The sequence below is a fragment of the Herpailurus yagouaroundi genome, unplaced genomic scaffold (assembly GCF_014898765.1).
Source record: "Herpailurus yagouaroundi ecotype Mexico unplaced genomic scaffold, PumYag 140, whole genome shotgun sequence".
In the NCBI taxonomy this organism is placed as follows: Eukaryota; Metazoa; Chordata; class Mammalia; order Carnivora; family Felidae; genus Herpailurus; species Herpailurus yagouaroundi.
In genome coordinates, this window is record NW_024412395.1 from 17,694,515 (window position 1) to 17,766,603 (window position 72,089).

The following is a 72,089-nucleotide window of genomic DNA, read 5'->3' on the forward strand; positions in this document are numbered from 1 at the left end:
TACATTATTTTATGTAAGGTCTACTAAGTAAGCTATGTGTGATAATCAATATTGTTTTAGAAACGAAAAAAAACAAGGTATACATAGATTCATTAATTTCCCCCAGATTAGGTCCCACAACCTAATTGTCAATGACAATGTAAGGATCCTAGGTCTTTCTGTGTAACTTTTCTTAAGGAAAATTATAAAAGCTAATATATATTGAGTATTCAGCATGTGCCAAACACTGCTCTAAGTGCATTGGAACAGTGCTTCTTAACCAGAGACACTTTTGCCCCTCGGGAGAGGGACATTTGGCAATGTCTAGAAGCCTTGTCAGTTGTCACATTGTGGGGAAAAGGTGTTTACTTGCATGTAGCAGGTAGGGGCCAGGGATGTAAACATCCTGTAATGTACAGAACAGCCCTTCATGACAAGGAATCAAGCCCAAAATGCCTATCAGACTGAGGCTAAGAAATCCTACCTTAGATATATTATCTCATTTAATCTTCAGCATAACCCTAAGAGATAAGTGCCATTGTTATTCCCCATTCAACAGATGAGGAAACTGAGGTATGGAGAAGTTAAGCAACATGCCCAATGTCACCCAGCCAGCAAACTGAATTTACACCCAGGAAAACTGGCTTCCCCATGCTATACTTCAGAATCACAACTGAAGTTGGTAACTATGCATTAGTTGGTGAGATTATTTTATTCTTCCCCTAGACTCAAAGGGGCTTGGACCATATTCTTACCATTCTCTTCTTACCATTGTATCCCCACTACTTAGCCCAGGGCCTGCTCCAGGGTAGATAGTTGGTGAATGAATGAATGAATGAATGAATGAATCAACGTATACTTTAAACACAGGTGACTTCAGAACCTCTTCTTTTACCATCAGTGGAACTTTCCATTTCCCTCTTTTTGTCAACAGATAGGTAGGTAAAATGATAGATAGATAGATGATAGATAGATAGATAGATAGATAGATAGATAGATAGATAGATACCCACGTAAGTAGATTCTTCACTGAACTAAAAATCACCTCTTTCCCTTCCAAAACCCTTTTCCTCCAGTTTTGGCGAGAGCTATTTTTAAATCTTACTGCACACATTTCTTCGCCTTAAACATTGAGCTGAATAATTAAACTCAAACATTTACTTAGTGCTTTTAAATTCACAGAGGACTTTCTATCTATATTATCTTGTCTTCACAAGAACACTGTAGCAGGTGTTCTACTATTATTATACACATCACCCCCATTTGGCAAATGTGAAACTGGGGCTCTGAGAGGGACAGTGACTTGCTGAAGGTCACACAGCCAGTAGATGGTGGACCTGGGACTGACCACCATGTCTTCTGAGTCATTTCCTCATTTTCTCTTCACTTAGGCCTGCTTCTGCCTCCCATCAGATAACTCTGCCTTGAGAATTCAGGGTCTCCTTCTGCCCGTGGGTTGCCATATGCAGGATCCACTGGGCTACATGACAAGTGGTTATGCCCCAAACAGTTCCAGGTACTGTGTTTTCTGTGCATGTGCATTTATTATGTATATAATAATACAAGTTCTTCTTCCCTCAGTCTTTCAGTCAGCATGCCCATCTACAGCAGCCCCCCCCACACACACACACATACACCCTATATTGGCCAGGGTTCTCCAGAGAAACAGAACAAACAGGATACGTACGTAGGAAGAGATTTATTGTGAGCAACTGGCTCATGTGATTATGGAGGCTGAGAAGCCCCGTGACCTGTCTTCTACAAGCTGGAGGCCCAGGAGAGCCAAGGGTGTAATTCTACTCTGTGCCCTGAGACATGAGAACCAGAGGGGCCAATGGCATGAATCCTAGCCCAAGGGCAGGAGAAGACGGATATCCCAGGATTAAGGGATATCTGTCAAGCAAGCAGGAAACAAGAGGCAGATCCCTCCTTCCTTGGCTTTTTGTTTTATTCAGGCCCTCAAGGGATCACATGATGCCCACCCACACTGGGAAGGTCCATCTAACATTACTGATCCACAGATGTGAATGTTAATCTCCTCTGGAAACACCCATACAGACATACCTAGAGATAATGTTTAATCTGGGCGTCCCTTGGCCCAGTCCAGTTGACATGTAAAATTAACCATCACATATCCCAATCCCTTCTAACATGATGCTTCTAACCTGCTTCAAGGTAGAAAGCCAGCTATGTGGACTGATCAAAGCTATGTGGACTGGGTCAAAGTCACCCAGGTTTGAGTGAAGGCCTGGGAGGTGGTCTTTTGAGTAAGAAGTAGGAGCTTTGAAAGCGCCTGGGTGGCTCAGTCAGTTGAGCACCCAACTCTTGATCTCAGCTCAGTTCATGATCTCACAGTTCATGAGATCAAGCCCCACATGGGGCTCTGCACTGACAGTGTAGAGCCTACTTGGATTCTCTTTCTCCCTCCCTCTCTGCCCCTCCCCTGCACATGCACTCTTTCTCTCAAAATAAATAAATAAAGGGGGGGAAAAAAGAAGGAGTAAGAGCTTTCATGCCTGGTCTTCAATTAGTTGTCATGTAGCTGAGTATGCAGGATAAGGACAACAAACTCGATAATCTGCATGCTGGGTCAGGAGCATGGGGTTTGGTAGAGCTTCATAAGGTGGCCATCAGGAAACAGGCCACTAAACAGTTTTAGCCTGGGCTTTCTAGAGGATAAAATTGGTCTCAGAGGTGGGAAATGTTCAGGCCAGCTCTCAAGTCTGAGTCAGAGATTCATCTAGGAAATGCTCTCTATAGTCTTGGGTAGCTGTGGGAGCAGCAGATTTCCATCTCCTTTGTCCTAAAGAACCTAGGACTCCTGCCATCTGCCATTGTCTGTCCTCCCAGCCTCTCTAGATTTAAAGAGACATCTCTACCTGAAAAACTCCCTCCTTCACCACCAACATGATTCTGATGGAGGCAGAGGTCTCCCCAAGAAGAACTGACATGGAATCCATACAGCCCAGGGCTTAGGGTTGAATGATTGTGTTAGGGGTTGTAACTATTGTACAGGTGAGATGAAAGTATGCACATCAACGGCTTCAAACCATACTTAAACATTCAGTCAACTCCAGTTACTATTGCTGCTTCTATTATTTTACTACTTACTATTCCGTAGAGATCAGTCTATTAAATCCATGCCAATAACTCCACAGCTTTCGGGGAGCTTCTCAGTAGAAAGTATCTTCCATTTTGTGTCTTGCAGTGATGTTGTGAATGGGTAGAAACTCTGGACAAACGGCCTTATAAGTGATGTGTGTAAGAAAGTATAATGTAAGCAATGTGCCAGCACCACATACTTCCTATGTGACTAGGCGCTTTTCAAAGTGAGTTCTACATAGGTGAATTCATTTAATCCTCATATCATGAAGAGGGAGATGGTATTATTATCCTCATTTTACAGATAAGGAAATGAAGGCACAAGTTTATTCATTTACTAAGTTTTGCTGTCAGGATCACACTTCATACTTCATCGGCCTGGAGCATTCTCCTTTTTCCTCATGCTTTCTCCCCCTTTATCCCCAACTCACTCAGTGAGTTGAAATCTCACTGAGATTTGGAGGTAGATTTCTGACAGCAACCTCCTCCCAAGTGACCTTTCATGATCTTGCTAACTCAGTGGGTTCCTTCCCTTTTGTGAATCCTCCGGAACTTTCTTTTCTTTCTCCACCTCACGCCCCAAACCTGACACTGCCTTATAACATAGCTATTTGTGATTTTGTCTATATTCTATAGTAGAGTTTGTCAAAGCACAGGTGTGAAACCAACTAATGTGTACTGAAATGAGTTGTGAGGTCGTGATCAGCATTTTCAAAATTAATTAGAATAGAGTAAGAGTAAGAATAAGAATAAGAATAGAGAATAGAATAGAATAAAAGAAAATATCAGAGTGTGTCCCATGCAGTGAGAGCAAGTATCATTTCATGAGATTTTTATATCAGTGAGCTGTATGTATGTGTGTGTGCACATGCTGTGTTGCAACATAAAATAGACTTCTGCTGGAGTTGTTGTTTAATGGGTATAGAGTTTCACCTTTGCAAGATGGAGAGTTCTGGAGATCTGTTACACAACAATGGGAAGTACTTAACACTACTGAAGTGTATACTTAAAAACAGTGAAGATGGCAAATTTTGTATTATGTGTTTTTTGCCACAATTACATATAAAATTTTTAAAAGGTATTTCTTGCTATATATATCAAGGTCCTAAAATTTTGAGAAATGTTGTTCTACTAGACTGAAATCATTTTAGGGCTTAGAACATGTGTGATTTCTCTTTTATTCTAAGCAACATACACCTAGCACAGCTCAGAGTAAGCTCATTACATGTCCCTTGAATTGAGTACGTCACTTATCATGAATGTGCTTCAGTGGCCCATTGTGAGTAATCCATGCTCTCTCCCTCCCATAGTTACAGCTGCCACAACTGTCTCTGACAGCAAATGCTGGGGTAGGAAAATGGGGAAACCCAGGGTGAGGTATATGAATGGAAAACAGTTCTCTGGTCCTCTATGTCCCCTGCATTGCATTATGGTAGGTAATCTGTTTCCTCTTTGAATGGGGATCCTTCCATACAGCCCTCAGTATCCCGGCTGTGTACTGGACAGTGTTAGCTGCTTGTGCTTCTCAAGAGTTCATGCTGTCCCTGCCAGGGGAAGGCATGGCTTCCCTGGGTGTGGAGAGCCCCCTGAAAAGCTGATGCCTTAATTCCTCCCAGGACAGGTCCCCAGTGACTGCCTTCCTGCCTGCAGAGCTGAGAATGGGCATAAAGGCTGTGCCTATGTTTCCTCATGGAAACTACAACCACGTGAAATCAGAGAATGAGTGTCCCTCCCTGGAGAGCAGTATTCTTTGTATTGCCGCTAATGGATTAGTGGTCTCTCAGTGACACTATTCCTTCGCAAAGGCCCAGACAAGCCTAGAAGGATTGAGGTGGGGTGGGCAGGAAGAGTGTTCTCACATGACCATAAATAGTACTAGAAAATAATATAACCTACTGTGGGATGGGGCCAGTGCATGAATAAATGTTCTATGTAGGGAGATATTTTACTTTATTAATATGGACTAGAGAAATTGTGATATCTGAGAGAATTAGTGTATGACTTTGGGAGTTGAGTCCGTAATTACCCGCAGGAAAGCAGAAAGAACAATCTGTGTGAGTAAACCTCACATTGACAGCAAGAGCTCAAAAGTGACCCACCTCGAGTGCCAAGGCCCACAGAAGACAGTCCTGCTCTGCTTAGTGCTGGAGATGGCTGTCTCCAGAGGGGTTGGATGGAGGAGAGGGAAGCGGAACTTAGGTAAGCCCAGCCCTCTGGGCCAAGGCAGTGGGCCTTTCCTGAAGCCCTGGAGGTCTGAAGGGACTCCTCTTCAGGCTGCTGCACTGCGCAACTCCAGGGGCACTGTTTCCACTACACCCGAAGTAAATGGCACCTCTTGAAAGTGAGTAGCGAATATACCAGTAGCCTCTGGTCCTCTTTCAAAGGAGGCTGACCTGAGGGGAGGGAACAAGGCTAGGACCTGGGGCATGTTCACTCTAGGAAGAGCTAGTGGGCTTTTCTCACAGTTACCACAGATGATAATATAAAGTGTAATAACCGTTTTCCTCCCATGTCGCCATTTCCTTCCTTACCCCTCCCCACCCCTCAGTGAAATCACACTTCCCCAGATGGCCTTAGGAGAGGTTGCTGGGAAAAATAAAGGGATAGGGTGACAGGTCAGAGGCTCTGCCCAGGGTCCTGTCCTCCGGGTGGAGGCAGTGACACTATGGGGCCAGGAGCAGGAGTCCAGGGCTACTGAAGCTGGCTGGTGTGTGGTATAGGAGGAGGCACATGGCTGTGCTGGGGGAGGGGAGAGGAGCCTGACTCACAGAGGAATACCTCAGGGATGCACATTTGATAAAAGCTTCTTCCCCCTGCAAATATTTCAGAGGAAGCACCCCTCAAAGGGAAAGGCAGACACTTGGGTTGCACATGCCTTTGGGGTCCAAGGGGAATGAATTCACTGTTCTCAATTTTTCAGAACTGTGGAATGTTGTCTGACTTTTGACCTGGAGAATCTTTTACCTTTTTTATTTTTTCTCTTTTTAAGAGAATGGCATTAAAAAATTTAAAAAAATAAAAAGCTATGATCTTACAAATCAGAGGAAAAATATTTTTTCCAGCTATTTTCTCTTGGAAACAAATTTCCTGTTCACATTTCATTCCTTCAATCTTCCATTGATATATCCATTGAGGAAAACTCTTTTTTATTTTATTTTTTTTGAGAGAGAGAGAGTGTGGGCTGCAGGCAAATGGGGGAGGGGCAAAGAGAGAGAGAGGAGAGAGAGAGAATCCCAAGCAGGCTCCGCCCTGTCACTGCAGAGCCCAACAACCCATGAATAGCTAGATCATGACCTGAGCTGAAACCGAGAGCTGGACGCTTAACTGTCAGGGCCACCAAGGCACCCCAAGACCTTTTTTAAGTTGATTTATTTATTTATTTTGAGAGAGAGAGCATGCACACGCAAGTGGGGGGTGGGGGGTGGAGCAGAGAAAGAGAGGGAGAGAGAGAATCCTAAGTAGGCTCCTCACTGTCAGTGCAGGGTTTGATCCCACAAACAGTGAGATCACTACCTGAGCCGAAATGAAGAGTCAGCCACTTAACCGACTGAGCCACCCAGACACCCAGAGGAAGACTCTTAATAAGTTGCCCCCTTGCTAGGCCTGCTAAGTGCAAGAAACCAATAATGGCAGACCAGGTCCTAACATAGGAATTGCTGATGTCCGTCCCTTTGAAGCCAAATAAAAGCAATCAGTGGCCAATGTCAGCCTCTCATAAAAAAGAGCATGTGTCCCTCACAGGAATTCTCTCCATGGAGGGAAGGAGCAGTGAATCAGAATCTCAGCTCTGAAGGGAATCTGGTATGCCCACCTGCAGGAGCCTTGTTCCCAGGCTGGGAACCCCTTGTTCCCAGTACTGAAGGAGCTCTGTCCCCAGTCCTTCAGAGGAAGTGACATTTTAGCAGTCTTGAAGCGAAGGAAATGTTTCTCAGGTAAAGAAGGCAAGGAAGGCTGTGACTCAGGCAAAGGGACCAGAATATGTATACAGAGTCACAGACCCTTGGAAAAAATGTGAGCATTTGGGAAACTTCTAGAGGTCAGTCTGACTGAAGGGTGCCCAGATGGGTGGCAGGTGGGAGCGATGAGAAGCGAGCCTGAGCAGGGAGAACCTGACCAGATCCAGGCTTGAAAAGCTGGGGAATCCATGCAGCTCTCAAGTATTTCCTATGTGTTTGCAGCAAACTTGTTTTCCCCTATTTGGATAATAGTAAGTATTCAGCTGCCAGAGGGGTGGGGGGGCGGGGAGGACTTTCAACAAGGCTCAAAGAAACCCATACCTTGACGATTCACTCTATCTGATGAGCACTAAATTAATTTCCATCTTAATGCATTGTGTGGAGATAAGACACAGAAACACGAATTTCAAAAGATACGTAGGACTCCTACTAAATTTCTGAGGAATGTAGCGTGTGCATTAGTCTGAAGCCCAGGAAACCTAATGCAAGAGAGATTTGCAGGGAGCAGCTGAACAGAGATGGATTACCCTGAGAAATAGGTTTGGCTCTGGAGCCGATGTTTTCTTTTCCTCTGTGAATGGAACAAGATAAGACACATTTCTTACAAAATGTAACCATTTCTGGCATGCTTTCTCCCAGATTCCCACCTCCCTGGTAAGTGCTGCGAAGCACAGTGGCCTGCTCTCAGCAAGACCCAGAGAGTTCATTATCCAGCCCGGTGGGCCTCCCCAACCAGGGCCCCGGCGACCCCTGCTGATGAATTGTGCAAATCCAGGGAAAATGCCAGCTCCTGAGTGTTTCAGGCTTGGCTCTGCGCTCTGTCAATCCAGCTTTGGATGATGAATAGATGAATTTCCCATGTGGCCAGAGGCATCAAGGCAGCAAAGCACCATCGTCACTGGACATCATCCTAATGCCCTTTTAACCAGGCACCAAGGAGAAAAGATTGACTTGAAAAAAATTCCCCAGACAGGCTCAACGGAAGCCAGCAGGATAAGCACCACTTTCTTGGAAAGGCTCATGGACTGGGGGTAGAAGAGTTTTTAGAAAGTACCAATAAGGAATTCAGGCCTCCCTGGCCAGGGCGGAGACTGGCTGGTGGCACCCTCAGGACTGCTGGTGGCCTGCCTGGTACTTTCTACACTTCTGCAGAGAGTCCCTCACATGCAGAGCATGTGAGCTACCCTGTCCTGGAAAGAATGGATGGAGACCAGGACAAGAATTTTGTCTGCCCTGACCTGGCCGTGTGACCTGAGGCGAGCCATTGAACCTTTCATTTTCCTCTCCCATTCAATGAAGAAGTTGCCCTGAATGATCTTTAATATCCTTGTAAATGTTAATATCCTATTATTCTTATTATCCTGTTAATTAACAGCACTTTGTGCTTTCACATTGTGGAGACACTGTGATGAGCCTCCTAGATGACCCTTCAATGAAACCTTTAATTTCCTAGCAGTCAAGAACATGAGTGAGAAGATTTGACCCTGCAGAGAGAGCTGCCTTGCCAGAGTCCCAGCTAGTCCTGAGACATCTCACGTGGATGGATGCGGGGTATAAAGGCCTCTCCCCGCCTAATGACGCTACACCAAGAGGAATTCTAGCTCCAGAGCTCTCCACGCAATTGGCCAAGGCCTTCATTGGGTCTCAACTTCTCCTTCTGTCAGTCATGCTCCAGCCCCTTGCTTCCACAATGGTACTCCTACAACTCCTTCTTAACAAGCAGCCTGCATGCTAACCCCCTTCTCAGAGTCACTTCTAGGGAGCCCAGCCTGCCACGCCATTTCCATAGAGGCGTGTAATCTGAGCCTCTGACTTCACCCCTACCCAGTCCTTCTCCTTCATTGTACAAATGAGGAAATGAAGACTCAGAGAGTGACTCACCACATTCATTCCATTGGCAGAACTAGGGCTACATCTTTAGTCTTGGTCCTGTCACCTTTCCATCATAACCCGCTGCCCTCCCCAACCCATCTCATTTTCCCTGAGCAGTGGAGAGAGACGTGTAGGCAGAGAGATGAATCAATCCATCCATCCATCTCCACGGCAAGGAAGAATAATAAGCAAATGCATGAATTCATGAGTTATTCACTGCCTTTACTTTAAATAAATAAACCATCAGTTTTCATTTGGGAATTTTTTTTAACCTTCTTGAGAAGCCAGATCACGTAGTCACAATGAGCTCTGGATTAGGAACCAGGAAATGAAGTTTGGTCTCAGCTCCTCACGCTTGCATTGCAAACATGCTGCTGTTTGATATTAGGCTTTTTCAGATTCCAAGACAGACTTCTGGGGGAGAGGGGGCTGGGGAGGTGGTTAATCATGCTGTCAAATAATAACCAGTGATGATGATTATGTAAGATGTCATTGGGGGAAGCCGGGTGAAGGGTACATAGGAACTTTTTGTGTTATTTTTGCAATTTCTTATAGTCACAATTATTTCAAAAGAAAATAGCTTTAAAATAATAGTAACCAATGATTTCATTTATTCCAACAAGAAATGGATAACTTGAGGTGGGTGAAGGGGAAAGGTGGGCGGGTAACAGAACATATTCAGATTCCTTTGTTGCAGGCCTAGTATATTCTAAATGCCACTCAGAGAGATGGGGAGTAAAGAAGATTGTACCATCAGGCATGTATTTTTAAAAGTATGTCCTTCGCTGGACACCTGGCTGGCTCAATCAGTGGAGTATATGATTCTTGATCTCAGGGTTGTCAGTTCAAACCCCACATCGGGTATAAAGATTGCTTAAAAATAAAACCTTAATTAAAAATTTTTTTCAAAATATGTCCTTCGTGTCTGAAAAATCTAATGACTGACATTCTTTAAGTCAAAGGCTTGAAAGGTGTCTAATGTAGCATGTGCTATCCTATTTGAGTTGAATCTCCAAGTGAGTCTCCCCTGCAACCAGGACTCCCCTCCACTGACAGGCTTCCTCATTTTCCAGGTGAAAACCTGAGGCCCTGAGAGGTAAACAGCTTGTTCAGGTTGCCCAGAGAGTGGCTGATTTAATATAATAAAAGCAGACAATTCCAAGTTGTAAACAGACACCCAGCCAACGGTTTGGAGAGCATCTTGTCATGTTTCAAGAGCCTAGTGGGGGCAGCGGGAGCCACGCACAGCTGGGACCGCTGGCCTGTGCAATGGCATGAGGGATTGTCCCCTCCAGCCACAGTCTCCAGTGAGCACCACCAACAGCACAGTCAGGCAGGGTGTCCAGGGCAGTCTCCTGGGAAAGCAACCTGAAAGCAGGAGCTGTTCACGAATCACTCAAGAACTGAGCATTTTCAGTTTCGAAACCGAACCGCATTCCAGCGTACTGTCAACTATAAATCAAATGTCACTTTGAGAAGAAAAAGAACTTAATCAACTGAATGGAGACCGCTGCCTCCTATTACAATGCCATGCAATAAAAGGTCCATTTCTTCCCTAGCTCTAATTTCCTCCTAGGAAAAGGCATGTTTTTGCACAGTTACTAACTGCAGTTAATTTTTGCAGTACTAAACAAAACTGCTTTTGAGTCAAAATATAAGTTACCTCGGCAGTATTTAACATCCAGGAAAATAACAATGGCCTCTATTTTGTGTTTCAAAGTCAGAAGTCCTAAGAAGAAGGGTTTGAGGTTTTATCCATGCACATTTAAAAGATTATATATATATATGCTTTTAAATACATATATATACACATACACACATAACACACACACATATATATATATATATATATATATATTTAATGTTTATTTATGTTGAGGGAGAGCATATGCACATGTACAAGCAGGGGAGGGGCAAAGAGAGAGGGAGAGATAATCCCAAGCAGGCTCCGTGCTGTCAGTGCAGAGCCCGACACAGGGCTTGATCTCACAAGCCGTGAAATCATGACCCGAGCCAAAATCAAGAGTTGGCCATGTAACCACCAACTGAGCCACCCAGGTGCCCTGAAGGCATATACATTTTTCTTTCTTTAAAAAAACATTTTTTTTAATGTTTATTTATTTTTGGGAAAGAGAGAGAGAGAGAGAAAGAAGGCAGGGGAGATGCAGAAAGAGAGAGGGAGACACAGAATCCAAAGCTGGCTCCAGGCTCTGAGCTTTCAGCACAGAGCTCAACGCGGGGCTTGAACCAGGAACTGGGAGATCATGACCTGAGCTGAAGTTGACGCTTAACTGACTGAGCCACCCAGGTGCCCCAAGGCATATATATTTGTTGTTGTTGTTGTTGGAAGTTTATCAATTATAGATTTATAGTTAATTTACATATGGCATATATATTTTTAACTACTTTTTTATTGAAGTATAGCCTCTATACACCCAAGTGTACAGAACTGATTATACATATTATATACCTACCAACAGTCTCTCTGGCCAAGATAGAGAACATTTCCAGCACCCCAGAAGGTTCCTAGAGTGCACAAATGTTTACATAATATGTAAATATTATGTAAATTGAGGCCACCATCCTTCACCATCTGGTTGGCCATTTCATCTGAGACCTGGGATAGACCCCGCCCCCCCCCAAGGTAGCCAGCTGAGATGGGAGGAAAGATTTATCCTAAAGACACACTAAAGGCACACTACTCCAGCACTCCCCACCCATGACCTTGAGGACATTTTCTTGACAAAGTAAAAGAAGCTTTAAGGCAAGGAAAAAGGGGTTGAGTGAGGATGGTAATGAATGTGAAATTTAAGGAAAACCCAAACTTGGGCGACGGCAGAAAGGTAACAGTGAAAACTGAGAGGCTCAGTGTGTAAATTACGGTTTTCAATTAGGAATAATAATGCTTATGTTTGTTTAATAGCTACTGCGTGGTAGGAACATCCATCTTGGTATTTTTAAATCCCTGAATTGGCTTTTGCATTCAGCTGCCTTATCTCTCTTTTTGATTGTTGAATCAATGATTACGCATCAGTCTTCATTTTTGTTTTTTCCAGTGGGAAATTTTCTTAAACTCTGAAGTGAAGATTGAAAAGCACACAAAGCCGCTGTCAACCCAGGATTTTGGATCTGACTTTGCCAACCTTCTTCATTTTAGGACACATTTAAAAATCCTTCATAATTAGAATCTTCTCCCCGGAAGGTTTCCTCTATGGGAGGCACAACTATATACTCCTCAAATTTAAAAACTTATCTCTATCTTCCAAAATTCAAATCCTAGTTCAAAACAGAGGTTTAATAGCTTTCCCCACCTCCCAAAAGCACAGCCTCACATGTTTCCCATTCAGGCCTGGTTAGCTGATGAATTGAGCCAAGCTGTATTAAGGACTTTTTTTTTTTTTTTTTTTTAAGACTTCACGCCCAGTGTGGAGCCCAACACAGAGTTTGAACTCAAACCCTGAAATCAAGACCTGAGCTGAGATCAAGAGTCAGAGACTTAAGCAACTGAGTCACCCAGGTTCCCCATATCAAGAACAATTTTTTTTAGTTTTTAAAACTTTTTAAAATATGATTTATTGTCAAATTGGCTAACATACAGTGTGTATAGTGTGCTCTTGGTTTTGACGGTAGATTCCCATGATTCATCGCTTACATAACAACACCCAGTGCTCATCCCAACAAGTGCCCTCCTCAGTGCCCACCACCCATTTTCCCCTCTCCCCCCTCCATCCACCTTCAGTTTTGCACGGTTTCCCACATTTTACACATCTCCTTAATCTCATTTTAAGTGAGGGATTCCTCTGCCTTTTCCTCCTCCTCCTCTGCAGACGAGATCTCCTCCATAACCTCTTGCTGTTGCTCGTGATGCAGATCCATCAGTTCGTCAGTGGTCCGCTCCTGGCCATGTTCCTCCACCATCTCTTGAATGTCATCCTCATTCACTTCCAGTCCCATGGGCTTCCCCAAGGGCACAATTTCATCAACACCTGGTGGCTCCCATTCACAACAAGCCCCTCTAAGCCATGTCCAAGAATGCAATCAGGCCACAGTTTTCTCCTAGCAGAGTTGAGGGTTCTCTTTGTGACCCCATCCCAGGCTTCATCGATGATCTTGAGGCAGTTCACAACATGGAAAGGATTTTTCCAAAACTCTTGGAGGGTAAGGTCTGTTCCTTTGGTCCCTCAAAGCATCACTGAAATAGTGGTTTGGTGTAAAGCTTTTTAAAGCTCAAAATAACTTGGTGATCCATGAACTGGAGGATTGGAGTGGTGTCTGGAGGAAGGAACTTGACATTCATGAACTCAGATTCCTCCAGTAAATCGTTCTAAGAGCCTGTAGGATGAGCAGAAGCATCATCTGTAACCAGCAAGGCTTTGAGTGGCAGATTAATTTCCAAAAGGTATTTCTTCACTGCAGGACTGAAGACTTGGTTGAACCACTCAGTGAACAAGCTACGAGTGACCCAAGCCTATCTGTTGGACCTCCACAGACCATTTAACTGGCTCTTCTGCACCTTGCATTTCTTGAAGGCTTGTGGATTCTCGGGATGATATATGAGCAGGGCTTGACTTTAAAATCCCCACTTGCATTAGTACAAAACAAGAGAGTGAGATGGTCTTTCACGGGCTTGTGACCGGGCATTATGTTCCCTTCTTCGGTAATGTAGGTCCTCTTTGTCATCGTTTTCCAAAAAAGCCCCATCTCATCTCAGTTAAGAACTTGCTCCTGCAGGTAACAGTTGGAAACCATGAGTTTCTGGAACTTGTAGCGAATGCCTCAGCTGCCTTAGCGTCTGAACTTGCAGCCTCTCCATGCCTCACTACTCTACGGATGCCACTTCTCCTCTTAAAGTTATCAAACCATCCCCTGCTTGCCTTGAAGCCTTCTTTGTTTTCTGTTGATGTACCTGCCGGTTTATTTACAAGGTCGGTATACAAGGCCTCTGCCTTCTTGCAGATAAAGTTCTCAGTCACAGTATCACCTGCTAGTTGCTTCTCGTTTATCCAAACCAGAAGCAACTTTTCTACATTTTCCAGAATATGTGGTCATTGCTTTGATATTCTTGTGACTTCTTTTGCTACATCTAGACCCCTTATTTCTTCTCTCTTCTTTAATATTTTGCAAATGGCCAACATAGACTTCTTATAAAATATTGCAATTTCAGCCACTTGCATACCTCGTTCATACTTCTCAATGATTTCCTTTCTTAACTTCCATGATAATCATCTCCTTCTGCTTACTGCCTTTCTGTTCAACCTCCTTCTGCATGGGAGCCATTGTATATGCTTGCACAGATGTTGACTACAGTCAACTTTTGTCATACACTGTAACTGGTAATAAGACAGCAGAGAAAAGGATCTGTGTCTGCAGGCAGCCTGACCTAGAATGAAGCAAAGTGTCCCTAAGCTTACTCTTGTATGGGAAAGCAAAGGACTGTCCATAGGTGCTTTGAATGACAAAATATACATAGTGCCAGTTGTGGGCACCTTCCAATGTTCTGAAAAATCACTGATTTCTTCCAAACACCATGGCCTGAGACCAAACATCTGAGCATGGGAGATGATCACCCACAATCTTTCAGTGAGAGAGACAGAGAGGGAGAGAGAGAGAGAGAAGCGATTGGCTCAGTTGTGATCATGTGACATTCAGCATCACATAATACTCGTATTGCAAGACATCCCTCATTTATCAAGTTAAAATTTATTAGAAATGTTTGCTCATCTTGCAGAACACTCACAGAACAAGTTACTCACAATCCAAGGTTTTACTATACTTTTAAAGTATAAAATATAATAAAATATATCACACTATTCTAAGATAACCAACACGAATGTTTGGGTGGCCATCTTGTAAGCATCTCTTTATGTCTACATACACACAACAATGTCATTTTGCAAAAATTGGACCTAGCACAAATGATGATTTTTCCTGAGGATACCTTTCCCCACCTCTCTCTATCCTGACCCATATCAGCAGCCCACCCCCATTTTCCACAAGTAATTCATGTGTCTTAGCCAGAAAGCAGAGCCTTTGGCAAGGGTTTGCATGCAAGTTTACTTGGGGAAGTGGCCCAGGGAACAGGAATGAGGGGAAGTGACCCAGGGAACAGGAATGAGGAAGTGGAAAGAGTATAAAGCAGGGTAGGAAAAAAAGCAAATGCAAGGGTGCTTTATTGAGCTGGTCACTCCATGAGCAACCAGGGCTCCCTCTAAGGAGTTGTGTAGAATACGCCTCAGAGTTGTCCACCTGTGGGAAAGAAGGTGGAAGCACATATTCATTCACTAGCTTCTATCTCTCATTGGTTAAGGATTGCCACATGGAGTATTAATGCTCTCTTAGAGATTGTTCATGAGTGAGCAGATGCCAGACTGGTTCAGAAATCACCTATAGGGTGGCTTCAGAGAGGCCCCCATGTAGACATTGAGAAATGAGATGCAGCTGAGGGAAGATGCTGGAAGGTTATATATCTGCACAAAGCTGGTCACTGCAACAATAGACACATTTAAAGATAGGCTGGAGAGATGTAAGGCATGAGGCATGAGAGATGTCAAATGTGGTTTACTTCTTATACCACTCAGAAACACTCATGCCCTCCTTGGAGTCTGGTCAGTCACAGGGTCCTTAATGTGGTAGCCAACAGAAATTTCTACAGAAGGCATCATGCAGGACAGTTAGTGGACTAAGCTTCAGTCCTCCCAGCTACAGATGGTCCTAATACCATTGGTGTTGAGTGTCATGTCTCCCCCACACCCATTCCAGACTTCCCTTACCTTCAGCCAGACCTTCATCTTTGCAGAGTTGGGCCTTAGTTCCCTTACCCCTATTGGGTCATGGTTACTGGGATGGACCATTTATACATAGCACTTGGATTGAAGCATAAACATTTCATAGCTTCCAGACATGCTCCTTTCTTACCCCATTGGGAGTGGCAACCCTAGGTCTTCATAGTATTCAGAGTCAATTATCCCTAACAATAGAGTTCTTTATGATCCACTGACTCAAGGAATCTAAAATGACTAGGCAACAGTTGTAATTTTGAGTTCATCAGAACCCTCTGGTGTAAGCATGCCTCAAAACCACTTACCTTCAACCTGGGAAACTTCTAATCTAATAGAATATAAAGTTAAAAGTGGGAAGTATAAATTCCTCAAGTTCATCACTGGGAGTAATGGCAAGAGTGGCTAATCCTTCTTTTACCCCTTGGTTCTAGGATCCATGTATCTAGCTATCAAGACACAAACCATTGCTATCCTGACCATTGGTTCAGTGCATATAACACATCCTGAAAGCTACACTCCAACACCACTGAGTGTTGTGCCCAAGATTACATCTTAATGGAGTCTTTAGCAAGTTTTCATCCTTCTATTAAGCTGTAAACTTCAAGGTGATGTGCATTATAATAGAACCAGTGACTCCTACAGTTATGCATTCAATGGCACACCTCCTTTACTTATCTGAAGCAATGCTGTATATGCTCTATGCTTGTAAATCGGGCATTCTGTAGGCCCTTGGATGGTGATGCTGACAGCCCGGAAGGGGATCTCATATCCTGAATAGGTGTCAGTTCTTATAAGAACCAATTGCTACTCCCACCAGGGTGAAGGCATATGAAGAGATCTACCTGCCACCAGAGAGCTGGCTGATCTCCTTGAGTAATGTTTTCACATCAAGGGCTTGTCTACAATTTATTTGGCTGGAAATCTGGCATTCATCAGTGGCAGTAGCCACATCAGCCTTCATAAAAAGAAGCTCATGCTGTTGGGCCAGATGTATAGCCTTGATCTCTGTTTCTCTGGCATTCAGGGAACTATTGAAGAAGCCCTGGGGTGTCCAAGGAGAGAGGCTGGCTGTTATTCACACAAGGTGGACATTCTCCATGGGAGATGCTCTCTGGTGAGAATTAACATGAGACCCAAAAATCTTACCACTGTGCCCACTCCAATGGGCAGTTATGTCCTTCCATTTGGTTCTTTATACTAATAGAATCTTACATAAAGACAAAAGTAAACAGCTCCTTTACATATACACATATACTAAAACATATGTTGGGTTGAATTGTGCAAAAATGGGACCACATTTCATATACATTTCTACAGCTTTTATTTGCAACTCAAATCCCTCCAAATCATCCAAAAGATTTCTAATTCATTCTGATGTCTGCATATTATTTCACAGTACAGATATATCACCATTTATTCCACCAATTTCTTCTCCTGATGGAAAATCAATTTATTTCCGGTTCTTTTTTTTTATGTGAAATTTATTGTCAAGTTGGTTTACATACAACACACAGTGCTCATCCCAACAGGTGCCCTCCTCAATGCCCATCACCCACTTTCTCCTCCCACCCCATCAACCCTCAGTTTATTCTCAGTTTTTAAGAGTCTGTTATGTTTTGGCTCCCTCCCTCTCCAACTTTTTTTTTCCTTTCCCTGCTCCATGGTCTTCTGTTAAGTTTCTCAGGATCCACATAATTTCCAGTTCTTTAATATTAAAACACATCTGCAACATACATTCTTATGCACATTTCTGACATGTGCATAGTCAGAGTTAAGCTCTAGGTGCATAGTGTTAAGCTCTATGGAGAGAGGGATTCAAGGCTGAAAGTCATAAGGACATATTGAGACTAGATACAAGCACTGATGCTTCAGGACCTCAATGATAAAGCACAAGAGCCCACCATAGACCATCCAGAAGTCTCATCATTGGAGGACACAAATAGCCCAAGGGTTTAAGGAACAGTGGGTCAAGAAGAGAGTGTTCTCTCAGGGACATCGGCAGCAGGCAGGACAGGAGCAGATGTGTTTCTTTCTTTCTTTCTTTCTTTCTTTCTTTCTTTCTTTCTTTCTTTCTTTCTTTCTTTCCTTTTGATGTTTTTTATTTATTTTTGATGTTTTTTATTTATTTTTGACAGAGAGAGAGAGAGAGAGAGAGAGAGAGCAAGCATGAGCAGGGGAGGGGCAGAGAGAGAGGGAGACACAGAATCGGAAGCAGGCTCCAGGCTCTGAGCTGTCAGCACAGAGCCCCATGCAGGGCTCAAACTCACAGACCATGAGATCATGACCTGAGCCGAAGTCGGACGCTCAAGCGACTGTGCCACCCAGGTGCCCCATAGCAGACGTGTTTCTGAGCATAAGTGAAGCACTCCTGGAGACTCCCAGAAATCACCGGGGAGACTGTGTCCAAACCTTGCATTTCCACAGTTGCTCCATGACAATTTGTACCATTGGGTTGCAGCAGCTTGGGGACATCTGGGTTAAACAGGAAAGGCCCCCATGTTCCTTTTCAAAGTAGCCATGGTTCACATCTCTGTTTTGAAAAATTCAAGGGATTTTAGACACTTGAAATAATCACAGGGGTTCTTCATTTTGCAGAGCAATCTAGAGAATTGCCTAAGCAGCTTTGTTTCTCCTCAATAGTAAGAGTAAAATAAATCTGGCAGGCGAGGATGCTGGGAATATACATGGCAAGTGTCAGAATGATAAAAGATTCCATAAAGTGTGTGGTATGAATAAGAGAGAGAGAGAATTTGGACACGTTATCCATTTTCCCTCCCTCTTGTTGGCTCTTAATTCTCCATTTTATTATCATCCTTTTAAAATTAAATTCTCCATGAGGGACTTCCAGTGGAGGAACTATGTCCGGAAGACCCTGCCCGGGGACCCACTCCATTCACGTTTATCAGTCACTTGGGTTTATCCTTAAGCTCACAGTGTACTTAAGTAGCCAGTAGAAGAATGGTCAAGTGTTCACTCTGGGAACAGTCTGTGTAACTGCTAAGTCATTTACATAATAATTTCCATGGATTTCTGTGCTGTCTTCACCTGATTCTACTCTTCCTATGCATTCAGACATAATTACAACATTTTAGATATCTTTAAAACTCAGAGGGTAGAGAAAAAGACAAGGCAGAGAAAGAAAGGAAAAAATAATTAATTTCTGAAATGGCCACAGATTTCCTGCCCTACTACCTGCTCATTGCTATCTTTGCTGCCTCCCCCTTTCAACTAGAAGCTTGAATCCTATCCCCAGGGCTCTGTGATGCTTGCAGGATAACATTCAGTCTCCCCTACCAGGTTTTCAAGGCCACCCCCAGAACTCACCTTTCAATTTGATTTCCTGCTGCTCCCCTCCCTAAGCAAAAACTTGTCTTGACCACTCCTCAAGTCTCTCATTGCTTCCCACTGTAAATATTTCTTCTGTCTGGATTTCATACTCTTTGTCCCCCCTCTGATGTCTTCTCTCTATCCATCAGGCTCCCCTTCCTTTAGAATCCAACTCAAGCCCCACTCCCTTCAAGAATGTTTCCAAGAATGTTAGCTCCCCACAGGGAGGGACTTTTCAGCCTAATTCATTTACAGATCCTTCCCCATGGTGCCTGACACATAGTAGCTGTTAAATAAGTACATTTGCTAAATGAGTGAAAAGCTAAGTCTACTCCTGACTCAGTCCATCTCACCACCCACCAACTATGAGAACATCTTTCCCTCTTACCACCTGCACTTAGATCCTTCATGGTACATTGCCTCATCTGATCAGGCAACTGTTGCACATTTTGTCTTCTTGTCTTCCTTGTAGACAGAAGGATCCTGGAGGCTAAGGATATCTTTCAATTCACCTTTCCTTTGAGCTGTCAATTGCTAGCACGTCACTTGGTTAATGCTGTCAGCTCTGTACTTTACTTTTAAATTCTGCAGCATCAACAGTGTAATAAATACACACATTAATTTTCATCCTCTACCACCCCCAAGGACAGGGGTTAGTTAGTTTGAAATTTCTAATCAGGCATCCACACACCATGAACCTTTAACCACTGTTATATCCAGTCAACACTAGAGGGTTTCCTGAGAGCCTAAGGGATGCTAGAAAGTTTTTTTTCATCTCTGAAATGTGTAGTGTTCCAGGTGTGTGAATTGCCTACAAATATTGTTCAGGCATCTCTGACATTGCTTAAACAGAGCACCAGCCTCTCTCTCTTGGAAAATAGCAACAGCTTCCTAATGCAGTTCCTTGAACCCTTCTCTCTCCTGTATAGTCTTCAAGGAGACTATCCAACTCTAATCCAATCTTCACCATGCAAAATAATATTTCAAAAACATGAATATAGCTGCTGTTTACTCATTCTCTTAAAGCTTCCAGTGGCCTCTGTGTGATGCACAGCAGCTAAAGAATTTTAAGGCCACTGAGTACCCATCCCATGCACACTTCTCTATCCTCATCTGTCAACATTGATGCCCTGCTGTGCCTTCTCCCACCACACACACATACACACAACCTTTTTGTTCCACATGCACTTAGACCACTCATGCTGTTGGATGAACAGAGTTTGGGGATTCAGACACATGCCATTTCCCACCTTATCTGTGCCTGCCGAATGACAAGTGGTGAGTTGTGTCTAATAAGCCTCTGTAAGGCACTTCATCTGTAAAGCAGAAATACTTCTCTCACTGCTAATTCTTCCCTGCAGGGATTTCAACGAATCCATCGAGGATTCTATGATTTTCATTTCTCAAAGTTTGGAACATAGGGTGACTAGAAAAAAAGAAGCTTTGAGCAGAGGGAGAAGTTGAGGGTGAACTCTGTGTATCTTTGCTTCTGTGTAAATTCTTTTCAGTCTTGGGATATAGAATAATATACTAGTCAGGAGAAGCTGTATTCAGGGATTGAATCTCTGAAGCTGTATTGTTTGAGCTCATATCCTGGTGTCATCACCCACTTCCTGTGAGACCTCAAGCAAGTTATTTAATAGCTCAGTGACTCATTTTCTGGATCTGTTAAATAATGGTAGTAACAGCATCTATTTCTCTGGATTTTCATGAGAATTTAATTAATTAATTAATTAATTAATTAATTCATACCTGTAAAGTACTTAGCCTAGTGCCCGGCACATACTGGGGAATCAGAAGGGCATTAATTATACAGCACTCAACTGATAATCCAGAGATCACTTTATTGTTACCTGGATGGTATTATCACAGGCAGAGGGCAATGGAGCTTGGTTGAAAGAACACTGTGTTGGAGACCTAATTTCCAGTCTCACTCTGCCACTTACTGTGTGACATTTGCTAAGCCCTTCCCTAACTCTGCCTGGTTTTCTCATTGAGAGTATTGCAAGAAGCAATGCTATTCAAATTTTAGCAGTGGAACCCTTTTTCTAATGATACCTTTTTTTTTTTTAACGTTCATTTATTTTAAGAGAGAGAGAGAGAACATGAGTGGGGGAAAGGCAGAGAGAAAGAATCCCAGGCAGGCTCCCCACTGTCAGCATGGAGCCTGATGCAGGGCTCGAGCTCACGGTTTGTGAGATCATGACCTGAGCCAAAATCAAGAGTCAGGCACTTAACCTACTGAGCCACCCAGGCGCCCCTCTGATGATACCTTTTATGGAATTGCCGATACAGAAAACAGAATAATGCTGTTGCTACCTTCCAGCTATCCCTGCCCAAACCCTCCGAGATCCCTCTGGGCACCTCAGAAGTTCTGGCCACATAGTTAATACTCAATAAATATTAACTATTATCATTGTGGTTGGTTGTGGATGATGATAAGGGAAACACTGCTGTGCTTGGCATCCTGACTGGCCATTTATTCATGCACACTTTCAACAAATATTTTTCAGAGAGTTGGGTCATTTGAGGCACGTCGTCTTTCTCCCATGAGGGTGGTAAATTCTCTCTATGGCCCAGTCTCAGTCATGAGTCATAAAGAATCTAACACAATGATGGGCATCTGTAGGGACCAGTGCCGATTCCAGGTGCATTCCACAGTCACTTTACTAATTGTTCAAAAGCAAAACCAGTCTCTGCCAACTAGTCATTTCCTTTTTTAGGAATAGCTTTGCAGGAGGTAACTCTGAGGAAACAGCCTGAGTTGTCAACCCAGGAAATTCATAGATGACTCAGTGTGCAAATAAGTCAACAGTGGGGAAGTGGTCCCATCTGGTTGCTTGTATATACCAGGGAAGAGAAGAGAAAAGCAATGACACCTTTGGGAAGGACATCCTTAGGACAGAGTAGAAGTCCCTTCGTGGCCACCATTAGTAGGGAGAGGCTTCTGGAGAGAAGGATAAATCTTTGGGGCCCAGTTTCCAGTGATCACTGCACATTTGGAGTTTCTCCCCTCACTTGCAACCGTATAGGATGGGATGGCAGTTTATTAAGGAAACCAGGGAGGTCTCCTCACAGATGCTGCCCTTTACTATGTATCACCCTATGTGACACACAAAAGCTGTGTGTTTTCCACCTATTTCTACATTGGTCTGTGCCCTTCCCATCTCTTTAAAGAACTGGTCCATGGGGCGCCTGGGTGGCGCAGTCGGTTGGGCGTCCGACTTCAGCCAGGTCACGATCTCGCGGTCCGTGAGTTCGAGCCCCGCGTCGGGCTCTGGGCTGATGGCTCAGAGCCTGGAGCCTGTTTCCGATTCTGTGTCTCCCTCTCTCTCTGCCCCTCCCCCGTTCATGCTCTGTCTCTCTCTGTCCCAAAAATAAATAAACGTTGAAAAAAAAAATTTTTTTTTAATTTTAAAGAACTGGTCCATGCAGAGGCAGGTGGGGTGAGGGCATTGGCAGGCTGACCCCACAGAGAGATTGGGCTCTCCAAAATTCAGTTTTAGGACACTGCTAGGGAGTGAATGGTGTCCCCCTCCCCCAAATTCATATATTGAATCCCTAACCTCTCATGTGACTATATTGGAAATAGGGTCTTGAGGAAGTAATTAGGATTAGATCAGGTCATAAGGGTGGGGTTCTAATCTGATACAGTTGGTGCCCTTGGAAGAAGAGATACCAGAGAGTTCCCTCTCTTGCTCTCTCTGCACACATGCTTGGAGCAAAGGCCAAGAGAGGACAAGTGGGGACACAGAGAGAGCTGCCATCTACATCACCACAAAGAGAAGTCTCACCAGAAGTCAAACCCTGCTGACACCTTGATCTTTCCAGCCTCCATAACTGTGAGAAGGTAAATTTCAAGCCACGCAGTCTGGTATTTTGTTATGGCAGCCCAAGCTGACTAAGACAGAGACATTTGTATGGTTTAAGGGGATGTCTCGCATAAGGCTTGGGCTGCTGAGCTGGCTGAGGAAATGTATCGGGGTGTTTTATCATTCCCTAGACAGAGACTTTATGCTGGCAATCAGAGCTGACTCCATTCCACTCTTTATAACTCTCTGGAAGCATTCAAATCCTCTCTGGCAAGGCATTTGTTCCTTTGCAATGTGGCAAATAGAGCTTCAAAAGCCTCTGTGAGACCAGGTTTTTGAAAACCTGGCTTAGGGGCGCCTGGGTGGTGCAGTCAGTTAAGCGTCCGACTTCAGCCAGGTCACGATCTCGCGGTCCGTGAGTTCGAGCCCCGCGTCAGGCTCTGGGCTGATGGCTCAGAGCCTGGAGCCTGTTTCCGATTCTGTGTCTCCCTCTCTCTCTGCCCCTCCCCCGTTCATGCTCTGTCTCTCTCTGTCCCAAAAATAAATTAAAAAAAAGTTGAAAAAAAAGAAAACCTGGCTTAGAGTATAAATGACTCTCGGGGAGGGTTTGGGTTTGTGCAGCATCACTGCTAACGAACTCAGAGTGGGCCCCAGGCTCCTCCACACGGCAGGGCTGAGTGCCTGGTGGATGGTGGTAGAAACATGCTTCCAGTCCAAAACAAACCACATTGTAAAATAAATAGCAATGCATCCACATAGATGAGGCTGGTTATGACTGTAAAAATGCTCATTGTAGAAAAATTGAAAAATTCATTTAAGCATGAAGAAATTTTAAATTGCCCATAATTCCACTGCCTAGATGCATTTCCTTCTAGTCTTATGTGTATGTGTATGTGTGTATGTACTTTTTTGAGAAGAATTGAGATCATACTATATAAAGTAATATATCTTCCTTTGTCATTTCATGTTATGTATTATAAGCATTTTATCAAGCCATTAAGTCTTCTCTGGGAAAAAAAAAGATAGTATTTTAGTGACATTTAATAATGTCATGTGATTTTTACCTAACTCTCTATATTTACTAATATAAAAACATGAACGGGTACCTGGATGGCTCAGTCGGTTAAGCGTCCAACTCTTGATTTCAGCTCATGTCATGATCTCATGGTTTGTGGGATTGAGCCCCAAGTCAGGCTCTGTGCTGACAATACGGAGCCTGTTTGGGATCCTCTCCCTCTTTCTCTGACCCTCCCCTGCTCACTCTCTCTCCCTCTCTCAAAATAAACAGTTTTTAAAATTTATAAAAAAACACTAAGGGTAAAGGGAAAGGGGATGATTGTAGCTGAATTTCCCCATGTTTAGCACTCCTTAGTAGTGACCGCCAGTTACTAGAATGGGCTACCAAAAGAAACTGTATAATGTTCTTTCTCTAGAAGAGTTTGAGAACAGAATGTAGCAGGATTCTTGCACAGAGAGTCGTGACACTGAGGCTTTTCTTTCCAGGAAGCAACTTTACTCTCGCCGGCATGGCACAGCTCAGTTGCGTTTGTATCCGAAGAACTGAGCCCCGAACACCATGTTGCATAGTTTTTTATATATTTTCTACTTCTTTGTCTCCCATATATGGTAACACACAAACATGCGGTCTGATTAAGTGGTCTCATGTTACAAGGTCATGAGGGATATTGTCACATATGCATATAGCCAGGTTGCCTTGAGGGTTTTTTTGTTTTTTTTTTTTCTTTCCTTAGGGAGGGGACCCTACCACAGGAAGAGTTCCACCCAGCTGAAGTAGCTTCAGCAGGTGCTGCAGTAGCAGATCAGGACAATTTTTTTAAAATATCCAGGCATGCTAGGCATTTGGGTTCTACTTAGTCACTTAGTTTTTTACTTTTTTCCTGTTGTCCAGACACAGCATTAGGAGGATGCTGACAGACAGGCAGGGGCATCGGTCTTCCTGCAGCCTGACACCCAAGATCCTAGATTGACGAGGCCAACCCTTCATCTCATGGGTCAGAAAATGAGGCCAACAGAGCCAAGGGTGAGCACGTGTGGGGGCAACGCTGAGAGCTCAGCCCTTGCCCTTGATGCTGACTTCCTGTCTTGGTATATTCCAGCAGCTGTAACAAAAATGCCACACACTGGGTGGCATATAGATAACAGACAATTATATCTCACAGTTCTGGAGGATCTACGTCCAAGATCAAGGTGCCAACAGGTGTGGTGTCTGGCGAAGGCCCACTTCCCGGTTCATAGATGGCTGTCTCCTCACTGTGTCCTCACATGGTGGAAGGGGACAGGGAGCTCTGGGGGCCCCTTTTATGAGCACTAATCCCATTATGGATTAGTTCCATTAGGAGCCCTCATGACCTAATCATGTCCCAAAAGTGCCACCTCCCAATACCATCACTTTGGGGGTTAGGTTCTAACATATGTAACATAGATTTGGGGTCACATTCAATCAATAGTACACTCTTTCTCATTTTTTATTATAATGAAGACTTTTTCAGGCATAGAAAAAAGCACAGTAAAATAAGGCAAGTACTTTGTGGCCACCACTCAATTTCAGAAATAAAAATATAAACAAAGCCTCCCATGTTCCTTTTCTCCCATCCTGCTCTTCCTCCTCACCTGACCCCCAAGTGGTGACCACTGTCCTGAATGTCATTCTTCATGCCCACAAGGATTTCATTATCTTTACTACACCTGTACATATTAGATAGTATATATTCTGCATGCTTTAGTTTATATACTTACTGTCATACTTTGGGCTTCTGCAACTTTCTTTTTTTCATTCAACATTTTAAAAACAATTTACCCATGTCTTAACACCTGTAGTATTCTATATTAGGGATATTTCATAGTATTTTTACCTATTGTCAGGTTGTGAACATTTAGGATATTTTCACCATGAATATGGTGAAAACGAATATTCTTGCACGGGTCTTCTGATACTTCTAGTGCTTTCCACTAGGCTACACAGCCTGTGAAGATAGTAGTGACTCCACAAATATGTGTAGATTCTAGTTACATACATGCTATCAGTAAATGTGTGTTGTGCCATCCTGGAGAGAGTGGAGAGGGAACAGAGCACCAGTGGAATGGATGAGCTGGACCCAGAACAACATGGCAGGTAGAACTACATGTAAGAAAAACCCTGCTAAAAAGTGGAATGAGGATGTTTACAGCAGTGTATTGACAAGAACCAAAACATGGAGAGAGCCCAAGTGTCCATCGATGGATGAATGGATAAAAAAGATGTGGTGTGTGTATACACACACACACACACACACACACACACACATACACAATGGAGTATTACTCAGCAATCAAAAAGAATGAAATCTTGCCATTTGCAACAATGTAGATGGAACTGGTATTATGCTAAGTGAAATTAGTCAGAGAAAGACAAATATCTTATAACTTTACTCATATGAGGACTCTAAGACACAGAACAGATGAACACAAGGGAAGGGAAGCAAAAATAATATAAAAAAGAGGGAGGGTGACAAAACGTAAGAGACTCTTAAATATGGAGAACAAACAGAGCATTACTGGAGGGGTTGTGGGAGGGGGGATGGGCTAAATGGTTAAGGGGCATTAAGGAATCTACCCCTGAAATCATTGTTGCACTATATGCTAACTTGGATGTAAATTAAAAAATAAATAATTTTTTTAAGTGGAATGGGTAAAAGAAGCTCCAGGAAAAAGTGTGTACCCCACCCCACCCCTGATCAATTCCTAAACTCCTTTCCTGGAGGAGCTCTGAGGCCTCTAAGAGATGTAGGGTCATACATCAGTATTTACTGGTTAGAAAGGGTTCAGTCTGACTCTGATTTTGTTGATCATTAAATTAAAAATGCCATGAATGTGAAAGTTCTTCTGAAATATTTTTTTTTAATTTTTTTTTCAACGTTTATTTATTTTTGGGACAGAGAGAGACAGAGCATGAACAGGGGAGGGGCAGAGAGAGAGGGAGACACAGAATCAGAAACAGGCTCCAGGTTCTGAGCCATCAGTCCAGAGCCTGACGCGGGGCTCGAACTCACAGACCGCGAGATCGTGACCTGGCTGAAGTCGGACGCTTAACCGACTGCGCCACCCAGGCGCCCCTTTTTTCTTTTTTTTTTAATTTTTTTTTTTTTTTGAAATATTTGACTAATTACCTGGATCTGAAACTTTTTTTTCCACCACTGTCTCTGAATTTTTTGGAATAGCTATTTAAAAAAAAAATTGTTTTTAATGTTTATTCATTTTTGAGAGAGAGAGAAAGAGAGCGTGTGCATGAGCAAGCAAGTGGGGGAGGGGCAGAGAGAGAGGGAGACACAGTATCCAAAGCAAGCTCCAGGCTCTGAGCAGTCAGCACAGAGCCCAACGCGGGGCTTGAACCCACAAACCATGAGATCACGACCTGAGCTGAAGTTGGAGGCTTAAGCCACTGAGCCACCCAGAGGCCTCTTGGCATGGCTACTTTTTAAGAGAATGCATGCTCCAGAAAACTTCAAGTAACCCTGTAACCTGATGTTTATTCGTCTGAAGTTCTACATCCATCACCCTCTGATTTTTGTTTTGTTTTAATTCCAGTGTAATTAACATACAGTGTAATATTGGTTTCAGGTGTACAATACAGTGAATCAACACTTCCCTACATCATCCAGTGCTCATCACCACAAGTCATTCCTTAACCCCCACCACTTACCTCACCCAGCCCTACACCCATCCCTCTATTCTGTTTTCAAGATTCTCAGAAAAAGTTAAACATTTATTATTCCAATTTAGTCTGCTATAGCAAGTGCTCAGATTTTTGCCCTGAGTTTGGAGTTTTTAATGAAGCTAAAATTAAAACTGCTCTCTTGACCCAGCTACAAAGGCCCTTCCTTTATGTAATGGCCTTCACTCACATGAGAATCAAGCTTATTAGTCAACCATCCCTCACAGTAAATGAAATTCTCTAAATCTCAGTGAAACAATGTTTGCCTTTGGCCCTCTTTAGCTAAAAGAGAGAAGGGTTTAGACACAAAGAAAACAGTTAAAATTTGGGTTCCTTTCCTCCCCAGAATGTGCTTGCTCCAAAGTAGGTCAGACTGTGGTGTTATAAATCTTAACAATTCTCTTTAATTCTTTCATTGCTACACTTGCGGGCTTGGAGGAAGGGGGAACTTGTACAATTAATTAAAGAAAAATCACAGTAGAAAAAGAAAGGCTCCTCAAGTGTTGAAGGTCTTCATCTCTACCCCCAATGAGTTCATCAATGTGAAATTTATTATCGTAAGAATCACTGGTGCTGAGGCAGTTATACAATGGATGCTTCAGACCGCAAACATTCAATCTCCCTCCTGGTGTCTAAGAAGGAGGCTGACCCAGCTCCGGAGAAAGGGCAAAACTGAGCTCCTACAAGGGGAACCTATAATGAACCTTCACCATTCTGAGCTTGATGTTCCTACCCAGAAAGCCCAGAGAAGGGCTTTTCCAACTAAGGATTCGGCAGAAGCTTGCTAGAAAGCATAGAATTTAATGGAGGTGTGTGTGAGTGATGTGAACACGCTAAACGCTTTGATATTCTCTGTGTGCATATTTTTCCTGAATCCAAATCCTTTCTTTTCTTTGGCCCCTAACTTATACTTCTACCTTAACCGTGGAGCGGTACAATTGTTCCCAAGAGCAACCTTGCCAGAAAGTAAGTAGTATAGTTTTGCCACCTGATCCAAAGTTTGTCAGTTAAATTTTTTTTTTAAGGTTACATATCTGTGTCTTCAAAAACGTTTAAATTCCTTTTTCTAAATCATAACAGGCCAGCAAAATCTGCAGGGCTTTAAGGGATTAAAAAAAAGAAAAAAAGAAAAATCTATAGCGTATTCTCTTACCATGTCTGAGTCTGCAAAAAATTATTCCAGAAAAATGACTCCTCATTAAACTATCCTGGAATAAAACCTTCCAGTGTCCCCCAATTAACCAATCCAGGACAACGCAGTTATCATCAACACTCTTACTTCTATGTGTCTAAAAGATAGAGGCCCTTTTATAGCTTTCACTGAAAGGAAATACATTATTCTAATTAATGTCTATAAAGTTACAAACTTAAATACATTCATCAACTATTGCCCAAAATATGTGGCCTAATAAAGAATCCCAAAACTCAGTGATGTAACGGAAGTATTGATTTCTTGCTCAGGCATCTGTGTGGGTGGTTAGATTGACCTCAGCTAGGTTGACATCAGGCTGTGGGTTGGGACTTGGGCTACTCCATTTGTCCCTCATTCTCCTCAGATCAGTGGTTTCAGATGATCTCCTGGTGGGGAAATGCAAGAACACAAAGAATGAGTCCATGCCTACCGATAGATTTAAAGTTTGTGCTCGCTCTGTGGGTGAATTGTTTTTGTTTCTTTTGTGGGGGGTGGTATTTTTAGTTTAAATGAAATACTTATTTTAAATTAAAAAATAAAATAAAGTCTATGCTCACTTTCCAAATATAAACATTTCTTTGGCCAAAGCAAATCACATGGCTAAACCCAACATCAGTGGAGTAAAAAAATAAACTCCACTTCTCATGGAAGGAACTGTATACTCACAAGTCAGAGGGTATGGATTGAAGAACAAGTGGGGTAAATAATGTGATCTATCACTCTAATGTTTTCTAGTTTATTTTTTAAATTAACAAAAATTTTTTTAGAGAGAGCACAAGCAGAAAAGAGGGGCAGAGAGGTAGAGAAAGAGAGAGAGAGAGAGAGAGAGAGAGGGAGAGAGAGAGGATCTTAAGCAGCCTCCACACTCAGCATGGAGCCCATTTCAGGACTTGATCCCATGAGTCTGGGATCATGACCTGAGCTGAAATCAAGGGTCAGACGTTCAACCATTCAACCAACTGAGCCACCCAGGTGCCCCTTTAAGTTTTTATTTTAATCACCTGGTGCTCATCACAATAAATGCACTCTTTATTCCCCATCACCCATTTCACCCATCTCTCCCACCCACCTCCCCTCTCTAACCATCAGTTCTCTAAGAGTTTGTTTCTTGCTTTCTCTCTCTCTCTCTCTCTCTCTCTTTTTTCCCCTTTGTTCATTTGTTTTGTTTCTTAAATTCCACATATGAGTGAAATCATATGATATTTATCTTTTGCTGACTGATTTATTTCATTTAGCATTATACTCTCTAGCCCCACCTCCATCCATGTCATTGCAAATGTCAATATTTCATTCTTTTTTTATGGCTGAATGATATTCCATTATATATATATAAATACACACACACACACACACACACACACACACACACACACACACACATCCCATCTCCCTTATCCATTTATCAATTGACAGACACTTGGGCTGCTTCTGTAAGTTGGCTATTATAAATAATACTGCTATAACATAAGGGTGCATGTATCCCTTTGAATTAGTGTTTTTGTATTCTTTGGGCAAATATCCAATAGTGTGATTACTGGATATTAAGATAGTTCTATTTTTAACTTTTTGAGGAACCTCTTTACTGTTTTTCAGAATGGTTGTACCAGTTAGCATTTCCACCAACAATGCAAGACGATTCCTTTTTCTCCACATCCTCACCAATGCCAGTTGTTTCTTGTGTTTTTGATTTTAGCCATTCCAACAGGTGTGAGGTGATATCTCACTGTGGTTTTGATTCACATTTCCCTGCTGATAAGTGATGTTGAGCATTTTTTTATGTGTCTGTTGGAGGTCTGGATGTCTTCTTTGGAGAAATACCTGTTTGTGCCTTCTGCCCATTTTTAAATTGGATTTTGTGTTTTTAGGGTGTTTAATCTTTTCTACTTTAACTAAAGCAGCAGCTATAACCCTTTTAGGAACCTTAGAAGACTCATACAATCTGATAGACACCCTGGATTTGAATGTTGGCTTTTCCACTGACTGACTAGGAAAACTATAGGAGATTATTCATTTTTTCCAGGCCCAGTTCCTGAATCTGTAGAATGGGAGAGCAAAGAACTTTATATGACTATTCAAGCAACTGAATGAGTCAGTATATATATAAAGCTTAGAATAATGTGATGTCCATAGTAAAATGGGCTCAGTTGATAGTAGCTGCTGGTATAGGGTTATTCAATAGACATTTATTGAGAATTTACTACATGCTAGGCATTTTCCTAGTGTGTGGTGATAGAAAGATAAATGACACAGTTCCTGAAGATGAAGAGTATTAATTATGTTTGAAACAGGTAGCAGTCACTAGGATAGAAATGTATGGGGAAGGGAAGAGGTACCTGAAACATCGGGAAAAGACTCCTGGTAGAGATGACACATAGAGTCTTAGAAATTGAATAGAAATTTTCCAGATAGGTGAAGAAGGGTATTCAGAGAGGGCATTTCAGGCAGGGGAACAGACAAATAGCTCAGATGACAGAGTCATTCAGTGGATATGTAAGAAGGAAGGAGAGAAACTGAAGAAGTATGGTTGTGACAGGGGACAAGTTCAGTCATCAGATGTTTACTTTACTAAGAAGTTAGATTATATTCCCAAGTCCATTAGCCCTCCAGTTGTGTTCAGACTGGAACTATTTACTTAATGACATCTTCTCCAATTTGCATCAATGCTACATCATCCCATTTAAACTCCTATGACTTGGTACAGAGAGAAGTTTGGAGTCTGTTGGAAGAGAGATCTTCAGTTATACTTGCTAGAAGAGAGACAGGAACTTGGCTGCACCTTCAATTCTATGAAATTCAGCAAGGGTTTAATGGAGTGTCCTTTTGTGCCAAGCACTCTCCTTGGCACCTGGGATGGGGGATTGGGGTGTGGTGAAAAAATGGGAACAGACATGAGCTCCGCTTCCAGAAATTCCAAACCTAAGGGTTGGGTTCTAGCTATAGGAAACCCACAGTATGTCCCATAGAATTGCTGCAGTGGTCACATGTGCCCTATTCCTTCAGCCTCCAACAAGCTCCATTCACTTTGGGGGTTACACTTCCTGCATCAGTAAGTGGGGATCACCTCCACTGGGCAGGATGGGTGAGAAATGCTTTCCTGGGTTCCACCCAATGCTGACCTTTCCTCTCCTCTCCACACTCCCCACTGTTATCCTGAGGAAAGAAGATGGAGTCAGCAGGGGGAAGGTTGAGGAATAGGAGAGGCTTGGACACAGGATATGTTGCCTCTACTTTGGAAAGATAAACTGCTTGTAAAGCCCAATTCTGTACCTCATGAGCATTGAAGACACAGATTTTAGGAATGAATCAGCAATGAGTTTCTGCTGAATTTTTAAGTTTTAGCTGTCACACCATTCAGTGGTCATTACCCCTTTTTGATGAATCCACAAGGTTTAGCTTTGTAATTCCCAAGAAATTCTGAGCTTCGAGAGAGACTCTGTATTGTATGCTAGTGAATCCCTCAGGCCATGATTTTTATTTATTTATTTATTTATTTATTTATTTATTTATTTATTTATTTATTGTTCTGTTTTTGGAGAGAGAGTGTGTGAGCAGGGAAGAGGGGCAGAGGGAGAGGGAGAGGGGAAGAGAGAGAAAGAGAGAGAGAGAGAGAGAGAGAGAGAGAGAGAGAGAGAGAATCTTAAGCAGGCTCCATGCTCAGCCCAGAGCCCAACACAGGGCTCGATCCCATAACCCTGGGATCATAACCTGAGCCGAAATCAAGAGTCGGATCTTCAACCAACTGGGCCACCCAGAAGCCCCCATGATTGCTCTTTCTAACAGTGGATCTATACCTCCCCATCTAGAGTGCTCCAGTCCCTGGGGACCCCTCATGCTGCAACATCCTCCTGCAGGATCCACCTCCCTAGATCCTCATCAACCTTTAGGCCAAAACACACTCTGCTTCAGCCACCTGAGTTCATGCCCTTATTTCTCACCATAACTGGTCCCAACCCTTAATGCCTGGACCTCTAAGAAAATGGTCTTGTCATCTCCTCTTATGAATATTGGGTGCCATTTTATTACATCTCACTTCAAGACATCTGGAGCCAAAGATCAGCTCCTGACATCTGGAGCTCCTTCTAGGCCAGTGGATAGGATTCACCCTCTTTTATGGATGATGTTGATGGAACTGACCCCCACTAGGAAGACATTGGAGGCAGGCCTTGCCTTGACCTGAGTCAAGCAGGATCCAATTTTCCAATTCTGTTCATTCCCTGCTGCAGCTGTAACAACTTACCACACGCGTGGTGGTTGAAAATTGTCCAAAGGGATTATTTTACAGTTCTGGAGATCAAAACTCTGAAGTGGATCTCACTGGGCTAATACCAAGGTGCCAGTAAGGCTGTGTTCTCTTCTGGAGACTCTAGGAATCCTTTCCTTGCCCTTTACAGCTTACGGAGGCCACAGGCAGCCCTTGGCTGGTGGCCCCTTCCTTCATTGTCAGAGCTAGCAATGGCGGATTGAGTCTTTTCCCTCTGCATCACTCCAATGCTGGTTCTTCTGCCTCCCTCTTCCACATTAAAGACCCTGAGATTACACTGGGCCCCCTCGACAATCCAGGATAATCTGCTTTAATCAGTCAGTTGATTAACAAGCTTAATTCCTTTTGCTCCTTTAATACCCCCTTGCCAGGTAACCTACCATGTGCACAGGTTCCTGGGCTTAGGACAGGGACATGTCTGGGGAATCACGGTCCTATCAAGCACACTAATCAAGGAGAGGTGCAGGACAGACATTTCCCAAGCCTGGTTAGTGGGACAGACACAACCGGAGACAGCCACAGGGTGGAATGCTTCCAAATCGGAAGGGCAGAGGAAATACAGTAAAGCATTTCCTCCCCTCAAACTTGTCTTATCCTCAGTATTTCAAGCTGCAAAAAAAGCTGTGGCGGGGGTGAGGGGTGGGGGTGGGCTTTCCCTTTGTTTAAAGCTGTTGCTCTGACATGCTAATGATGGAGAACTTCTCTAAGCCTTCAAAGAGTGGAGAGGGCAGATGAGACAGGAGCTAAAGCCTGCCCTTCTTCCATCTGCTAGGGGTTACTTAACATTGTTCTGCGGAGGTGTTCCTCACATATTCCAAGAGGATTAGGCCATCTGCCTCCCTGTCTGTAATTACTTGCACACTTGTGCTTCTGCTCCTAGTGCACTATGTTATTATGTTTTGGGCTTTTAAAGTATGACGTGTGCCTCCCTTTTCTGAATTCAGACTTCCTCAGACGATGGCACAGATTTTCACTTTGATTCTAAGCCTCTGCCCCTTCAGTGCCCGAGAGAGGGCACTGAGCTTAGTGGGTGCCCAAGCGGCTATGGCACTGGCTGTATAAGGAATCTCTGGGGGATGTTTTGAGTCCTCGAGTGGCAGGGAAGCCATAAGCATGCTCTCACTTCCCTGGAAGGAGGAGTTGCAGTAAACAGGAAATCATCTGCCATCAGTTGTTAGCATTGTGCGAGCCATTCTGCTTTATAACCCAGGACAGCATGGAAGGGCTGCTGGGCATCTAGAGCAGGAGAGACTAGGAGGGAGGGGGGAAGGGGATGGTAAGCTGAGCGTGGTACATCTCACCACTTTGTCAGCAAAGAGAAAAATACTGGGATGAGAGCCAAGCAGAGGAGTGGACAGATTGTCCCCTGTGTCCCCAACCTCAGAGGCAGGGACAGTGATGGCAATGGCTTCATAGGTGATCGGAGAGTGAACAGGTTAGAAAAAGAGCAGCAACTTCCTCTGCCAACTTTGTCTGGTGTCACATGCTTTTGTTATGATTTCCACATAATACTAACAACCAGCAAATCAACAAATTACCTGGTGGGAGAAATTATTGAAAGAGCTTTCCTTTTAGAGAATGTGCTCAGAGAAAGTAACTGCTGCCCTGAGCACCGGCCCCAGCCGCATCTCTACATCTCTAGTCCATTCCACCTACCCACCCATCCACCCATCTGCTCACGTGCGCTCATGTGTCCACCTGCCCATGTGACCACCCCTCATCATTCTCCACCTGCCCACGCCACTAACCTACACCACCATAGCATCCAGCCTCCAACTGCCCGCCCCCCACTGTCTCACACCATCACCCTCAGCCAGCATCCACCTGACTGCCCCCTCCTCCCCTGCTAACCCATACCACAGCCAGTTCATCCATGCTCCATCTTTTTTGCTGAAAAGAAGACTACCTCAGCAAGATGGCAGGATAAGAGGTCTTCATTCCCAATTAGGAGGACTGGAAGACTGGAGGGCAAGAGAGTCAGAGCACGTAGTCTGTGGCTCTCCCAGAGGCACATGCTCTTGCGGTGTGAGGAACCACACATCCTACAAGGATGGACATCTTGTCTGAGTGTGTGTGCTGGGGAGAGTTGACCTGGGACCTGCCCTAGTCCCCAGCCAGGATTCTGTTGCCATTTTTTTTTTTGTTGGAAAGGCACGGAAAGCCCCAAATGAGTATTCAGAACTCACCTGTATCATAAGACTTTAGCTAAAGCAAATTCTGGGTGTGAACATAGTGTCTATAGGTGAGATCTTTTCTTTTTGAGTATATGACATAGTCACATGCTATTAAATTTAAAAGGAACAAAAGGATACACGGTGAAAAATCCTTCCCCCACCCAACCCCTGGCTCCAGGTACATAATTACTTCACTGAAAATAGCTAATGAAATTAATTTCTTGCATATCCTGCCAAAAAATGAAATGCATGCACAAGTAAACGTGTGTAAGTATTCTCTCCCCTCCCTTTTTAATCTTATTTTTAAATTTTTAAAAATAGACTTTTTTTAAAAAAATCAAAATATATTAACATACAATGTTATATTAGTTTCAGGTATACAGCACATTGATTCAACAATTCTACACATTATCCAAATTCACCATGGTAAGTATAGTCACTGTCACCATACAGTGTTACTGCAATATTATTGACTGTATTCCCTATGCTGCACTTTTCATCCCTGTGACCTATTTATTTTATAACTAGAAGCTTAGAACAATTTTAGGTTCAGAGCAAAATTGAGGGGTAGGTACAGAGATTTCCTATATACCTCCTGCCCCCACACATGCAGGGCCTTCCCCATTAGCAATACCCCCCGCCAGGGTGGTACATTCATTATAATTGATAAGCCTACATGGACACATCATTATCATTCAAAGCCCATAGTCTATATTAGGGTTCCCTCTTGGTGTTGCACATTCTAGGGGTTTCGACAAATGCCTGTTGTGTACCCATCTTTATAGTATCAGACAGAATAGTTTCACTGACTTAAAAATCCCCTGTACTCCCCCTATTCCCACGGACCCCCTGGCAACCACAGATTTTTTTTTTACTGTCTCCATAGTTTGGCCTTTTCCAAGATGTCATATAGTTGGAACCATACAGTATGTAGCCTTTCCAGATTGGCTTCTTTCACTTGGTAATAAGCAATTAAAATTCTTCCGTGTCTTTCCACGGCTTGATAGCTCATTTCTTTTTAGCACTCAATAGTATGCCATGGTCTGGATTTACCAGAGTTTATTTATCTATTCACCTACTGAAGGACATCTTGGTTGCTTCAAAGCTTTGGCAATTATGAATAAAGCTGCTATAAACATCTATATCCAGGTTCTCATGTGGACATTAAGTTTCACCTCATTTGGGTAAAAAACCAAGGAGTATAACTGACATGTTGAACAGTCTCCCGTCTCTTTTTATCAAAACAGTAGCTTTCCATGCACAATGTTCTGCATCTTGCTTTTTAAATTTATGTTTTGGAGATCACTCCATATCAGTTCTGCTTAATTCTTAATGGCAGTTAAAAAAAATACATGGAAAGGATCACGAATCTAAGCCTATAATAACCAGGACAGCTTTTGCTTTGGTGGCTTTCTTATGAGACATAGTCTGGAAGATGAAATTTCCTGTTGAGGAAAAAAACATGGTACAAGTAGTTCATCAGCCTTAAACAGTTGGGCAGGGGATTACTTTCTGGAAATAGGGACATCACCATGGGGTACACAGGATGGTAGCAGGATTTGAAAAAAAGAACAAAGGATCTGGAGACTGAAGCTGATTGAGAGTCTGGCTTCCTCTCTTACTAGCTGTGTGGCTTTAGATGGGTCATTCATGAATAAGGACCCTCCGTTTCCTCATCTGTAAAATAAAGCCAATAAAAGTGGATATCTCTGAGGTTTTGAAAGAACCAAAGGAGATAGCACCAAATGGCTCGCTCTGTTTATTCTCGCAGCAACATTTGCCAAATGCTGGCTGTACATCACACAGAGTTCCAGGAACTGCGATGCTGGGTAAAAAGATGGCAAATTCCCTCATGCCGGTGAAGCTTCTGCTCTCCTGGTATGGGGAGACTGACCATATAAGCAAACAAAAGACTTCAAGATGGGGAGCTATGAAGGAAATAAAACACGGGGACCCAGTAGTGAGTGGTTGGACGGGGAGGTCGTAAAAGTGGCCTGCTCAAGAGCTCCCTGCAGGGCTGGCACCCCACCCCTGCAAGGAAGGAATGGTGTCGAGGCTGTGAGCAAATTCTCCGTGCCCACTCAGTGCCCAGGGAATGTCACCCTCGGGAAGGAAGGTTGGTATCTTTTTTTTTTCCAACAGAATCTTCTCTTCCTAATACTTTCTCTGCCATAGGCATGTCTGGGGCCGAGGGCATGAAGCAGGGCAACAGAGGCCATGGGCCTGTGTAATACTTCTCTGGAACAGATCTGGAACAGGAGACCAGGGGGTGAGCTCCCCCAGCGAATGCATCTTCAGTGCTGCCTCTGCAGCTGGGACAAGCTGCTTGTTGTTTTGTTTGCATTGTAAGGCTTTTTTTTTTTTTTTTTTTTCCCCTGCTAACACTGCAAAGCTGTGCATTTGCTATATCTGTGCTTGTAAAATGGTGTGCATCTAAAAGGGGAGAAACCAACACATATATAAATGTATACACATATGTAGCAGTATTTCTAAGCTCTTGTGTACTTTTGAAGTACATTGAGAACAAAACAACTTCTCAGATTCACCCTCCATTCAAAAGAAGGACTGGAGCAGCCCCAGGGGAGGTGAGAAAGGGCTGGTGTGTCTTAAACGGCAGTAAACTAATCCGCAGAGGACTCGCCTGGACTCCTATCCCCAAATACCCCAGAGATTACTGAGAGGCTCCCAGCCCAAATCCAAGTCATTCCCTAGCAACCTTGTAAATAGTAGTAGTAGTAATAACCATCCTTTATTGAAACATGCTGTACACAAAGTCCTCAGGCTAAGTATAGTCCATATATGTCTAATTCTTACAACAAAACTCCAAGATTATTACTTCTGAGGTGGGTCTTAGGAACTTGTAGGCAGGGGAGAAATCAAAAGGAGAATCTGTGCCATTCTCCAAGGAAGGCTTGATTTAAGTTATATAACTTGACTAAAGACACAAGCTAGTCAGTGGCAGAGCTGGGATCCCTACACAGACTTATCTGATTGTGAATTCAGCATCTGTCTACCTGGAGCACTCCATTCAGGCCCATGTCTCCCCCTACAAGTCACCGGAACTGTCAGATTGCTGATCTGCTCCTCAGGGATCCCACTAGACCGCCAGGCAGAGCCAGTTTCCTACACAGTGCCCGTGTTCTGGCTCCTGGTGGTGAGAAGTTGCGTGTAACCTCTGACCACAGCTTGCAGCATGGAGGGAGGCCTGGCCCTATCTGTGTTGCTGTCCCATGCGGATCCCTGCCTCTGTCTGCCCTCCACTGACCAACCTTAGCAAGATGGAAGACAGAATAGAAATCTATTCCAGTCTTTTCTTCTTCAATCAAAGCTTACCTATTCCAAAAGTAGTTTAGTTGTTGCCCAAGGCCAGGTGAGTGGGGGAATGGGGCATGACCACTAATGGGTAATGGCGTTCCTTATTGAGGTGATGAAAATGTTCTGGAATTAGATAGTGGTGACGGCTGTGCAGCACTGTGTACTAAAAATCGCTGAATTGATCAATTGTATGGTATGTCAAATATACCACAATAAAGCTATTGAGAAAAAAAAAAATCCTTAGCTGCCCCATTCCCCATCTTTTCGTGGCTAATGGGTGATCAGGTGTGGTGAGTTTTAAATATGTCTACAAATCTTTGATACTCTTCCATTCGACAGATGGCATTTAATTACCTTCCCCTTGAGTATGGGCTGGACTTAGTTACTTCATCCCAAGGAATGGCGTATGCCAGCAGTGAGAGAGTGTGATTTCCAAGACTAGGACATGGACGACATTTGTAGCATCTTCCCTACTTCTCTCTCTCTCTCTCAGATCACTCACTCTTGAGGAGAGCCCACAGCCATGTTGTGAGGATACTCAGACAGCCCCCCAGAGAGGTACACGTGATGAGGAACTGAAGCTTCTTGCCAAGAACCATATGAGTGAGCCATCTTGGAAGCACTCAAGGCATCACATGCAGACTGCAGCCCCCGCCAGCATCCTAACCACATCCTCATGAGAGACCCTGTACCCGAACTGCCAGCTAAGCTGCTCCCAAATTCCTGACCCACACAAACTGTGAGATATAAATTTTTACTGACTTAAGCCACTAAGTTTTGGGACAATCTATTACACAGGAAGAGATAACTTTAGATACAGTAAAATACACATTAGGGGGTTCATTAGATTTTATTGGCTAACAATGTGGACAAATGTTGGGTTACTGTTTTATCCTTCCAGAATAACACCTTTCTTTTTTAACAGAGGGACCCTGGAGACACAGTGCCCCAATTCAGAAGCACCGTGACAATGGTGAGCATTTCAGGCTTGGTGGCAGATCTGTTGGGAGGTTATTTTTGGTCCAGGGCTGGGAAGTTTATGTGACTTCTAATCACTCCATGCAGCCAGCTGCCTGTTCTTGGTAGGAGTGTCCCTGCCCATTCCTCAGGCGTCCCAGAGAGACAATTCCTGTCAGAGGCAACATGGGCAGAGACTCAATAATGTCACCACTGTCCAAGTGACAGGAGAATGCTCCTCTCTCTGCAGGCTCTCATTCCCCTTGCTTTTTTTCATGGCACCAGCTCCCTTCACTTTATCTCATCTCCCATGAATAAAGGTCAGTCATTCTCTCCTTTATCTCCTTCACTGAGGGGGTCTTTCTATCGCAAGTAAATATGTCTTTGCTGCCTGCTGACTTTTTCTTTTTTCTTTTTTTTTTCATTCCCTCTGTCTCCTTTGACATTTGTTTCTGCTACAGTCCTCTGGAAATCCTAGAATTCTGCTAATTTACCCAAAGCTGGGGATTGGGGTATAAGAGCCCCGGAGACCATAGCAATTACTTCAGAGGTTTTCATGCTTGGCTGAAACAGAAAAGATGAGCACACGCACGCACACAGCACACCATCACAAAAACAGCAAAAAGGGGAGCGTAATGGCTCAAACTTCGCCGTTGACAGGCCTTCCTCCTCACACTGAGGCTGAGGATTGTCACTGTATAACAAAAAACAAAACCATTCCTAAAGGATTAAAAATAATCTCTCAAGCCTATAATATCTCCTTCTCCATAATCTGTACCTTCCAGTGTTTCATTTCTCCATCTACTTTGCATATGTTCATAAATTTTCTGTCTTTCCCTAACAGTATCAACAATTGCTCAGTATCCTAACTCCAGGTTTTGAGTTTCATGCTTTCATTGCTAATCCTCTTTTAGAAACCAAGAACTACGTTGTGACCCTAGGCTTCCCATATTGAGTCCTCAAAGAGCACTGTAGGGAACTCATAGGGGAACACAGGATATTTTACCTCTTTTGATGGAAATGCAGCAAGACTCCACATGGGGGGACAGTAGTCTGAGATAGTTCACAGTTTCACATTAGACCCAAATAGATTCTTTTTGAGAACATTATGTATTTGAAAAGCTGGGGTTTTCGTGGGCATGATGATAAAAAGGAAATGTCACCCCAAATTCAATGTGGAACAGAAAATGAAAATGGCAGTCCCCAATCTGATTCCAAGGTTTGAGAAATTATATAGTATCCAACAGCTACATATGCCCCATTCATAAGGAATTGTGATCTTTTAAGAATGGAATCACGATATTAGTTTTTTTCATTAATTTATGTGAGTTTTTTTCACATGGCAATGATTGTTAGGAAGTAAATACCTATTAAGCTGCTTTGACCCACCTACTTACCACGTGGTATTTCTTTGGGCCTCAAGGCACTGGGGAAAAATAACTGACATACTAAGAGAGCAGTGAACTGAGAAAGTTTAGGAATCTCTTTTGTGACCTGTTGTGCCCTGGCCTCACCCCATCCATCTCTATATTCCCCTGTCCTCTTCATCCTATGCCTTGTCATACGTAGAGCACTGGGCTCTGTTCCTCGCACTCACCATGTCTCTTTGCCTCTAGGATTTCACGCATGCCCTCCTCTCTGTTGGGAATGGCTCTTTTCTTTTCCTTGCTGTACCCTCTCATAACACCTGTATTTGCAACTATAATAGCACCTATCACATCGTGTTGCATTTATTTGCTTGCTCCCACTAGGCAGCGAGCTTCTTGACAGTGAAGAACAGATCATGTTCGCCTTGGTGTACCCAGCATTGGCTGACAAAAGGATAGGGGGTAAGCCTGTTACTGGAAGCTTAATTGAAAATTCTGCTGGCTAGATGCTGCCTCTTACCCTCTCCTACACAGACAATTCTATTATCCCCAACCTCCCCTGCATCATCTGTACTGCAAGCACAGAGACCAATCATGGATCAGGTGGACTTTCTTCCCCCAAAAAGAACATCATTTAACATTTAACATACCAACAAGGTGACTTTCTGTTCCTCTGAGCAAGGCTCTTCCTCCCTTGGGTGCTCAGTTGAATTACCTGTGAAGGTGAGTATAAATATGCTCTATCTGTCCAAAGAGAAGGCAGCTACCAGTTCACCTCTGAAGGTACACTCACTCCAAGAATCCAGGATTGTACAGTGATTTATGAACTTAGAGTTTCCAAACCACTAGAGCAGAATTTATGTGCAAGACAAATGGACCAATCACGTGCAAAAAGAACTTGTTCTTAATGTGAGTGATGAAATTCATTAAATAAAGGAAACTCTTTTTAATTGGTATGTCCAGATAATTGAGGACTCAGTTCTTTGTCCTTGGCCTAAATCAGTAGATATTTTGCACGGGTTTAGGGCAGGTCTGAACCTTCAGTGAGACCTTCCCAGGGCCCAGGTTTATTCCCAAGGCCAACTTTGAACCCAAATAATTAATTTTTCCCTACCTTTCCCATGACACTTTGCTCAAAACCACACGATGGTCTCTGTCATTGCCTTCTTTGATGTTTTGGATTGTTTACTCACAAATTTCACCTTTTTTCCCTGAACTACTCTCTCCTAGACCTTCTAGTCTCTTTTTCAGGTTTTAGACCCCATCCCAACTGGTTCTTTGCCAAAACTTGTATGCGTATTTAAGCCTTATCCAAAAGATAAACCATCTTCCTTGGTCCCTACACGATCCCGTAGTTCTCCCTCCACCCCATACACCCAAGCTTCAGGAAAGAGTGGTCTGAGCTTGCTTTAACCAGGGTTACTAGGACTTACCTAACCTCCATCTAGAACATACCCTCTTCAGGGCTGATGTACCCGACCCTATGGTCAGATGTCCATAGCATCTGACCTCAGCCTCATCTGCCTCTCTCTTCTCTGATACTACTGGTTCTCAGATTTCCCTGGGAGGGCTCGTTCAGACAAAGATTTCTGGGATCCATCTGAGAGTTTCTAACTTAGTATACCTGGTCTAGCACATACGTTCCTAACAAGTTCCCTGGAGATGCCAAAGCTTCTGGTCTTCGGGCCACACACTGAGAAGCATTATGGGGAATAATTTTGTCTACTCTCCTGTTTGCAGTGCCCTGACCTTCAAACATTTGGAAGTATCTTGAGACATTTTTTGGTAGTCACAACTTGGGTGGGTGAGTGGTACTGGGATCTAGTGGGCAAAGACCAGGGATGATGCTAAACATCCTAAAATGTGTGGAACAGTCACACACTTACCCTCAATAAAGAATTATATGGCCAAAACGGTTAGTGTTACTAAAGAACCCTTGAGAAACCCTCCTCTAGAGATTCTGTCCCAGGCTGGCTGGTCTCTGGTCACCTGCTCTGTTTATCCACTCGATCCCTATTGCCCTTTGTTCCTCTTTGTGTATATGTCTTATCCGTCTCTAATTTTTCATGTCACTATCCCTCCTTATTTAAGATTTCATCATCTCCCATATGGATTACTTACTGCAGTAGCTTCTTCGAGGACTTTTTGACAATAAGGTCATCCCTTCCAAATTGATACAAATTCTGAGCATGTGGCATCCCTAATTAAAAGCTATCAATGCCTCCCTTCCCCATCAGTGCCTCAATGAGGAGATGTCAGGACCTTGGAACATGCTGACTCCTTCCAGCCTCATGAGTCTGTTCTGCCCCTTCCCCACACACCATGTTTCTGCCCTGCAAAGCTAAACACAGTTGCCCATAGATGCCACTTGCTGCCTCATCTCCAGGTACATATTCTGTTCCTTCTTTCTAGAAGACTCTTTATTAATCTCTGCTTGGCTAATTCTTTTCCAACCTTTAAGACTCAACTCTAAGTGCCACATCCTCCAAAGAACATTTTCTGAGCCTACTCACTGGCTGAGTTAGGAGTTATATCTGTGCTCATCTATCCTAATATGAATCTCATGGAAGGGGCAGCATAGCACAGTATTCAACACTATACCTCTGACCTGAATTGCCACGACTTAAATCCGAGTTCTGATGCTCACTAGCTCCATGATCTTGAATAATCTACTCAACTGTCTGTGTATCAACTGTTTTCTCTGTGAAATGGCAGTGATATGGTACCTACCTCATCAGGTTGTTGTGAGAATCAACTGAGTTAATATGCAGGCATACCTTGTTTTATTGTGATTTACTTTATTGTGCTTCTCAGATATTGCAATTTAAAGGTTTACAGCAACTTTGTGTCACGCAAGTCCATTGGTGCCATTTTTCTAACACCATTTGTTCAGGTCATATCGCTTTGTCACATTTTGGTAATTCTCTCTATCTTTCAAACATTTTCATTATTATTACATTTGTTATGGTCATATGTAATCAGTGATCTTTGATGTTTCTATTGTATTTGTTTTGGGGCGCAGTGAACCACACCCATATAAGATGGCAAATTCAATAAATGTTGCATGTGTTCTGGCTACTCCATGAAATAGCTATTCCCCATCTCTCTCCCTCTCTTTGGACCTCCCTATTCCCTGAGACACAACAGTATTGAAATTAGGCTAATTCATAACCCTCTAATGGTCTCTAAGTGTTCATGTGAAAGGAAAAGTCACTCATTTCTAATTTCTTAAATCAAAAGTTGGAATGATTAAGCTCAGTGAGGAAGGCACATCAAAAGCCAAGATAGGCCAAAAGTGAGGCCTCTTGTGCCAAACAGTTGGCCAAGTTTTGAATGCCAGGGAAAAATCCTTGAAAGAAATTAAAAGTGGTACTCCATGGAACATATGAATGGTAAGAAAGCAAAACAGACTTATTGCTGATATGGAGAAAGTTTTGGTGCTCTGTTTAGAAAATCCAGCCAGCCACGTCATTCCCTTAAGCCAAAGCCTAATCCAGAGAAATGTCCTAACTATATTCAATTGTCTGAAGGCTGAGAGAAGTGAGGAAGCTGCAGAAGAAAAGTTGGAAGTTAGCAGATGTTGGCTCATGAGGTTTAAGGAAGACTGTATCCATAACATAAAAGTGCAATATGAAGCAGCGAGTATTGACGTAGAAGCTATCCAGAAGATCTAGCTAAGATAATTAACAAAGGTGGCTACACTGAACAACAGATTTTCAATGTAGATGAAACAGACTTCTATTGGAAGAAGACACCATCTTGGATTTTTCATAGCAAGAGAAGAGAAGTCAATGCCTGGCTTCAAAGCTTCAAATCATAGGATGACTCTCATGCTAGGAACTAATGCAGCTGGTGACTTGAAGTTGAAGCCAATGTTTATTTACCATTCTGAAAATCCTAGAATGTTTAAAAACTATGCTAAATCTATTCTGCCTGTGTCCTATAAATGGAACAACAAAGCCTGGATGACAGCACATCTGTTTGCTATATGGTTTACTGAATACTTTCAGCCCACTGTTGAGACCTACTACTCAGAAAAAAAGATCCTTTCCAAATATTACTACTCACACTCAGTGCACCTGGTCTCCCAAGAGCCCTGATGGAGATGCACATGAGATGAATGTTGTTTTCTTGACTGCTAAAACAACATCCATTCTGCAGCCGATGAATCAAAAGTCATTTCAACTTTCAAGTCTTATTACTAAGAAACACATTTCATAAGACTATAGCTACCATAGAGAGTGATTCCTCTGGTGGATCTGGGAAAAGTAAATTGAAAAGCTGTGGAGAGGATTCACCATTCCAGATGCCATTAACGACATTTGTGATTCATGGGAAGGGGTCACTATATCAGCATTCACAGGAGTTTCAAAGAAGTTGACACCAATCCTTATGGATGACTTTGAGGGGTTCCAGACTTCAGTAGAGGAAGTAACAACAGGTGTGGCAAAAATAGGAAGAGAACTAGAATCAGGAGTTGAGCCTGAAGATGTGATGAATTGCTACAATCTCGTGAAAAACTTGAACAGATGAAGAGTTCTTCTTATGGATGAATGAAGAAAGTGGTTTCTTGAGATGGAATCTACTCCTAGTGAAAATGCTGTGAAGGTTGTTGAAATGACCATAAAGAATTTAGACTATTGCATATACTTATATGATAAAGCAGCAGCAGGGTGTGAGAAAACTGACTTCAATTTTGGAAGAAGTTCTCCTGTGTGTAAAATGCTATTGAACAGTATCACCTGCTACAGAGAAATCATTCATAAAAACAGCAAATCCATGCAGCAAACTTCATTGTTGTCTTGTTTTAGGAAATGGCCATTGCCACCCCAACCTTCCACCATCCTCATCAGTCAGCAGCCATCAACATCTAGGCAAGTAAAAAGATTACAACTCTGATTACGACATCTGAAAGCTCAGATGTTGGTTAGCATTTTTTTTTTTTTTATCAATAAAGTGTTTTTTAATTAAGGTCTATACATTTGGGTTCTTTGGAGATAATACTGTTGCATACTTAATAGACTTGTGTAAACACAAGATTTATATGTACTGGGAAACCAAAAAAATTTATTTCACTCACTTTACTGCAATATTCACTTTATTGCAGTGTTCTGAACTGAACCCACTATACCTCAGAGGTAGGCCTGTACACGTAAAGCACTTAGAATAGGGCTTAGCAATTAATAAGCAGTTTCATAGTGATGGCCATTATGATTATTATTTACTTCTCCCTTTACCTCACTGAATGGTAAGTTCTGTGAGGATAGCAACATGTCTTTGATTTGAGGCTTTGCACCTCAAATAAGGATAATAGAGTTTCTCGCTTTCTTCTGCTACCATAATGGAAAGCCATCAGGAGATAATGAATGTATGAAAAGTATAGAACAATCGTCAACTGTAAAAGATTTATTTTCCTGGGGCACCTGGGTGGCGCAGTCGGTTAAGCGTCCGACTTCAGCCAGGTCACGATCTCACGGTCCGTGAGTTCGAGCCCCGCGTCAGGCTCTGGGCTGATGGCTCAGAGCCTGGAGCCTGTTTCCGATTCTGTGTCTCCCTCTCTCTCTGCCCCTGCCCTGTTCATGCTCTGTCTCTCTCTGTCCCAAAAATAAATAAACGTTGAAAAAAAAAAAAAGATTTATTTTCCTTACCCACTTTTTAATGAATCTGGAACAAGGGTCACTGGACTAACCTATGATTATTTGCATACTGCTCTTCACAGAAAAGTTACAGAAAATGTTAAGTGAGAAATAAATTTGCTGAGGCTCTAAGAAGCTAGAAAATGCAGGGAGCATCTTCAGGTTACAAAATCATGCTGGTCGGTGATCAGCATTTTCCAAGGAGTATGTCAAATCATTGTTCCAGATGATACTAACAAATGTTTTCTGCTTTTTAGTTCGGGGTGGGAGAGTGGATCTATAGTGAAATAAATTTGAGAAGTACTAGATTAAACAAATCTAAACAAGTTCCTTTGTGGGATGACTTTTCAGAGACTTTAATAAGCTAATCAGCACCATGAATTTCTAGGAGGGGATCTCAGATTCATCAAGGGGACAGAATTTCCTAAAGCTATCTGACTTTAGAACACTTTTCCATCAAGGGTCTTGGGAAACAAGTGTTTCACTGTACACACTTTCAAAACACATGGTGGAAAACATTGATTCAGGCTAGCTCTCATGGATATAACATATATATTTTATGTTATATCCATGTCTGTAAATAACTTAAGATATTAAATAATGTACCCAATTGACACAGCCAATGCAAGAGTCTGAGTCCTGCCTGGATTTTTCCAAACAACCATACTAATGCCATTCTCTTCTTAAACTCTCAGAAAATAAAGGCCTGAGGCTTCTGATTTTGTTCCAAAGTGGTTTTCAACGTCAAATTCCAGATTCTCAAATTCTCAAGAAATTTCAATGCGAAGTTTGTGAAAAACATAAATGAAGTAGATTTCATCTGCTTTCCAGTCAAATTTTGAATGATCCTAACTTCTCTGAAGTTCTAAATCTAACCTCCCTCTCAAGACCTCTTCTTTCAATGCCTACATATAAGAGGAGCTCAGTTAATACTCACTGAGCATTGAATCTTCCATAATTTTTCCTATCAGTGAGAGACCATCTCCTTCCCCCCAAAATACATTTTCTGTGCTCTTCAATGGTAGTTTTCATAACCTCCCATATAACTATTGATACATATTCTCTTTCCAGTACTAGATTACAAAATCCTAAAAGAAAAAATCTTTGTCTCATCCATCCCTGTAAATTGATACCAAAACTTGATCCCAGAGAAAGAGCTCCTATAATCATTTACACATTACTATAAATTAATGTTCATCATTTCTCATCCCATATTAACCCAAGCAGTTTAAATTTATGTTGCAGTAACAAACAGCCCCAAGATCGCAGTGATCTAAACCAATAAAAGTTCCTCACCTGTGTTACAGGTCTCACGTGGGTCAGCAGAGAACTCTGCTCCATACAGTCATTCAAGATCTAAGCTCATGGAAGGCTTGACCAGTAACCTCCTCGGTCACTATAGCTGGGAAGAGTGCTAGCGTCTCACATTCAGCATCTCCTGTCTTGGCCCAGAAGTGACGCAAGCTACTTCTGCTCAAAGCCCGTTGGTGAGAACCAGTTGTGTGGTCTTTCCCGACTGCGGAGCTGGGGAGGGGGGCAGAGGAGCCTAACCATCTCATGTGACCAAAAGAGAAGGAAAATCAGGTGTAGGTAAATTCTGTAAGTCTCTACCATACTGTGAGTCTGTAAAAATTAAGCTTTATTTCTGATAATGGAATGAGGACATTATACCCTTATTAAATGCTTAGGGTAACTTGACTAATGAATGAATTGAAAGTTAGAGGTATTTCCAAGAACAGAGAGTGTTCTCTCTGACCTTGGACAAGTTTGATCACCACTCTGGATCCTAGTTTTTTTTTTAGTCTGTAAGACAAGAGAGTGGATAACATTACTTCTAAGATCCTTTCTTGCTCAAATATTCTAATATTCTATGGTGTAGTAGGGGCATTTATCTCCCAGATTGCCCTCTTTTTATCTATAAAAGAGATCTTGTTAACAAAGGCCCAGCCACACTGGACAGAATTATATCTTGAACACCAGTTGTTTTTTTGTCCAAAATAAATGGGAAACTACAGAGGAGAGAACAGTGCAAAAAGAAAGGATCCAGAAATAGCCTTTCCTTTCAAGCTGGAGTCAAGCAGGAGCCTTGAGCAGACTGGAGACATCCACTTTGCTTTGGGGAGATGCCAAAGTTGTCTCTTCAATCAAAGAGGATTTTAAGAGGAGCACAAAAATTCTTTAACGTTCTCTGAGCTGCTCTCTGGCCCTGGCCCAGGAAAGAATGTTATTGTAACTGAGACGCCAGGACATCTGGCAGTGTTATATTCTTGTTTGGCCCAGTACAGCTCTTTATTTATTAAAGCCTCAGGTCTCCTCAGGCCATGGTTCAGTGTATTAATTTATGTAGTTTGCCTCCCTAGAGAAAAGACCGATTTGAATACCCTCAGCTTCATTATGACCAGGTTTGTTGCTGAGATATTAATGCTGAAGCTTTTTATTTCCTCTCCTTTCTTATTATGTCTGTAATAGGAATGTGGGGCCCACTCTAGGCAACATTCAAGATCCAACACCTCTCCCTTCCCCTTTCAAGTGCCCCTTTCTTGCTTCGCTGTACCAATATGAATTGGACTCTGGATTTAGTTCATTCCATTGTAAGTTAACAAACCTGATATTTCTTGAGTGCTAAATATATGCAAGTCTTATGTTAGTGTGAATTAAATGAGACCCAGTCCCTGCCTTCAAGGGCCTAGGAATGGACAGACAGTCCCTGACAATAGTTCAACTTATAACTTTTTGACTGTAGGATGGTATGAAAGCAATAAGAATTCAGTAGAAACTGTGCTTTGAATTTTGAATTTTTATCTTATCCTGGCTATATGTTATACAGTATGATATTCTCTTGTGATACCACAGCTCCCAGTCAGCCATGTGATCAGAAAGGCAAACAACCAATACACTTACAACCATTCTGTACCCATGCAACCATTCTCTTTTTCTCTTTCAGTACACTATTCAATTAATGATGAGATAGCCAACACTTCATTATAAAATAGGCTTTCTGTTAGATGATTTTGCCCAACTGTAGGCTAATATAAATGTTCTGAGCACATTTAAGGTAAACCAAACTAAACTATAATGTTTGGTAGGTGAAGTATATTAAATGCATTTCCACTTATGATATTTTCACTTTAGGATGGGTTTATCAGGACATAATTCCATCTTAAATTAAGGAAGGCTTGTACAGGGGAGCCATACATGGAGACAAACTTCTCCAGGAGACTGTGGCAGGTGCAGAACTAGAGATTAGTCCAAGAGGAGGGTTGGGGAGGAGGGAGTGGGCAACCCTGCCCAAGAGGTACAGGTGAGACAGATTTCTAGAGAAGGATACTTGATCCGGGTCCTGAAAGATAGGTAAGAGTTTAGCAGATGTGGAAGGGTATGTGTCTGGGACAAAGTGTGATGGGGTAAAATAACATTCCATGCTTGAGGAACTTCAAATAATTTCAGTTGGCTCAAGCATGAATTCACTCAAGCATGAGTGAGAAGAAGTACAGAAGTGAGAAAGGGGCCAGATCATGGTGGACCTTGTTCTTTGAAAATGATTTAAACCGTCCTTCCCAAGAGTGTTTGAAGAATGGGTTCCCAAAGACCAAAATGTCTCCTGAGGTCCTAAAATACATTTTGATTGTCAAGCAGAGTCCCAGGGGAAAACAGCACTCTCACATTATATGTTTATTTACAAAGGGACCATTGGGAGGGGCATGGTATAGAATAGCCACAGGGAAAGTTCAGTGTCCAGGAGGCCAGTGGCAAAGGAGCTGTCATCACCATCAGGCTGAAGGGATGAGGGGAAGGTGTAAGTCTTGGACCTCAGAAGGGGAGAGTCATGTAGAAGAAAGATGTGTAGAGTGTAACCAGTAGAATAAATCCCCCAAACACCATCTCCCTTTTCCCTCCAGTCTTCTGCCAAGTCTTATCTGTAGGCCCTAACTTAACCAGAAGCTAGAGTCCATTGACATACCTAGAATCTACTTTGCAGGGTATGAAAGACAAAATGCACCAGACAATTAAAAAGATGATATGCAGGCTATTGCAATAGAGAAAACATTCATAATGAGAAATGACTCCAATAACAGGAAAGGGGTCTGGGTTTTGTAGAAGCAAGTAAATAGGGGAATTGTGAAGAAGAGTGGAGATGGGTCTTACCTACATCATATGGGAAAGGGTGATTTTTTGTGGTCAGTCATTTCCCTGAACACAGAAGGATGGGAGAATTTCTTGACTGTAACTTGAGCATAGACCTCAGATGAAGTTCAATATTGTTGATTCCTCTGTCATTCAAGATGAATGCGTATTATTCATTCCTGAACATCTCAGAAGCAATCATAAGCCTCCTGAGTGGGACAAAGCAAAATCTAAGAAATAGTCTATCAAGTGGGAATGCAAGCTGGTGCAGCCACTCTGGAAAAGAGTATGGAGGTTCCTCAAAAAACTAAAAATAGAACTACCCTACGACCCAGCAATTGCACTACCAGACATTTATCCACGGGATACAGGTGTGCTGTTTCGAAGAGACACATGCACCCCCATGTTTATAGCAGCACTATCAACAATAGCCAAAGTATAGAGAAAGAGCCCAAATGTCCATCGATGGATGAATGGATAAAGAAGATGTGGTGTATATATATATAATGGAGTATTACTCAGCAATCAAAAAGAATGAAATCTTGCCATTTACAACTACGTAGATGGAACTGGAGGCTATTATGCGAAGTGAAATTAGTCAGAGAAAGACAAAAATCATATGACTTCACTCATATGAGGACTTTAAGAGACAAAACAGATGAACATAAGGGAAGGGAAATAAAAATAATATAAAAACAGGGAGGGGGACAAAACAGAAGAGACTCACAAATATGGAGAACAAACTGGGGGTGACTGGAGGGGTTCTGGGAGGGGGGATGGGCTAAATGGGTAAGGGGCACTAAGGAATCTACTCCTGAAATCATTGTTGCACTATATGCTAACTAATTTGGATGTAAATTTTAAAAAATAAAAAATGAAATTAAAAAAAAGTCATTTGTATAAAACAAATTAATTAATTAAAATTTTAAAAATTAAAAAGGAGTGCACATCCTGTGATGAGCACCAGGTGTTGTATGGAAGTGTTGATTCACCATATTGTGCAACTGAAACTAGTAAACTGTATGTTAACTAACTGAAATTTAAATAAAAACTTTAAAAAAAGAAAAAAAAAGAAATAGTCTATCAAGGATTGTTGTTGGCATTGTTCTTATAAAAATCAGTTGAACCATTTGTTAGGGGTGATGGCAAAAATCGGGGTTTTTTTTACTTGTTTTTTGAGAGAGAGAGAGAGAGAGAGAGAGAGAGTATCTGTGTGTGAGATCCAGGGAGAGGGGCAGAGGGGGCGAGAGAGAAAATCCCAAGCAGGCTCTATGCTCAGCACAGAGCTTGACATGGGGCCTGATTCCATGAACCTGGGATCATGACCTGATCAAAATCAAGAGCTAGATACTCAACCAACTGAGTCACCCAGGTGCCCCCAAGATCAGTTTTTTTGAAGTTATGGATATCAGGCATCTTACATGAAAAAGAGAAATATTAATATAGAAGGTTGTATTAAGTAGTCAGGAGTTGAAACTTGAGGGTAACCAGTCTAGTGGAATCCAGGTCAGTGGAGGAAAATCTTTCAGTTATGTAACACCACTCATTGGGTTTCTTAAAGCTAGAATGTCAGTGCTCTGGGGATGTGCATGACATTGGTTACCTCTCATATATGGACATGCATGACCTGAGCATTTCACTGGACCTGCTTCCTTAGTGGCCCCGACAGCAGCTTGTCCAAGAAAACATCTGGCTTATGGTCTGCTACAGTGATGACTCCTCCAAGGCTTATATCAAGTCATTGGACTTTGGCTCTCAGGGCTTCTTCCAAGGCCCAGAGCAAGGCAACTTAGAGTTCCAATAGACAAGAATCTGGCTGGTCAGGTTTGAGTTCTCCATGACACCAGGTCAGGTGCAAGGGAGAAAAATTGAAAAACTTAGTGTGGAGTATTGTAGCTAGATGCCTAAGGAAATGAAAAGAATTGAAAATTTGGTATTATTGACAATGTGAGCAAAGTGACAGGATCCAATCCAATTTTCAGATAGATACCACAAGTGGTTTTTCCAAGGGATGGAGAAAGAAGTCAACTAAATTTCTAACACATAGTGACAGAATTTGTTTATCAAATTATCTGCTCTTTATGTAGGAGCACAAAATAGCTCAAAGGCAATGAATAACAGGGCCAGAATCTGATAACCGGGAAAAAAGTGCTCTGGGCCATGCAGTTTTCTACTGACACAAAATTTCCCTTTACACTCACCCTCCTCTTATTCAAAAATAATCTCAAAGAAAGGCTATTCCTGATCTGCAAATAAGGATAGTCTCATCAGATATGGCCTGATGATTTATATAAATGAAGCAAGAATCATAATTTACCATTATATAGGTCTTAGGTTTGCTCTTCTGGAAGCTTTCAAAAAGAATCTCAGATTGGACTTTTAAAAACCTTAGGAAGCTAGGAAGTCAAGGCAAGAACTTACCACAGATCTCGTCTGTAGTACCTATAGATTTCAGTGAAATCCACTCTTCTTGGGGTTCCAAAAAAAATCCTAATTTGCTGGTCTTCCCAAATATGTGACTTTTTATACTCACCTGTTACACTAGAAACTCTTAGTATAAGGCAGATATAAGGACAGTTTTTCCAAGACAGCTTTGTAAGCATTGGCTCCCTAAAGTCAACCTTTGTTTCTTATAAGTGTTTGGTCATGGAGCATCAAGGTGATTTAGTCAATTGAGTGTCCAACTTCGACTCAGGTCATGATCGCACAGTTAGTTCAAGCCGAGCCTGCTTTGGATTCTGTGTCTCAGTCTCTCTGCCCCTCCCCGACTCTTGCTCTGTATCTCTCTCTCTCTCTCAAAAATAAATAAACAGTAAAAAAAAAAAAGTGTTTGGTCATATATGGTTAAATGAGCATCAGTCTCAAATATGTCATTCCAAGTAAGGCCATGGTTGCATGACTAATGTTTCCAATTGTGTTGCTAACATGGAAGACTGGTAAGGATTGAACCTATTCAAATAAGTATATTGCCATGAAGAGAGAATATTTAATAGTTCCTGAATGCTGGAGAGCTCAGGCAGGGAGAAAAAGTTAAATGTGTTATTTCTGGTTTTTGTTTTTTTTTTTAATGTTTATTTATTTTTGAAGGAGAGAGAGGCTGAGTGTGATCAGGGGAGGGGCAGAGAGAAACGGAGACACAGAATCTGAAGCAGGCTCCAGGCTCTGAGCTGTCAGCACAGAGTCCGACGCGGGGCTCAAACATGCAAACCGTGAGATCATGACTTGAGCTAAAGTCAGACGCTTAACCAACAGAGCCACCCAGGCACCCCTGTCATTTCTGTTTTTAAAAGCATAATCTATTAAATTGTTATGAGTTATAGACAGCTTAAGAGAAAAGATACCTTAGTGGCTTCTTTATATCCAGAAAATAGGATATTAAAATATGAACACTATTTCTAACACAAGCCACAATCATCCTTCATCAGTCAGTACTATATAATAAATTCTCTTTCCACTGCAACTTGAGTCAGCAATCTCATGAACCCATCTGGTTTTTGACTAATGTCTTGGAAATTCTGATTCAGTCCATTTGTCTCTAAGTTGTTTCAGTGAGGCTTTCAGAAGTCTGTGCCCAAAAGTACCTGGCAAAGTCCCTTTCCTCGGGTCTCCTGTTGAAGAAAATCCACTTGGGCATGTACCTAAGTGGTACAGGCAAGACCCCTCATGGAAGCATCAGAGTAAAGCAAAACTTATCTGTAGGTGACAAAAGACTCAAAATGATTGTAGTTAATTTATTACCGATCATGTTCAAAAGTGAAAGATCTGGGGGCATGTAGCTTGCTCAGTTGGTAGAGCATGTGACCCTTGATCTCAGGGCTGTGAGTTCAAGTCCCATGTTGGGCACAGAGCTTACTTTAAAAAAAAATTCAAAAAATTAAAGATCTGATGAAAGTTCATTATAAGAATAATGTAGCTGAAAAGTAAATTGAGATGTTTCTGTGGTGTGCAAAACAAAGTGAATCTAAGACATGTTTTAGATAAACTATAAACATGATGATTCATCCTATTTTCAAAGAACAGTAGATATTGCATCTTTTGTTGTTTTTCAATCTTTATTTATTCATTTTGAGAGAGAGAGACCGAGAGAGAGAGAGATTGAGAATCTCAAGCAGGCTCCACGCTGTCAGCCCAGAGCTTGACACAGGGCTCAGTCTCTTGAATGGTGAGACCATGACCTGAGCCCAAATCGAGAGTTAGATGTTTAACCGACTGAGCCACCCAGGCTCCCCTTCATCTAACTTTTAAAAATGAATGAACATAATCTTTAAGAGAAAAATATCATCAGATATAGCATGTAATAATCCTGGGACATAATATACAATGAATATTACGTGCATAGTTAAAATATACCAGGAATATACTGATAGCATCAAGTAAAGAGATTCAGTAAGTGTGGAGTAGGTCCTAAGTATCTGTATATTAATAAAATTCTGTAGGTAAGTAATGTGAATCCTCACTTGAAAACCACTGGCCTGGATGCTAGATTCAAATTAAAGAAGTAAAGTTGTTACCAAATTAACATTAAAAAAATAAATTATGACAACAGTGTACTATTGTTTAATATTATGCAAAGTAGCACTAAGACTTTTGTTAATAGAAGCATATCATAGATGGGGAGCCTGGGTGGCTCAGTCCATTAAGCAGCTGACTTGAGCTCAGGTCATGATCTCAAGATTTGTGAGTCTGAGCCCTGCATCAGGCTCTCTGCTGTCAGCAGAGCCTGCTTCAGATCCTCTGTCTCCTTCTCTCTCTGCCCCTCCCCTGCTCACTCTCTCTCTCAAAAACAAATAAACATTAAAAAAAATAAAATAAAGAAGCATATCACAGACAATGAGGGAGCTTCCCATACATCATATCATTTCTAAACATTTATATTAGTAACATTTTACCCATACAGATTTAACCTAGGGAAGGTTAGCTATCTTTTCTGATTTGACAATGTTTTCCATACAACTCATCTATGGTAACATATCAAATAAGCCTAATTATTTCCAGCACCTCTCTTCTCATAAGGGAAAAGAACAAATTGCTTGCAATTTTTCTGGGGACCCTCTGGGAAATCTTAAAGACAGACTTAAAGACACCATTTAGGATTCAATTTAGGAAATGCAAAATACCAAAACTTGTCAGGAGAATTTGAACACTGGTTAAAATTAGGTCATGGTGGGAGTTGGGTGGGGGGAGCACCTGGGTGGCTCAGTTGGTAGAGTGTCCGACTTCAGCTCAGGTCACGATCTCGCGGCTTGTGAGTTCGAGCCCGGCGTCGGTCTCTGTGCTGACAGCTCGGAGCCTGGAGCCTGCTTTGAATTCCGTGTCTCTCCATCTCTTGGCCCCTCCCCTGCTCATGCTCTGGGTCTCTCTGTCTCTCAATAACAAATAAACGTTAAAAAAATTAAAAAAAAAAAAGGATTAGGTCATGGGTTACTGAGAATAATACATGGCTACCAATGTAATCGAAGTGACAGTAACAGAATTAAAAAGCAAACATAGGAGATACTGTGATGATAAACAACCTAAAATAGCTCTTTCAGAAGTGAAAGACTTTGTTCTCAAATAATCACAGACATGACAAAGTCAACATAAAACACAGGAAATTATTCTTATAATACACAGAATCTTTGTCATCTGGGCAGAGTACACAGAAGGTACCAATAAACTTTGATAAAGCAACCAATAATCTCAGAAAATCTTGTCCTTTTGTTAGGGAAAAATCTGTTGTATCATGGCCGACAGGACTGATAAGGGAATTTCAGTCCTTGCCTCAAGACGTCCCTTCCCCTTCCCGGTTCTTGTTCCCACCCTGCTTGCTTCAGGCGCCAAATTACTACTAATGAGGAATGCGGAAATGGCAGACTATAAATTGTCCCCTCTGTAGATGCTCTGGGCTCAGATTTCTGGAGAATGATCTCCTCTGGGCCCACCAGTGTAAAATAAACCTCTCGCCTTCCAAGATCTCCGTGTGCTGGTTCTTTTGCTGGATGATCCAGACCAGTTTCCGGAACAATTTTAATTGAGAAAAAAGCAAATTCTAGTTTTCATCAGTACAATTGGCGCTAAAGATTTAGAAAAAAAAATGTTAATGTTTATTTTTGAGAGAGACAGAGTGTGAGCAGGGAGGAGCAGAGAGAGAGAGATAGGAAGATACAGAATCTGGAGCAGGTTCCAGGCTCCACACTGTCAGCACAGAGCTGGATATGGAGCTCAAACTCAGGAACCGTGAGATCATGACCTGAGCCAAAGTCGAGGCTTGGTCGGTTGGACTTTGGCTCAGGTCATGATCTCGTGACCTGACTGGGTTCATGAGTTTGAGCCCTGCATCAGGCTCTGTGCTGACAGCTCAGAACCTGGAGCCTGCTTTGGATTGTCTCCCTCTCTCTCTGCCCCTCCTCCACCCTCTCTCACTCTCTCTAAAAAATGAATAAACATTTAAAAACAATTAAATTTTTAAAAATCTTGTAAGTAAATTATAAACCTTAGCCAACTTTGATCATGTCAAGTAAAATTCCCTTCCTTCAAGCTTTCTATAAGCTTTTATACTTATTGAGGTTTATCCTAAAAGTTCCTATTTCTCATTTTGGAACAACCAATCATTTTACTTTAGGACAAAACTGTCTCTTTCTCTCTCTCCCCCACCTTTTTTTTTTTAAACAAAAACAAAAACACACCCCCTTTAGTACAATTTCTCAAAGTGGCAAAAAGTAAACAAGTTTGTTAACAAACCCAAAGATATAGCCTCTCTGTATCCTATGAGAACTTTAGAAATATTCATTTCATGTAAGTGCTTATTTATCTTTAAGCCAATCAGAATAGAGTTCTTTTAAGAGATTTTATAATCTAATTTGATAATACCATCTGAATTTTAAAATATATTATAAACTCACAGACACATATACACATGAATCCAGATAGTGTATAGATTCAATTTTAAATTTCACATAAACACAGATATAGAAAACTTCATATCAAAGAGCTGTTCTCTTATTGGGTATAAATTCTTAATCGATTTGAGCTAAAAACAGACCAATTGACAATGGAAAAGAGTAACCCGATAGATTATCTGTCATTGCTCACCCATCAGAGACAAGAGCTCTATAAACCATCAATCTATTTGCAGAAATCACAAATGGTCAGATCATAAAACTGGATGAAGCTGGGATTCAAGCAAGTAAAGGTACCTCTGCTTCCCGCAAGTTTGTGTTCTGCCACTCCACTGTCAGGAAAGACCTACATGAGAACAGTACCGGCTTTTTCCATAAAACTGAAAATCCTTTTCAGATTTCTTCCCATTACTAAAAACAGGTACTAATGTAAGTCTTTCATAAAAGCAAAATGGCATAACTCGAATTTTGGGAAAGTGGACATGTTCTTTGTTTTATACCATTTCAGTTTACAAAAGATTTCATAGGAGCGCTCTACTTTCAAATAGTGGGGGGAAACTGTCCTCAAAAAGAATCAAAATAAACTCCTTACTGTACTGTCAACGGGCAAGAGTCTGCAACAGGACTTGAAGTCAGACGCACCAATGGGTCCCCCAGTCACCAGTCACAAATGGAGCACAAGGGGTCAACACAGGGGTCTGGTTACTTGGGTGGAGTAAGTGAGCATCTGAAGGAGAAACCCAACCCTATCTGCGTTATGGCACCAAACTGTCAAAGACAAAATGCACTGGATGATGGAGGAGGTGGGTTGATTCAGGCTGTTGCAGTAAGGAGAAAGTCTATTAATGGGGAATCCCAAAGAAAAGGAAGAAGATCTGGGGTTTTATAGAGCCATGTAGGTAAGGGAATTGTGAGGAGCAGTGGAGGCTGTTGTGATCTAAGTCATAAAGGAAGAGGGAAGGGTTCTTTGCCTTCGGCTGTTTTCTGAAACTCCAAAGGGTGGGGGATTTCAGAAAACCAAAGGATAGGAGGATTTCTTAACCATTGTTGTTTTCCTTGGGCTCAGGTAAAATTTAACATTGTGAGGGCTCATCAAGCAAATACACGTAAGCTGATGGTTATTATTGTTACTTTAGTGGCTTTGACTTTGGCATCATACCACAACAATCATTGTAATCTATTATAAGATGCAGCATCAGATTTTTTCTTTTACTGTATATAATTCAAACACTAACATTTAAAGGTGATTTATCTTTTGAAACAGGCCCCATGGAAGCACATAGCTTGTGCAAAAGCCTCCACAAACTGTGCTGGAGCTTCGGGGCCTTGAGGGTTAGGTGAGAAAAGGTGAGTCTGGAGAGACAGCTAAGGACAGGGTGAGGAGGGCCCTTTGGGCCCCTTCACTAGTTAACAACCCAGGCTACAGAATAAGGGGCATGATGCCATCTTTCTAAGAGCCTGAGACTTGGGGCCAACCTCTCTGGGTTTGGAACCAGATTTTTGCCTCTTACTGCCTCTGTGATCTTGAGCAAGTTACTTAACCTCAGTTGTCTTTAGTTGTAAAATGATACTAACAGCATCTGCTTCCAAGGACTTTTGTGATTTAACACAAATAAAACACCCAGAACTGTGTCTGCAATGTACTGTTAGCCACAACGACTACCAGAAATTTGATTGTTGTTGTCACTCTTTTCTACTTTTCTTGGTTAAGTGTTGCTCTCTGGGAGCACTGTCACAATGCTGATATTCCCCTATAGGTGTGGCTCATTGACCCAGTCGGGCTGGATTTGGAGTTGTGGGGTGGGTAAGGGCTCCACTTAATACTGCCTCTGCATAGCTATTTAGGCAACAGTGACTAGAGTAATTGATCAAGTCAAAGAGTGAGGTTTTGGAGATTGGGGTGTGGGTTAAGTCCTGTTTTTGTGAAACAAAGTGTTAATAAGGGTTTGCACTATATGGCTCCAGGAAGCTTCCCTTGACATCAGTATCTACCCAGTGCCCCTGTCTTAACTTCTGCTACAGTGAAAATGGGGAATTCAAGTGAAATGGACAGGAAGAAGCACCAAGGGCCTAAATATGCCTGAGGCTTGGAATGCACAGAAAGTCATGAAGCAAAAGCAAAACGTTCAGGGTGCGCCTGGATGGCTCAGTCGGGTAAGTGTCTGACTCTTGATTTTGACTCAGGTCATGGGATCAAGTCCCACCTTGGGCTCCGGCACTGAGTGAGGAGGCTGCTTGAGATGCTTTCTCTCTCTCTCTCTTTCCCTTTGCCCCTCTCCCTCGCTTGCACACACTCTCTCTTTCTAAAATAAAAATGATATATATATAGGGGCGCCTGGGTGGCGCAGTCGGTTAAGCGTCTGACTTCAGCCAGGTCACGATCTCGCAGTCCATGAGTTCAAGCCCCGCGTCGGGGTCTGGGCTGATGGCTCAGAGCCTGGAGCCTGTTTCAGATTCTGTGTCTCCCTCTCTCTCTGCCCCTCCCCCATTCATGCTCTGTCTCTCTCTGTCCCAAAAATAAATAAATGTTGAAAAAAAATTTAAAAAAAATGATATATATATATGTACATATATATATATTTAAAAAATCAAAGCGTTCAGTTTGTTTATCGAAGTACATAGTGTGTTTCATCAAAATATAGAAATTCAAAGAAAAGCAGCATCTCACCCTTCTCCTAAGGGTAGACACACAAAAGTAGATTTGAAGATTCTTGTCTAACACAGAGATTGTTCCAGACTTCATTACCAATGCAAACTTGATTTGCATCTAGTTCCCAGTCCAAGAGAGCTGGTGAATTATTCTGGAGCCTGAGGTTTCTTAGATCACTGTGCAAGTGCCTGCTGGCTGCAGACAAGAGCCACTAGCATGGTTCAAAGCCAGCTCTGTCCTGTCTCACTCAAGAATGGCACTGATGGGGCATGGAGCATGGACTGAGAGAAGGTCAGCAGGGACCACCACTGTCTTTGGAAGTCATGCAAGCAAAATCCCCATTCTTTCCCCATTACTGACATAAACTGTAATTTGTAGCCTGAAAACATTAGGGTGAAATATTCACACACGCACACATACACACACACACACACACACACACACACACACCCTATCCCCCAGCTCCTGCAGCTGCATGGAGGACAAAGAGCAATACAGAAACTGAACACCCACAGCAGAAACATCCATAGAAAAATGCCTATTTCCAAATTAATTTGGGTAGTGTCACCATTTGCTTTACTGCCGTGTCAAGCTCTGTGTCCAGGGGCAGAAATGTTGTACACAAATAGATTGTTAGTACTGCAGGGAGTTGAAGTTTACTCAATCACTATGAGGGCCATGGCCTTCCAAGCTTTTGACCAGGACCCAGAGTAAGAAATACACTTCCTATTAGGACCCAATGTGCACATCCATAACTGAAGCAAGATTTTCATGATCTAAAAACTCCCACCATGGCTCAATGCTAGCTATCATCCTGATGTCACCAAACCACGGAACACGGAGTCAGTGAGAGATGCACACAATCGGCTGTTGGCACACAACTGCTACACACCCACAACAGTAACAGCATAATTAAGACAGCTGAGGGGCGCCTGGGTGGCTCAGTCGGTTAAGCATCTGACTTCGGCTCAGGTCATGATCTCATGACTCGTGGGTTCAAGCCCCATGTGGGTCTCTGTGCTGACAGCTCAGAGCCTGAAGCCTGCTTTGGATTCTGTGTCTCCCTCTCTCTCTGCCTCTCCCCCACTCATGCTCTGTCTCTCTCTCAAAAATGAACATTAAAATAAATAAATAACTTTTTTAAAAAGACAGCTGAACAGTATTGCAAAAAACACTTTCAGAAACCCTTTCTAATTTCCAAAATTTGTAAAACAAAGAAGAGCATCAACACAAAATGCCTGAAAGTGTTCTTTAGATAATTTTCTGGTCTTTGGAAGTCTTTTTCAGTAAGGCTGAAAGTCTCCCTCATTATTTTAACTTCTGTTGAGGACATTCCAAGAAAGATGATCCCTCTCTTTTACATCATTGCCTTCTCCAATTTTTCTCTGGTCCCACTTTGATTCAGCCCAGACATTTTCTTTGGAAGCAGTTTTAGCAAAGCCCTGACAAATTAAGTTTAATAAGCTATAAAATGAAGAGTGTGTATGTGTGTGCTAAATTCACATGACTCTAGGTATTCTGAACAAATGTGGCCATTGGTAGCTCTTCCTTAGGCCTTAAAATTATTGTGCAAAAAAAGAATTATATTGCTGTTTAATAAACTACCCTAAAACTCAGTGGCATTCAACAATAAGCATCCATATCTCAGATCTGAGTGTTAGCTGTGGAGACTATCTGCTCTTACCTGGGCTTACTCTTTGTGTTTGTGGAGCAGCTGGGGGCTCCTAAGCTATGTTTGCATGGGGCGGCTTTTCTCCACAAAGTCCCTCATCCAGCTCGTGGGATCACTGGACTAGACTCATAGAAACACTCCTCGGGGCAATGGAAATAGCTCAAAAGACAGGAGGAGTTTTGAAAGACCCATTGAAAACATCACTTTTGCCTCCTGTCTATTAGCTAAATCAAGTCACAGGGCTAGGCCCAGAGTTCAAGGGTGGGGAGGACACCCCACCCACAGAGAGAGGGTGCTACAAAATGACACCACAAAGGACATGGTTCCAAGGAGGGGGGAAGAATTAGGGCCAGTGGTAGGCTGAATAATGCATGCCAGAATGGCACATCCTAATCCCTGGAACCTGAAAATATGACCTCATATAGCGAAAGGACTTTTCAGATGTTGATTAAAGTAAGGGTTTTAAGATGGAGAGATTATCTTGGATTTTTGGGTGAACCCAATGTAACCACAGATCCTTCTAAGAGGGAAGTAAGATCAGAATTAGAAGAAGAAGACGGGGGTGCGCCTGAGTCGCTCAGTCTGTTGAGTGTCTGACTTTGTCTCAGATCACAATCTTGCTGTTTGTGAGTTTAAGCCCCACATCGGGCACTGTGCTGACAGTTCAGAGCCTGGAGCTTGTTTCGGATTCAGTGTCTCCATCTCTCTCTGCCCCTCCCCTTCTAACGCTCTCTTTTTCTCTCAAAAATAAATAAACATTAAAAAAAAAGAGAGAGAGAAGAAGGATATGGGAAACAGAAGGAGAAAAGGTGATGTGATGCAGGGCCACGAGCCAAGGACTGAGGACAGCCTCCAGAAGCTGGAAAAGGCAAGGAGACAGAATGTCCTCCAAAGTCTCCAGAAGCAATGTAGCCCTGCCAACATCTTGATTTTAGACTTCTGACCTCCAAAGTATAAGAGAATACTTTTATGTTTTTTTAAGGCACTAAATTTGTGGGTTTTTTTTTTTTTTTTTTTTTGTATAGTGGCAAATGAAAAGCAGTACAGATTTTGGTATCTGAATGTGAGGTGCTGCTGTCACAAATACCTAAAAATGTGGATGTAGCTTTGGAATTGAGAGCATGATTTAAAGTTTGAAAAAGACTAGATTGCCTTGAACAGACTGTTAGTAGAGATATGGATGTTAAAAACTGCTTGTAAAGGCTCAGGAGGAAATGAGAAATATGTTGTGGGAATATGGAAGAAAGGAGATTCTTGTGGTAGAAAGGTTAGCTAAATTGTGTCCTATATTTATGTGGAAAGAATTTGTTAGTGATGAACTTGCATATTTCACTGAGGAGATTTTTTTTTTTTTTAGTTTATTTTGAGAGAGAGAGAGAGCATGTGTGAGCAGGCAAGGGGCAGAGAGAGTGGGAGAGAGAGGATCCCAAGAAAGCTCTGTGTATTTGCACAGACCCTGACAAAGGGCTCAAACTCATGAGCCATGAGATGCTGACCTGAGCTGAAACCAAGAGTCAGACACGTAACAAACTGAGCCACCCAGGCACTCCAGCTGAGGAGATTTCTAAATAAAGTGTTGAAGATGCAAACTACCTGATTCTTATTGTTTGTAGTAAAATACAAGAGGAAAGAGATAAATTGAGAAAAGAAATGTTAAGCAAATGGAACCAGGAATTAATAATTTTGGAAATTCTCAGCCTATCCAGATTACAAAAAAGACCAAAATTAGGAGACTTACAATCAGGAAAGAAAGCCTGGAGAGGAAGCTGAGTGTGTAGGTGGGCAATCTTCTGGAAGTACCTGGGAAGAAATAAAATGTCACCATATTCTGTCTCACAGAGGGCTCCTTGAAGAGATAAAGCATGTGACTAATGGATTTCCTCAGCCATCTCATGGGCCTATCCAGGAAGAACCTATAGAGGAGACTTTTGTCTAATGGTGGGAATCTCTGTAACATACATGGGAGACCCACAAGGTTCTTGATGATGTTATATAAGAAATGTTGTCACTTTGAACCAAAGGGGACACAGAAGGGACAAAGTAAAAAAAAAACACTCTTGGACTCCCCAAGTTCCATAGGCAGGAAACAGGTGGATCAAACTACTTAAGTGAAAACATGTTCTACTCTTCATGAAAAAGAAAGAATGACTCAGGATAAACTCCCATCCTCAGGGATTTGAACCAAAAGCCACAGAGGTTTTTAATCACAGCACTTGAAATAGTTTTCACAGGTGGATTTCAAAATTGTTTGGGATGAATGACTTCTTCTTTCCCTCTATTTTATTCCTTTTTGAATGGGAATGTCTATAACTATTGTCCTAGGTCTGTCTTACCATTGTATTTGGGGGAGCCAATAACTTGTTTGCTGGTTTCACAAATCTATGGATGGAGAGGAATTTTGCTCCAGGATGAATCGTACTCAGAGTCTTACTCATTCTTGATTTAGATGAAGTGATTTGGGACTCTTGAACGGATAATATTCAGAGAGATTTTGAGCTTTGGTTTGATGCTGTGACAGGTTGAGAATTTGGGACATAATGGAAAGGGGTAAATGTATTTTGCTGTGGGATGCATGTGAATCTTTGGGGGCCAGAAGGTAGAATGTGGTAAGCTGAATAAGGATCCTTTAAATATGTTCACATCTTAATCTCTGGAACCTGTGGATGACCCTCTAAATGGCAAAAGGGAATTTGCACCTATGATTGTTAGACTATTTAGATGAAGAGATTATCCTGTTTTTTCCATGTGGGCCCTAAATATAATCACAAGGGTCCTTATGAAAAAGAGGCAAGAAGGTCAAAGCAGGGAGAAGGTGATAGGATAACAGAAACCGGGATTGGAGTGATGCAATGAGGAGCCAAGGAGTGCCAGAGCTTCTAGAAGCTACAAGAAGCAAGGGGCAGATTCTCCCTTGGACCATCCAGAAGGAACCAACTCCTGTTGGCACCTTGATTTTAGCCCATTAATACTCATTCTGGACTTCTGATCTGCGCTGTAAGATAATACATTTGTGTTATTTTAGGCCACTATGTTTGTGGTAATTTGTTACAACAGCAACTGGAATATATATATAGGACCAATATAGGACCATTAACACAATCTTATGTAGAAATAAGCCTAGCTCCCCCACTTTTACATACACAGTAAAACTTTGGTTTGTGAGCATAATTTATTCTGGAAACATGCTTGTAATCCAAAGCACTCGTACATCAAAGAGAATTTCAAGAACCATTGGCTCAGTTGTGATCATGTGATATTCAGTATCAAGTACTACTCTTATTGCAAGATATTGCTTATTTATCAAGTTAAAGTTTATTAGAAATGTTTGCTCATCTTGTGGAACACTCACAGAACAAATTACTCGCAATCCAAGGTTTTACTGTAATGCCATCTTAAGCATTAGAATTATTTTTTAAATATAGGCTGTTATTTCTAAATATAGAAATATATTTAAATATAGGCTGTTAATGGGGCGCCTGGGTGGCTTAGTTGGTTGAGCGTCCGACTTCAGCTCAGGTCACGATCTCGTGGTCTGTGAGTTCGAGCCCCGCATCGGGCTCTGGGCCGATGGCTCAGAGCCTGGAGCCTACTTCTGATTCTGTGTCTCCCTCTCTCTCTGCCCCTCCCCTGCTCATGCTCTGTCTCTCTCTGTCTCAAAAATAAATAAATGTTAAAAAAAATGTAAATATAGGCTGTTAATATAGGCTGTGCATTCAAAGATATGCACTTTGTGGACATTTGACATTCTCAAATGTGACTTGGTCTTCTACTGGAACCAGCTCATTTTCCAAGAGAAGGCATCTTTACTTTAAAAATGAAAGTCAATGATAGGGTGTCTGGGTGGCTCAGTTGGTTAAGCTTCCAACTGTTGGTTTTGGCTCAGGTCATGATCTCAGGGTTTGTGTGTTCGAGGCCTGTGTTGGGCTCTGTGCTGACAGCACGGAGCCTGCTTGGGACTCACTCTCTCTCCCTCTCCCTCTCTGCCCCTCCTCCACTTGTGGTCTCTCTCTCTCTCTCTCTCTCTCTCTCTCAATAAATAAATAAATAAATAAATAAAATAAAATGAAAGTCAGTAATAGGATCTGAAATACAGAAATCTATAAGCAACTGCAAACACAATTAAAAAGTTAAAGTAAAAAATTATATGTGATGGAACAAAAATTATTGATGTAGGAGTGCTGGGCATCACTGAAAGGAATTTTGCAGTTACAAGGCCCCTTCCTCCCTCTTCATTGTTGCTTGTTGGAAGCCAGGAAATCTACATCATAAAGGTGGAAGCAGTAGGAAAGGAGCAAGGAGAAAAGAGAGAGAAAAAGAGTTGGAGCAAGATGCCCTGGAGCTTTGTAGGCTGTGATCAAAGTGGATAGAATATCGAGAAAGGGAATTTTTAAAAATATGTTGCTGTAAATGATATAAATGGATCCTCTTTAAAGTTTTCAGGCAAGACAGAATAGCAATATATATAAGTTTTGGATTTCTTCTGTGTGTTGGAATGAAGATACATAGTACATATCTGTATTGTTATTTTGGATCCTTTCTCAAGAGTTACTTTATCATTGAGGAGTACTTTGGTTTGCAAGTGTTAGAAAAGGGAGATAGATTATATCTTAACAAGTAGGGAGGGATTTGTTTCCCTCACATAACAAGAAGCCTGGAGGCACATGGTTTTGGGCGTGGTTCTTCAAGAGCTCAGGTTCTTTTCATCATAAGTACTGATCACCTGAGTGGCTTTTACATTTAGACTTATATCCTATATTTGAATGATGGCTGCTACAGTTCCAGGCATCATGACCTCATTCAAAGGCAAGAAGTACAAGGGTGGCCAAGGTGAGCACCTATCTCCTCCTACATCTCTATTAAAAGGAAACAAATCATTGTTTTCAGCATCCCTCAGCACACTTTTCCTTAGATCTCATTGGCCAGAACTGGGTCACTGGTTGCCCCAACACCCAGTACTTGTAGACAGGAGAATGCAAGAACCTGGCTTTCCAGACTCTGTAGTAGCATGTAGTAAAGAAAATGGGACTGGGAATGGCTTTTGGATGGTTCTCCATTGGAGTTTGAGGAAATGAGCAGTCTCTTGTATTTTCAAGGGGCTCCTGGTTGGTGGTCAGCAGATTTGGGAACTGAGTGAGGGCTACAACTCTGTTGTGAGGTCTGGCCTCCAGAGAAAAGCCACAGCAGTGCTTTTCAAAAATGCTGGCATTCCCTTCCCCAGTGGGCTTCTCAGTGCTGAGACAAATATGTCTTCTGGGGCATCTTGGAGAACATACTAGTGGAATAGATAAGTAGGTGACACCTGCTGAATCTTTTATGTCATTTTCCCTAAATTGTTGGATTGCTTTCCCTACATAGTATCAAGGTATTTCTGGCATGTTGCCTTCATAAGAACTTCAGCATAGATCTTAAAAATCAACACTCTAGAAACAGGCTAACTGATTTGAATCTCAGCTTCACCACTTACAAGCTGCATATGGGAAATTGTTGTGTTGCATCCACACGACTCCTGAAACAGAACGCTACGGGCACCAGTGATAGTCACAACAAAGTTTATTGCAATGAGAGGCAAGGCCTACCGATCGGGACAGACACTCTTGACCAGAGTGCGGCTTCGAACAGCTGGGGTACAGAGTTTTTATAGCCAACCACATCGTCTTATCATCAACTGGGAACAGAACAAAGAAATAGTTCCCAGATGGGGGTAGAAACAGTTCAGGCATGCCCTTGCCCCAATCCAATCAAACACTAATCCAGTTGATTTTCCTTGAAATTTTGTTCCCTTGATTGATAGGACAAGGCTGTTATCTCTTAACCTACAGTGTCAAAACAAAGCTGTTATTTCTCAAGGCTACAGATTAGCCCTACACTACAATTTAACCCTTACAGTTGAAGCTCCAAATGCCTCAGTTTCCTCTTTTATAAGTAGGCATGATAATACATATCTCAAACTTATTCTTAGGATTGAATAACAATATATGAAAGTATTGCCTTTTTTATAACTTTTCTTCTTAAAATTTTTTAAGTGTTTATTTATTTTTGAGAGAGAGGGTGGTGGAGGGGCACAGAGAGGGATCTGAAATGGGCTCTAAGCTGACAGCACAGAGCCCAGTGCAGGGCTTGAACTCATGAACCGTGACATGACCTGAGCCAAAGTCGGATGCTTAACTGACTGAGCCACCCAGGTGTCCCAATATGTGAAAGCATTTTAAATAGTGCTTGGTACCTAGCAAAAGCTACATGTGTGTCAGCTAGCATTATTATTTATGCTCCCCATGAAGTCTGGATTTCAGCACCAACTGAGCAGATGATTAATATTATCCCCAACTGCTCACATAAGCACTTTGGGTCTAGAATTTTGATACCTGCTTCCATATCAATAGAGTCAGCCCAATCTAAAGCTGCCTTCTTCCTTTTTTGGTCTAGAATTTTCAGAATCTCTTGCCACATGTATTTCCCGGACTTTGCTCTTACAAGTTAGCAGACTGTCAAAACTCCATGTGATGGTTAAGTTTTCTTCAGGGTTTATCTTTTCATTTGGTCTCTTGAGGTATGCTAGGAACCTCATCATTGCCTTCATTTGTTTGGCAAGGGAAGCCAACACATAGAGGGGTGTGATGTACATTAAGTCATCTGAATTTTCTCGTGTCTCTCCATTCAGTCATCAGAGTTCTACTCTGTTCTAATCAATGTCCTTGGTTTCAGATAAAGAGTGTTTAGGCTGTGAATTTAAGTGATTTTGTAATTCAGTGACCCACAAGATCAATTTTTGTTTTTAGTTTTCACCTATCTTGACTTCTAGTTGCTAGAAAAAAGAAACTTTATTGTTATTGTTGTTGTTTGGTTGTTTAACTGTATTAGAAATCACAGAGAAGTCCCTCATGTATATGTCCTTTGAGCTGAAAACTTAGGAGTTTGAGTTGAAAAATTAGGAGTCAGAGCTCATTGTTCTCTTTCTCTAAGCTAACTCCAGGAAAAAAAACAACAACGACAGCCACTTTACTCCCACTTTAGTTCTTGTGTTCCTAAGCTGCTACTTGGTTTCCCCAGAACTGTTTTCAAAGGGTGCTTCATTCTAGGTGAGCACAGTGTTAACTGAATAAAGCATTTTGCTACTCCATGCCCTAAACTGCCTGCATGAAAACCCCGTCAACCAGCTGGACTTTCAATCCCCCGTCTTATTCAAACTAGATAACCCAGCCTTAACTTCTTCTGTTTTCCTGAGGGTTTGTGTCTGTCGATTCTAATGTCTGTATCAGTCAGGCTACTTAACCACAAGGAACAGAAACGTACTCTACCTGATTTAATGAGAAGAGGAATTTATTTAAAGGAAAGCTTAGAGTTGGGCTCAGAGGCACATGCATTTAGAAACAACGGCTCAGATCTTTTCATAGAACTGGTAAGGTGAAGACCCTGCTTTCTCTACCACTGTATATGAGCCATGCCGGCTTCCACTATCAATACCATGGTACTGGTCATTGTTACCACTGTCAGCAGCGCCATCTCAAAAACTTGATCACCTTTGCCATTGGAGTCTTTAACTTCCACAGGGATTACATAGTACATAAATCCCAAGCTTTTAAAGATAGTTCAGGTCCTGAGCAGGAAAAAAAAAAAAAAACCAACAACCAAAACATATTTTTATTTCACAGAGACCTGCTTTAAGACTGAAGCACATAGTCCCAGCTTTATAAGGTTTATGTACACAATTGTTATTTGTTGCTTATAACTTTCATACAACTTGAATAGGTTAAGAAATGTGATTTGTGTTTCTTACCTTAAATATCCCCTTTAGATTTTAGTGTACTCTTCAGAGTGATTTCTGCCCTGATCTTCATTTCTTCTTAGTTTCCTGGGGGTGGGCATCATAGTGTAATGGAAAGATTTGAGCTCTGGAGTTTGGAAAACTTTGGATTCAATCCTGACTCTGGCCCTAATCAGCAGTGCCTGTTGGTGGGCATATTACTTAAGTTTTCAAAGTCTTGGCTGCTTCTTCTATAAAATGGGTATAGTAAATCTGCTCCATGAGTTGTTATGAGATCAGTGTAATTCACACAGAGCTTAGTAAGAGATGCTGAGAAACAATGGGCTTGATTGTGTAGACAGAATTGTGTTTTCTACATTTATAATTGAGCAATTATCTAAAGTATGTTACATGGGACGAATATATGGAAAGAAGTAGAGCAGACTTAGCAATACCAACAGACACTGTTGCATTGTTGTGAAGTAATTCCAAACATCTTCCTTCTTTTAACCTAACATCCATTGTTCACAAGTGGTGGAAATGCCAAAAATCAACCACAGTTCATCCGGTAAGCATGACCTTGACCATCAGCAGCCAGGGCTTTCACTATTGAAATCGCACTGTGTTATTTTCTTCCTCTCTAAGTTTATAATGAATTCTCTCTTGAGAGGACGTGATGAAATACACGACTCCATCCTAGTGAGTATCTTTATGTTCATAAGCAGTATCCTTTAGTAATTATTAATATAAATTATCATGTTAACTCTATAAGAAAAATACTTGAGATAGTATTAATTTCCTTCAAAGGCATTGTAAGTATATTATTTATGTAAATAAATAGAATATATATATAATACAAATATATTTGTATCATATAAATACATATAATTTGTGTACATATGAATATTACACCCTTTATTTCTCTATATATACATATATTTTTTAAAAGGTCCTGAAATAATCACTGTATGTAATATCCTCTATAGCAGTGGGTCTGTGATGTTTAAATGACTGATGTCTTTCAGAAATCTCTAGGCAGCCCGGTGGTACAGTTATTAACCACCCGCAGGAACTTGGCTTTGAAGCAAATCTACTAGATTTAGAATTTGTACCATCCATATTCAAAGCCCAGAAAGTCTTGGCCACCAGATGTCACTCTTCTTCTATTTCGCTTCTAGTGCCCTAAGCACTGTGAGACCTTATTTTCTAACAAGGGACTGAGAAAAATACGTGCCTCGCAACGTTCCTGGGATTTCACCAAAAGGTCTTATTAAGAGGAATAGTCCTGCCCTTACAGATTTCCTTGTGGCTCTTGAGTATCACCTGGACAGTTTCAGACAGCTGAGAATTGGGCTCATCCGTTCAAAAAATGTGAGAGCTGTTTACTTGAGCTTGAAGTAAAAGGTAGGACTGACCTAATGTGCCTTGAGATGAGAGCTAGCTAAATGTCAGAGAGGCCATGAGGTGTGTTCTACTAAGATCCTGGGGTCAGAAGATTTCCCTAACCACTTGGGTGGCCCTGAGAGCTCACAAAATGAGAAAGTGGGGCTAAGTCATTTCTAGGGTCTAAAAATTCCATGATCAGTTTTTAAATGCCTCTGTCAAGGATTGCGGACAGTAGAGTGGGGTGATCTAAATTCAGGACAGAAGACCCTAAGGAGGACAGTGAAGTAGAGATGGAGAAATCCCACAGGGAAGGTAAAGGGAAGTTGAACCTGATGTAGTGACTAGTTACAGGGCCTGAAACTTGCTGCGGTTATGAATCCTGTCATTTTGACCCCTAGGTGATCCACCAGGCCACTCTTCTTCCATTCTAGATCCTACTTAACAATGATCTATAATGCTCAGCGATGCAACTGTACAACATTGTCTCTCCCAGGGTTTGGTTGGATTTAATATGTCTTCTCAGTCAATGTTTGTGGTACCTTCAGGGCATGGGATGTGTTTTATTTCGTTTTGAATTTACAATAGTACAATGTTCAGCTAGCTCATCCGGAGTGTTTGTAGAATCCAGGGAGGGAAGGAAGAAAAAGAAAGAGAGATGGGATTCATTTATTGAGCGCCTACTATATGCCAAGTATACCTAAATACTTTTCACATATTTTATTTCATCTCCAAAATAGACTCCTGAGGCAGCATCATGCTCATAGATAAAGAGGCTGAATTCAAATGGCTAAGTGACTTGTCCAAGGTCAAAAAAAAACCAGTGGTAGACTCAGAAGGCTACCTATAACCCATTCTGCAAAGGATACTGAGACTCAGGACATTTATTAAAGTTGCATGCACCTGTAAATGGGTGAGCCCCCAGTCTTCCCTCACTGGGCTTCACTGCTGGAATGCCCCTAGTGCTTAAAAGCCCCTGGACTGCACCACTCGGGAGGATGCTTCGTCATATGAACATTTGCACACTAACCCTGACCTTGCTAGAATATTATTTATGGCCACGATTAACCTGTCTCCCTCGCTCCATTCTCCCTTTGGGCTGCGGAATTGAAAGGTTGCTAGAAGTCCTCTCCCACAGAGTTGAGAGTTTGCAGACGGCCCCTGAAAAGCTGGGGCGTTCCGAATTGGCTGAGCGCTCTG

General features: G+C 42.1%; 2 long non-coding RNA genes across 2 annotated transcripts; both read left to right on the top strand.

Moving 5' to 3' along the window:
• Positions 1 to 24,766: 24,766 nt before the first annotated feature.
• LOC121030225 (uncharacterized) lies at positions 24,767 to 39,212 on the top strand. The gene is made up of 3 exons (XR_005790124.1): positions 24,767 to 24,868; positions 35,535 to 35,591; positions 38,974 to 39,212. It is a non-coding gene; the product is annotated as an uncharacterized LOC121030225 (long non-coding RNA).
• A 191-nt stretch (positions 39,213 to 39,403) lies between these two features.
• LOC121030226 (uncharacterized) lies at positions 39,404 to 41,760 on the top strand. The gene is made up of 2 exons (XR_005790125.1): positions 39,404 to 39,453; positions 41,189 to 41,760. It is a non-coding gene; the product is annotated as an uncharacterized LOC121030226 (long non-coding RNA).
• The last annotated feature ends 30,329 nt before the right edge of the window (positions 41,761 to 72,089 follow it).